Source organism: Peromyscus californicus, unplaced genomic scaffold (assembly GCF_007827085.1).
Source record: "Peromyscus californicus insignis strain IS unplaced genomic scaffold, ASM782708v3 Scaffold_23__1_contigs__length_62951481, whole genome shotgun sequence".
Lineage (NCBI taxonomy): Eukaryota > Metazoa > Chordata > Mammalia > Rodentia > Cricetidae > Peromyscus > Peromyscus californicus.
This window is the reverse complement of record NW_026294534.1, coordinates 41,835,916-41,908,004: the sequence shown is the minus strand read 5'-3', so window position 1 is coordinate 41,908,004 and position 72,089 is coordinate 41,835,916.

Here is a 72,089-nt window from a genome sequence, read left to right as displayed (position 1 = left end):
CTTGTGTTTCTGGGCCTGGACTACCTCACTCTTTGTAACATTTTGAGGTTGCATCCTTTTCTCTGCAGAGATTTTATTACCGACCTTACTATTATTATTATTATTATCATTATTATTATTATTATTATTATTATTATTATTATGTTACAGCTGTTCACCAATTTTCTACAGTTTACTTTTTTATGATTTCACCATTTGTCCATCATTTTAAGCCTTTTCTCTTTTATTTTGAAAATATCTGAATGTATTCAGTGCATTGACCTTCATTTGAATGATTTATATATTTGATTTTAAATGTCTCTTGTAAATTTTTATTTTGTTATAGCTTTATAGACAAAATGACTTATTAAAGATACACCTGTCCCTCAGAACAAAAAAGGTATGCAAAATAACATGTTTTTAGGGCTAATTAGAAAACAATAAAACATTGCTGCTATGTAATGGCAATTTACAAAGAGACTGACCATGGGGAGAATTCATTAAAGACTCACAATAATAAGACTAATAATTCAGTTACTGTTGTGTTTAATGTGTATGCTTTTTGAAAATACTTTAAGAGTACAAATGTTTTTACATTACATTAGAAAGTGATGACTTTGGAATGTGAAGACTCTTCTGATGACTTCCAACATGTTCATTCTAAAGTAAATGAGTTTTCCAAAATTTTACACAGGAAGTTGAATATCTGAAAAAAGTGCCTAAAAATTATCCCCACATTTGTGATGAAAAGCCTTCAGGAACTGGTAGATTACATATACTTACTCTGCAACTAGCATACAAATGGGTGAAACGGCAAGCATACCCGGAAAGACCAAATCTCCTGTGTCAAGGAAATGATGTTAGTAAGAGAACGTAGTGCACACAGTGGCAGGGTGTGACACTGCTGGAAGTCGACTGTCGGATGTAGGCTGTGCTTCCCAACTGATCAGTCAGATTGATCTTAGTTCTTTTGGAAGGGTACCTTCATCTGTGTCAACAATAGTAATTTTTGACAATAGGGGGAGACTTCTTATTGCGGTGGAAGATCAAAAGAAACGATCCTACTGTGGTGCTAATTGTTAAAAGAAAAATCGCAGGAAAAATAAAATAATGAAGATTATTTTTGGTCTTTCCCTTTTATTAAAATAGATTCTTTTCTTATATAATATATGCTGATTAGAGTTTCCCCTCCCCTTACCCTTCTAGTTCCTCTTCACCTCACCTCTCTCCTGATCCACTCCCTTTCTGTCTCTCCTTAGAAGTGAACAGAATTCTAAGGGATAACCAAACATTACAAAATATAATACAGTGATATTAAAACAAAGACTCTCACGTCAAAGTTGGTCAAGGCAAACCAACAGAAGGAAAAGAACCAAGGAGAAGACATAGAAGTCAGAGATCCACTCATTCACACACTCTGGAGTCCCATAAAACATCAAACAAAAAGATATAATATATAAGCACAGGACATGGTGCAGACCCAAGCCCTGTGCTTGCTGCTTCAGTCTCTGAGTTCATATGAGCTCAGGTTAATTGATTTAGAAGCTCTCATTTTCTTGATGTCTTCCATCCCCTCTGCCTCTTAAACACTTTCTGCTTCCTCTTCTGAGGGGTTTTCTGAGCTCTGAGGGGGGAGATTGATGGCAACATCTGATTTAGAGCAGAATATTCCAATATGTATTTCTCTCTGTGTAATGCCTGGCTGTGGATCTTTAAATGCGTTTACATCTGATACCTGAAGAAGCTTCTCTGATGATGACTGAATAAAACATGGTTCCATGAGTATAGCAGAGTATCATTACTAGTCCTTTTATTGTTAATATTTTTGAAGACCAGTCAAATTTGGTTTTACCATAGGTCTCTGCTAACTTGTCTCTGGTTCTTGGTCAACCAAGCACTCTTGGGTATGGGTTTCATCTCATGGAGTAGGCCTTAAGTCACGTCAGACATTGCTTGGTTACTTCCACAAGCTTTGTGTCACCATGCCCTAGCATATTTGACAGGTAGATCAGCATTGTAAATCAAAAGGGTTGTGGCTGGCTTGGTGTTTACATTTCACTTTTGGTAGACTGCAGAGTAACTGCTCATACCAAAGACACTGGAACACAGTAATGAAGGTTCTCTGTAGGTACTAGCTTCACCTCTCCATATTCAATGATTTATGTGGGTGTTGTCTACAGCAATGGGACCTTGCAGTCAGTTTGTGGAGAACAGTCTATCTATTATCTTGGCAAAAGTCTAGGTTGTTTGAGGATCTCCATAGGACCAATATGGATAACAACTCAGTTGTAAGCCAGTTCTAGTACTAGAATCTTCTTTTGGTGGTACAAGGTGGCCAGCTCAAATTCTGTCCTCCTGAATATTTGGTGATTTTATTATGATCTTTTTCATATATCTTAGGAAGTTTCCACTGTACTATGTTTCCATACCACCCCTCAAATGCTCCTCGATTCTAGCTGTCTCTGCTTTCATTCCCTTTCACAACCCCTCTCTCATCCTTCTACTCATCTGATCTTCCCAATTCAAATGGGATTAAACTACATCATCTGGAATGAAAAAGTGGCTCTTTAGTATGTAACAATCTTTTTTGTTTGTTTGTTTTTGTTTTTTTTTTCGAGAAAGGTTTTCTCTGTGTAACTTTGCGCCTTTCCTGGAACTTGCGTTGGAGACTAGGCTGGCCTTGAACTCACAGAGATCAGCCTGCCTCTGCCTCCCAAGTGCTGGGATTAAAGGCGTACACCACCAACGCCTGGCTTGCAACAATCTTTGTAAGGTCTTTATTACAAAGGATAACATTATCTCCTTTATCAAAGATGGGTCTAACTGGTATCTACTAGATAGCTAACAGTTTATCTTTGTTCTGTTTTGTCTTTCTAGAGAAATGGAGAGGTTGAAATCAAGAAATACATGAAATGAAGAAGTGAGGAAATAAATCACTGTCAGTAAGTGACAGTTTGGCAAACATAGAGACCTAAATTCATACTACGAGAAGCTTCAATTCAAACCAGCATAGTGAATGGTATGGTAATCTCAGTATTTGGTAGGCAAGATCTATGAGGCTTGCTGGTCATTAAGTATAGTCCATCAACAAACTCCAGGTTCAATGAATGACCCTCTTGGCAAAATAAAGTAGCACTCTGATGTAAAACCAATTGCTAAGTGTCTTATTAATTAAAACAACAACAAAAACCCAGAGCCAGATATTGGCATGAAACCTGAAAGATCATAGGAATAGAAAAAGCCAGCCACAAGTTCTTACTGCTTAGAAATCCTCAGCCCAAGAGAGCTACATCCTGTATACTCATGCCTTATATACCTTTCTGTGACCTGCCATCTTACTTCCTTTCTCTGTCCAGCTACATCACTTCCTCTTTCTTCCCAGTTCTATCACTTCCTGTCTCTCTGTACAGACCTCCAGACCTCTATGGTTAACTAGTGCTGGGATTAAAAACATGTGCCACCAAGCCTGGCTCTGTCCCCAGTGTGGCCTTGAACTCACAGAGATCCAGATGAATGTCTGCCTCCCGAATGCTAGGATTAAAGGTGTGTGCTACCACTGCCTGACCTCTGTGCTTATTCTAGTGGCTGGCTTTGTCCTCTGATCCCCAGGCAAGCTTTATCTGTTAGAGCACAAATAAAATGTCACCACATTCTATTGAGGAAAATAACCATAAACCTTTGCCCTCTATGGAAACATATATCCATGCAAACACACAGGCACATAAATGCAAACATATACACACAGAAAAATATAAAAAGCAAATGAATTAAAATAAAAAAGTATTTTAGTGTTATGTAACCAAATGGTTTTACTACACATCATTGCTACTAAATGTTAAAGATGCTGAAAAATGCTATGTTTTAGTTTTCATACATAGTCAATGTAATGTTTCTTGGCTAATGAAGAATATGCATTTTAAAGTAACAAGTACAGTTTCACAGAAGTTTAGAGGAGAGAAGCTGTGTTGAAATGTATTCATGAACTCATAGTCACAAGACAAACATCAATGTGCTCTCAAAATATATGTTTCTTTAGGATCATATATGCTAGGAACAAACACAAATAAATGAAAAAATATTTGGAAAACTGTTATAACAGTGTCCAAATAATATTAACTCATTGCAAAAAAAAATACTGAGTTATACAAGAAAACAAAAGTTCTTGAAGGGGAACTACTGGGATGATAGATAAGAATATCACTAGGAATAAGCTACTATGCACTACCAGGTATTCATCTATATTTTGATAATAATATGATGAAGTATTACCAGATCATAATATATTAGTACTGAGTGTGAATAACAGCTGAAAGTAAATCATTTTGTGGGGGAAAAAAAGGATGATACAAATGAACTGGCCAAATGTATTTTAGTTGAATTTAAAAAGAAGATGGAAGCCATAGAGACACAGAATTATCAGTCAATCAACTGTATAATAAAATCCAAAAAAGGAATGAGATGAAAAAAGAGAAATAAAGGGTAGGAAAGATAGAAGAAATATCTCCATCTCATTTGGACATAACTATTAAAAGCAGTTAACCAGAGATGGCCAGGAAATCGTAGAAACAACTCAAATGAGAAGACACTGTCTAGCAAAATCACTTCAGTTAATCTAAAATCAGACATTTCAGAAGCAAGGGAAATGAAATTACAGGATCTTTAATGCACTGAGAAAGAGCACACGTCAGTGCAGATGACAGCAATCAGTGAAACTCTCTACAGCAGAATAACTGAACTCCGAAAGACAAGAAGGAAGACGTTATCTGATAGACAAAAACAGATTTTCCAGCTTCAAATAGCCACTAACAGAGACAGCTGCCTTAAAAACAAGTTTAAAATAGAAAATCAGAAATTACACCAAATATCACACCAGATTAAAAAAATGTAAAAGATTAAAAGCATAAAATATATTACAATAAACCAAAATAATAAATTCAAGAGATAAGCTTAAAATATAAAATAAAACCTTAAAATCAATGATAGAAACATTTATCCTAGATAAGGATTGATTAAACACAAGAATATAGTGAGTTATAGCAAAGAGTAGAAATAAAACCAAAGTGTTAGTTATAAGGTAAAAATTTCTAGCCAAGCGGTGGTGGTGCACGCCTTTAATCACAGCACTCGGGAGGCAGAGGCAGGAGGATCTCTGTGAGTTCGAGGCCAGCCTGGGCTACAGAGTGAGTTCCAGGAAAGGCACAAAGCTACACAGAGAAACCCTGTCTCGAAAAACAAAAAAACAAAGCAAAACAAACAAACAAAGAATTTCTAACATTTCTAGAGTGTTATCTTAATTTTAAATTACAGTATATGTAGAAAATGATTGTAGGAATCACAAACCTAGATAAATTATGTATAAAAAATTAAGATTATTTTAATGACTGACACCTATGGAAGACTTCATGAAAATATCCCACTTATATTTTAGAAGAATGCTTCATGATAGTATAACATGGATTAATTTGATAAGTATATAATTAAAAGAGATAAAAATAAGATCCATAAAAATAGCTATATGGTTTTAAATCCAGGAAATATTATATCCTTGGGGTAGTTAGATTGATTCTGAAGAGATCAAAGGAATCCATGTGAAAAATGAAAGTATATACTGTATCTTAATGTATATAGGAGTACAAGGTTGCAAGTATTTCCAAACATCCATAACTTTAGGCACTTAAAAAGTATACTTTGCTCTTGAAAGTGACTTCTTAATGAAATTTACTTAAAATCATATGAATATAGAGCACTTACACAAACCATAAGAAATATCTGTCATTCTATTAAAAGGAAAGTTCAAGAAATTTACAAAATGAAAGAGAAATGTATACTTAGTGATCTGCATATACTGTTTTAATAAAAACAGCTGGGAAAACTATAGAAATTGGACAATAATTAGAACCATGAACTGAACAATGAAAACAGATAATAAAGTATGTAATTTTCCTGCTAAGGATAAAAATAAACACAGAAAATCCACAATACAACACACAAAGTGAAAGAAAACAAAAGAGATGTTTCCACTTAGAGAAAACTTTCAGCAAATAAATCAAATAATCAATTCCTTAAGTTATGTTTGAAGATAAGTTAGACAAATGCTGGAGTAGAACATTTTAACTCATGAAACAGAACCCCAGAATTATCAAAGAATCATAGATGATATTTCATCTCTAATTAAAACCTTGTCACAAAGAAAATAATAAGCCCCCAAATTCCTGGACATTTACTTCCACATTCAAATAAGATACATTTCTGTTTTTGCATCACCAGTCTCCCAACGTGAGGAGAGAAAGTACTCTTGTGTTGTATGATTTGTATATGTTCCTGATTCTCAAACCATAAGTGTACAAACAGCATGGCCCACTAGCAATTATGAACATAAAGGCATACCTGGAAAGCAAAGTGTTAGCAGATGAACACCACAATTTATAAATGAGATGTTACTTTTTAATCCACTTAGGTTTGGTCTAACATTTCAAATTAAGATCATGTAAACAGCAGATTAAATGACTCCCAAGGAAAATAGGATTACTATAATACTTGCAAAAACATTGCAAAGAAATCCAATATCCAGTTTTAATAAAAGATCTCTGCAGAGCAAGGAGCAGAAAGTTATTTATTTGTCAAATAAAGTCTGCAACACAAATTTTAATACAAATATTATACTTAGTAGTAAAACTTTATTTCATTTCATTAAGATTAGTGTAAAGATACATATTTAATTGGCATTTCCATTTATGCTTTGTTTTTCAAGAGGTTCTTCACAGTTTAATAAAAGACTTAAATGTGAGAAAGAAAATTATAATTATTTACTTAGGAATTGTGTGCATAGCAAATGAAAATAATTTATAAATCCATTATTATGATTAACATAGCATGGTTGACTTACAAAATTAGCCAAAGCATAATAACAATTATTTCTAATTTTTTAATCACTTTCAAAGTCTGCTGTCATGCCTTTCCAACATCAAAATTTTTATAGAGGAAACAAAAATTATGAAAACTCTCTGAACACCTTATGGAACTTTTAGCACAATAGAGTAAGATGTCATAGAACAATCCAGTAGAGAAGTACCATTAAGTGTCAAATACATGACATTTTTTTCTCTACTGAATAAAAACATAAAATAAATGAATACAATATGTTAGTGTATTTACATAATACAATATATGTGGCAAAATTGATTAATAATTGTTTGTATGAATATGTTTCAATGGGATAATATAACATTGAAGTATACACACAGGATTTAATGTTATAAATAAAAAAATATAGATGAAACAAAATTTAAAAATATTGTTTACATATTAAGATTTAGCAACTCATTTGTCTTCTAAAACATCTGATTAGTTAATATTTTGATTGTGTAGATTTGTTGTGTATGGTTGTTGAGTAACAGTTTTCTCTGAGATACAAACACTCCATTCAGTAGGAAAGCTGCTAAAGCAGGAAGTCAAAGAACTCAAAATAGCTTCAGGAATTTCCTGGAACTGATGAGATTCACTAGGCTCCTCCCTCTCAGAGCAAACAATAAAACTTCTGAGAATTACTCACAGAAAAGTAATCCCTATAAAGAAGACTCTGCTTGGAAGAAGCATAAATCAGCTGAGCTGCCTGAAAGAGGTTCAGACCTGAATCACCGGAAGGGGCAAACTGAGTTATTGAGCCTCCTGAAGGCTATTCAGTGCGCTTCAGATTTTTGTCAACTGTTATCCATGCTGGAGCGAGCTTTGGTGATTCAACTGTCTCTGAGTCATTTTTGTTCCTGTATGTAACCCCTCACTGGTATTTCTGTAAGTAATCCCAAAAGAAATTCACTTTGGGCTTGAATGCTATCTGAACTTGGTCTGCCATGCACTCTGTATCTGGGGTGAGGAGACTTGTGTATTCCAACTCCCCAGGAAAAGTTTTGTCACACAACAATGGTAGATTTGTGTGTGTGTGTGTGTGTGTGTGTGTGTGTATTATATACTAAACCCACTCAATTAACATTTCTCATTTTTTCATCATTACTATATTTAGAGACTTGGAATCACTAAGTCTATTCCTGTCATGAGGACTATAATTTCTATCATATTAAAGATAAAGTCATGAAGCTTATCATGGTAGCAGAAATTGAGTGAGACAAAAAGTTGCAAAGTTAGGGAGAAGTGAAGATTAATTTTAATTTTCTAAAATTTTGAGAGTCAACATTCTATTTATAGACAGTAGTGATAATTGTTGGTTAGATTACTTTATATATTTTAAATAATTTCCAGAATCTTTTTGAGAATTCTACTGTGCTAATACATAGGAAAACTAAGGAGAATATATAGAAAGTGTGGCTAAGATGGCTGCTGTTACCGCTGTGGAGAAGTAGGATCATAAGTGGAACATCTATTGCAGGAAATTTGATGCAATTAATGATACTTTTCTATTGCCACATTGTAAAATAATTTGCAGCCATGATTTATAGTGGCTATTTTCGAAAATTTAAGTTCATATCATTATATCCTAAGTAAGAAAAAGAAGGAGTAATAGGTACTTAAATAAAAGTCCAGTTGATTCTGATATTACTGTAAAGTGGTAAAGTTGACAAGCTACATAAGAATTTAAATATCTGCTTTAACATGTGGTCATGAAGGATGAATAGTGAATTCATTGATTCTAATTAATGTGAGGGATTTTAGAGTCTTAGGATTTATAGAATCAAAAGTTATCCAGAAAATAGAGGATTGTGTTTAAAAATAGGTTTTTAAACTCTTTGCAGAGGGCAAAGAGTTACCAATTGTAGACTGAAAAGATTAAGTCCATAAAATCAGAAGGAGGACATTAGAAAATTACTGAGAAGACGATTAATTGATGACTTTAAAAACATGGGAATGCTAAAGTGATTGTGCAGTATGAGTGAGAGAGATGGCAGGGTTGGATAGAGATGGAGAATCTGTTATTAAATTGGAAGTATGGTGGACACTGGCCCCCTTAAGCAGAGCATAATAGAGTTTGAGCAGGAAAACCTGTTGGTTGCAATATAATAGGAGGTGGCAATATTTAAGATAGTGAGAATGTACTAACATTCCAAAAATTCTGTTTTAAATAGCATAAAGAAACAAACGGATAAGGCTATTTGTTTCAAGGAAGAGTCTATATTTGTCTTCTGTGTGACTACAATATTGAACTGATTAGATACACTGTGTTAAAGGAATGAAAATGTGTCTATGTAAGGATGATCCACAGTATAAGTGTACAGAATACAAAGCACACAGACTAGAATTCTGACAGAATTTGAAAGACCAAAGTATGTCCATTATGTCATGTGAGAAATACCTGGCAGCAGAAGCAATGTGGATGATTTATTTTCCTTGTGAAATAAGAAGGATTATCAAATGACAAATAGGGCACTGTCCAAGGCAATAGGATGAGGCAGTACATTTTTATACAATGACCATCACAAAAAAAGAATAAATTTTTACTTTCAAAGTATAATAGTTTGTAAAAAGTAATTCATTTTGAAAAATGTAGCATGTTTATTAGTCATGTGAGTTTGTGTGTATGCACATGTGTGTTTGTATGCTTGTATAAAGCTGTCAGATTTGAATCCTGAAGTGAGTGTTTCGGTCCTTTGGGACATTAGTTACAGTTGTTTGAAAGATACTGAACTTTATTACATGGGACCTGGGTATGAACTCTGATCATCATGTTTGAGCTAATCTCATGGATAGGATAAGATCGATAGGGCAAAGGGCTGTAAAACGCTGTTCTTAGATTTCATAGAATAATTGTAATCGGTATGTTACAATTGTGGTTACCTGCACTGTATCAACACAAAACAAGCTGAGAGATAATCAGTTAAGGAGAAGAGAGAGATAAAAGAGAGGTAAAGGTTCTATTCTTTACCTCTGAATTGCTGGCTATTAATAAATTCTTGGAGAAGAGGAGATGTTCTCTTCATTTTTACAACTATTTTTGGGTTCTGAAATATCAAACTGAAAACTCCAAAATCATGGACACACTGGCAGTCCTGATTATATTCAGTGCCTCACAAAACATAACAAAGTAATACATACGTGAGAAAGAGATTTATGCAAGATCAGAATGTAAATAGTGTGTTGAGGGATAAGGGTGATCAGTGTACAAGTATTCAAAAAGTAAATAAAAACTTTCAGAAATGGACTTCATTTACTTTACTATAGTAAATAAAAATCAAAGATGAATCATTATATGTATAAACCATTCGCCTAAAATTTGTTTCAATAAACAGGTGTTTGTTACTTGAATTACTCAGAAATTAAATACAATGTTTCTGTATCTGAACTCTCTCCCTCAGATGCAAGTTTTGGAATGCTTGTTCACAATTTGATGACACTATTTGGACCCTGTAGGTCTGCTTGGCTTTCAGAAATAGATCTGTAAGTCAGTCCTAATCTGCTCTCACTCTGAACCTATGCTTTCTGTCCGCCATTATTGGGCAGAATTTTTAAAAACTTCTGAGTTGTATATGATCATTCCAAAGCACATTTCCAATACTGATGATTTACCCCATAGTGCTATGAAATTTCATGTCCTGAAAAATCCTGGTCTTCTGTTAAGAGTACATATACACATCATATTCCTGTAAATAACCAATATACAGCTTTTCCAACTAGTAAGACCATGAAGAAACTACAAATGATAAAATGACTAGATGTGTGATACAGATAAATAGTATATAAGTACAATGATTGAAAGCCAGACAACTTACTCATATAATAAAAATAGTATTTCAAAAATAAAAGTAATATTTATATACAGGCAGTATGTACTTTAGAGAATAGTATAAAGTACATTATCTTGAAATTAAGGAAACCAAAATCAAAATAAATATCAAGAAAAATATAAAAACCTAGATTTTATATTAAAATGTAACTTTTTACTCAGAATTAAATCTTCTATGAAATATAATTCAAAACCATATTCAAAATATATAATTCAAAAACATATCACCTCACATCATTTAGGGTGAATCTTGTAAAAACTGACAAGAAATACAAATCAGTTTATGAGATATAAAAAAAGAATCTCTTGTTTACTATTGGGGAACATGTAAATCTAATAGATATCTTTGTAAAGAATTTGCAGATTCCTTGAAAAATTAAAACAGAAACACTATCCCCTATTTCTATTGCTGGTTAAATAGAAGTACAACTATCTCTAAAAATATATCCACATTCCCATATTTGTAGTAGAATTATTAACTATAGTCATGACGTGAAAACAAGTTTTCTGATAGATAATAATAGATAAGAAATTTTGTATGCATGTACATTGATATGTTACAAGTGCTCTATGGTATTTACCCAAAGGCCTGTGTATTGTCGAAAGACTTGCTCACCAAAGTTTGACTTAGTGGAAGATTTTACATTATTGAGACTGTATCCTTAGTTGAAGTAGTGTGACACTGTCCTTTCTTTTTTCTCATCTAATGATAAGGATTTCTTTTGTGTTTATTTTTATAATACTAAAAATCAAAATGCAAGATAGTAACCTGGGTTGGTTACCACGCAGCCATGTACTCACCACTGGCCCTTCTGGTTCCTAAAAGGAAGCTCCACCTTCTTGCCCTGCCTGTTCTCCTCCAGGCCACTCTTTCTGTGTCATTTTGGGTTGTCCAAGCTTTGCTGATCTGTTCCAGCCACCTGTAAAACCACCTCTTGTACCAAATGTTCCTTTTGACTGAATAGCATACCAGAAACATTAACAGAGTTCCCATAATATTTCCCCCTTTTTTGTCTAATGAAAAAGGAAAGTTTCTAACTTCCAATACAGTAAAACTATGTACAATAAAAATTATATCAATTATTGTCCAAATACAAAGGAAAGGTAATAACCTTAACAAAAATTAAACTACATACTAAGAACAATTATCAAGTAAGAAATACATTCTCAATGTTCAGTCTGTATCTATTTGGCAAATGTAGAGAGATTTCTCCATTAGCTGTCCTGTTCTGAAGACTCCAAAGTTTTGTACCTAATAAACCCTTTACCATGATTCTGGTGAACTGTAACTTTAACTGTCCAGTATTCAATCCAATCAAAGACCTGAGAATAATATATTATCTGAGTAAGGAGGAAGTGCTTAGCAAGGGACTCCCAAAATTAGGGGAAATGACAGAAAGAGCTGGCTGCCTGGACAGTCATCCAAAGTTACTCTATAACATTGGGACATCTATTTTTAGTCTACAGGCCTAGAATATTTTCCCTGAAGCAGGAAATTTTGAAGAACCGTCCTACCCTGTCTTGACAAAGTTCAGCAGTAGCTTTTCTTTGTGTCCTGCTTGTCCAGTTTGGACAGCATATTGTCAGCAGTTGAGCAAGGGTAGTTTCTTGCCTAAATGGCTAGCTAGCTCTTGCCACAAAGAAAGCAAACTCCATATGGAGTTTCTTCGATGCCTATCACCCTCTTTTGAAGTAGATTGGTGCCACCAGGACCAGAATAGTCTTGTGTTGAGAAAAGTCTATATTATTAAAACATTTTAAATGTCATATTCTGTAGGTCTTTGAAATGTTTGAAGATTGCCTATCTATCTGAAATATATCTCTGTATGACCTTGAAAATCTAACTAACATGACTATTAGTTTGATAGTTATGGGTGACTATTAACCTGTGTTTCTTTATTTCCTAAATAGCTTTCAAGGACTAAAACTTCACATTGCATAAACAAGCTGTAACACTATGAGCTGTATAGGTAATATCTTAAGCAAAAATAGAAACATATGTACAGTATAGGGAAAAAACCCTATAATTTGTATCAATATATAAAAAATATCTTAAATAAAAGTAGAAACATATATACAGTATAACAAAAATAACCTTAAATTTGTATAAATTTACAAAAATCAATACCAATGTAAAGTACTTAAGACTAGTAGTTGGTTTTTTTTTTAGTTCAAAAATAAATTCAATGATCTACCCTTTTATCCTATCATGTCTATCCTCCCTTTTTCTTTTCAGAACCAGACCCCTGAATCTAATCTCTTTTGTTCAGCTTTTTATTTTCTGACAATATCCAATAACAACTTGTAACTAACCCCCGCCCCCACATGATGACAAATATCTGTAACCCAGTGAAAGACCAAAAGCCACCCACCCCATCTCCTGGAATGTGGACCTCGTGTTCTTAAAATTCCTTCCTGCTGTCTGGGGGCAAGAGCATCTCTAGGGAACCCTGATAAACCTGAAGCAGTGGTCAAGTCCCAGGAGAGCTGGCTGTATCATTTTGTTGCCATTTTCTGAGAAATGGGAAAGTATAGGGCTTATCTGAAGTTCTGGCTGGAGTAGTGCATGAAGGTAGAGCATCTCAACTAGCCACCTTGGAATTATCCTGAGCAGTTTGTAATCCAAAGCCAATCTTTGGGTGGTGATTATGAGTTTAGTGACACTATCACTATCCAGTTAGAATCATTTTTGTGGGACCCCACCTTCCTTTTGGAGACTATAGAGGTCACTATTAGGAATGTTTATCATACACTGCAGAGAACTTAAACATATTAAAATATTATATGTTGTAAATTTTGGAGAGGTTAAATGATCTATTCAATACACCTGGGATACCTAGGCTTAATTCCTAAATATCTGTTTCAGACTCAAGCCTAAGATCACATACAGAAAGCTAAATGAAGTCTAAGTGTAGTGGGTAGCCATTCCAGCTTTGATCTGGAAGTTCCAACCTCCATTGAGACTTCGGCATCTGTCAGGCCTACAAGGCGGGGCCAAGGGAGGCACCTGGGGACCCGAGATCTGGATTGGCGGGCACGCCCTGGATAGTGGAGGTGGACCAAGCAGAACTCCAGAGAACACCGCTGGACTGTGATACACCTTCCCCAGACCCCATGACCTACCTATCCCTTAATTTGCAAGTTACACCATTAAATAAATCTCCTTTTAACTACGTGGAGTGGCCTTAATAATTTCACCAATAAATGGCGTCCAACGTGGTGGCAAGAGTTTCCACCTAAAACCTGAGAAAAGATTCTAAAACGAAGCTAAAAACAGCTTCCTAATTGTCTCTCTCAAATGAGTGGCAGCTGCCGGTGTGAGCTACTGGTGGGTTCCTGACATGTACGCTCGACCTGCAGTATGGCAGGAATGAGGCCTCTGCAAGTGGCACATTAAGCTGCATGGTGGATTTAGCCTTTACTAGTACAAAACAAAAAAAAGGTTTCTGGGCTACATGCTGCTTGGATAAAAGTATAGACCCATGATAGCTCCCAGAGCTGGTGGTAAAGTACCACGCCATGTTGGGAAGCTGAGGTGGGCGGAGCCAGCAGCCACAGCTGCTGCAGCTTAAAGCAATAGATTCACAATAAGACAGATTCAGATGTAATAGTTTAAAATATGTGTAAAAATGTACGTAGGCTTGAAAGAGAGAAAAAGGAATATATACAGTTATATAAAGAAATAAATAGTTTTTTAAAATAAAGTCTTTAAAGAGACAGTAAAGGTACTATAAAAAATAAGCCACGTAGAGATGACTATTACACAGAGAATCTGGATTGTGTTGTCTTTGGGATTCTTAACTGCAGAGAGATATTTGATTGTAAAGGAAGCTGAGTTAAACCAGTATGTATATTTTAAAGATACCTTGACTTCAAAATTTGGATGTAAGGATATGTTGCTTTGGAAAAGAGTCTCTTTTGTTTCCACAGAAAGCAAGAGGCTATGGATTTGTTCCAGATTAAGACACATCAGGTTTGACCAGCCAAGACCCCCTAAAAGGTCTCTGAAGACACCAGGGCCCAGATGATCCAACATCCAGAATGGTTTCAAGGCAACTGGCTCAGATGATACAGCCTCACGGACTACTCCATGATCCTAAAATTTTCTTTGTGTCCCCATAAGATACAGCGCCCCCCTCCAGCAGGAAGTAGTAAGAGAAGCTATGCCCAAATTCCCAAATTATATGTAATTTTACCTTGTTAAGGTTAAAACCTTCCTTTTTGAAAAAAAAAAGGGGGAAGTGCTGTGGGATGTTCTGTATGTCAAATGTGTTGCTGATTGGTCAATAAATAAAACACTGATTGGCCATTGGCTAGACAGGAAGTATAGGCGGGACAAGGAGGAGAATAAAGGTGGGAAGTGTAAGGCTGAGTCAGAGAGACACTGCCAGCTGCCACGATGAGAAACAGCATGTGAAGATGCCGGTAAGCCACGAGCCATGTGGCAAGGTATAGATTAATGGAAATGGATTAATTTAAGCTGTAAGAACAGTTAGCAAGAAGCCTTCCACGGCCATACAGTTTGTAACCAATATAAGTCTCTGTATTTACTTGGTCGGGTCTGAGTGGCTGTGGGACTGGCAGGTGAGAGAGATTTGTCCTGACTGTGGGCCAGGCAGGGAAACTCTAGCTACATCTAAGGTTACAATTACTTGGTACTCATTAAGGCCATTAATATCAAAATAGAAAGTTTAAATTTTAAGGTAGTAATGAGTTTCCACTAGTTTGGCTATTTGTCCCTGTGCTTTTTCCAATCTAAGTCTCAACAATTCTCGCTCATACAATCCCTCCTCTTTCTTGCCGATTGGATTCCTGGATCTCTGCATCTGCTTCCATCAGTCAATGGATGAGATTTCTAGCACAACAGTTAGGGTGTTTGGCCATCCGATCACCAGAGTAGGTCAGTTCGGGCTGTCTCTCGACCATTTCGAGTAGTCTATTGTGGAGGTATCTTTGTGGATTTCTGGGGACCTCTCTAGCATTTTGCTTCTCAGAAACACATGAACTATGAACCAATAACTGAGGAGCCCCCAACTGGATCAGGGCCTCTGGATAAGTGAGACAGTTAATTAGCTTGAACTGTTTGGGAGGCCCTCAGGCAGTGGGACCAGGACCTGTCCTCAGTGCATCTGCTGGCTGTTTGGAACCTGGGGCCTATGCAGGGACACTTGGCTCAGCCTGGGAGGACAGGACTGGACCTCTCTGGACTGAATCTACCAGGTTGAGCTGAATCCAGGGGAGTGCTTGCCCTGGAGGAGATGGGAATGGGGGATGGGCTGGGGAAGGGGGGGAGGAGGGAGGTCAGGGGAATCCATGGCTGATACGTAAAATTAAATCAAATTATAAACGAAAAATAACAAAACAAAACAACCAGATAGGTTCAAAAAAAAAAAGATAGTAATGGTACCTTAAGAAAAGTTTTAAAGAATCAAAATAAATCCAAGGGGTATTAGATTAGTGACAATGTAGAAGTCCCTAGATTTTGGTTTTCTTCTGTCCCATACCAGTGGCTCTTCTGATATAAGACAGAGACTTCGAATTTTCTTTTAACAAACATGCTTGGGTTTGGAGGAGAGAGCCATGTTCCAACTCTAAATTCAGATTTAGTTTTTAATTGAGTCAAGATTACATAAAGACCATCCACTTAATATGTCTGTAGAGACAAGTAAGAACAGATATTTTGAAAGGTTTATGAAATTTTACCCTGCTAAAATATTCCATAATATCAGGCTGAATTACTCCTTTTTTTGGTAGATCATTTTTTCCCAGATAATTCTCCCTTCTTTTGATGCTTCATTTGTCCAAAGGTCTTTAGATTCCTCAGTTGGATTGTGTAGCAGGAATCTTAAAAGTTCTTATTAATAAAATCAAACTTGAGTCAGGTATTGGGGTGAACTGGAAGATCAGAGAACCAGAATAAGCCATAGCTACCTCACCTGGCCAACTTCTCAGCTGATCTTGTTTTCTCACACTGGAAGCCTCTGTGTCCTCATATCCAAATGGGTCTCAGCTGAACTGTTGCTCGAAAGCCTGAAAGCTTAACCAGCCAAACTGCTTAACCAGCCAAATGCTCTAGTTTCTGGTCCTCACACCTTATAAACTTTTCTGCTTTCTACCACCACTCCCTGGGATTAAAGGCTCACTTTCTGGGATTAAAGGCGTGAGTCACCATGCCTGGCTGTTTCCAATGTGGCCTTGAACTCACAGAGATCCAGAGGGCTTTCTGTCTCTGGAAAGCTAGGATTAAAGGTGTGAGTGCCACCATTTTTCTAGCCTTTGTATTTAGTGGCTGTCTGTTCTCTAACCCCAGATAAGTTTATTAGGGTGCACAATATTTTGGGGGAATACAATACTACCACAGGATTGTTTTTATTCTCCTGGAAAGACAAAAACAATCCTGCCCTTATCTTAATTTGGGGGAGTTTTCTTTTTTGCCAGGTTGAATTGTCAAGTCATTTGATGCACTATCGCCTTTCTTAATCAGTCAGGAGAGCATGAGACTCTTAATCTCAGGGTCTGGGTGGAGCCCTATGTTTGGTGCCAGACAAAAAGAATTTCTTTTATGTTTATTATTATAAAACTAAAGAACAAAATATAAGATAAGAACCTGAGACAGTTACCATAATCATGATGTACTTGCCACTATGCCCTCTGGCTCCCAAAAGGAAGTGCCACCTTCTTGCCCTGCCTATTCTTATCCAGGCCATTCTTTCCCTCTCTTTTTGGGTCCTCCAAGCTCATTGATCCATTCTGGCCAGCTATTAAAAACTCTGCCTCTTGGACCAAATGCTCCTTTTGATTGGATAGTGGACTGGTGACATTAAGGGAATTCCTGTAACAATCTAATGTCTTTCTAAACTTTTCTCCGTTGATTAGAATAACATCACTGAATACACAGTTATACCCCTCTAAAAACTAAGATGTTAACAATTTCTATGAAATTCATTTCATAGTATGATAACAGTATTTTAAAATCATGAAATGTTTATTCATTTTTTTTAACTCCCTTCCTATTTGAAATATTTCTAACACTATATCCTGTGAGTTGAAATTGATAATCACCAGCCCAAACTTTATATCTCACCCCTGAATCATCTGAATGATTACAATCATCTGCTGTTACTAAGCTTGTATTATCCACATAAAATTAATTTACAAGTACATAAGATGCCACTTCAAGTTTTTCTAGTCATCTGAGAATGTCATCCTGATTACTTAATGAAAGTTAAGAGTGTAGATATTTTACTACTGAATGACTTGGAAAAGATATTTTACCACTCAAAAGAGTAGCTAATAGTAGTTCTCTAATAAAGAGGCAAGATTTTGTATGTGTGTAAGAGAAAGAGTATGTGTACAAACTTTTAGGAATAAATACAGTATGGCTGAATTGAGGCATAGGATTATCAGAACTTTATTAGATGTTTCTGATATTTAAACACTATGGAACAAAGGCAATTTTAAGAAATATGAGAATGCAAAATTAAAAATGGCCATCTGTAATTTTTAAGGTTTTTGTTCTGTGAAAATGTCACATTAGATATGAAGTTTTAACAAATATTAAGAGGTATTTTTAATATACATCATCATTTTGAAATGCAAAAAATAATGTTTCTGCTTTTCCCAAGGACCTGGGTGTGGTTCCAAGCACTCAGGTGGTCTGGTTCACAAATGGTTGTATCACCAACTCCAGAAGATTTGACCTCATTTCTGCCACCATTGGCTGACACAGTCAGGAGACACACACACACACACACACACACACACACACACACACACACACACACACACACACACCTTAAAAACTATAAATATCTTCTTTTCATAAAACAAATATCTATTACTAAATTAAATGTGTCAATAGCGAGGATAAATTCTAAGAGGTGCTTACATAGACATATGTTCAGAAAGAAAAAAGAAATATTCTTTATATAAAAAAATGTCTCATGAACATTGGCATTGGTTTTTATAACATATATAAATTTCCAGCCAACACTATAAAGCTATAGAGGTTATAAGCAAGTAATATGACTTGTTACATTTGCCTATGTGAAAAACAAATTTCTCATGGCACTTTGGGAGGTTATGTGGCTCCTGCCTATCAAATGGTTTGTTCCTTACATCACTCATATGGATCTCACTAGATATTGTGTCTCATTTGAAGAGTATACCCCTGCCTAACATGGTGCCTAGTCTCCATTTTCATTCAGAAGAGGAGGTAACGAAGCCCTTGAGATATTCATTATCTTCACCATGAAGTACTTCACATACTAAGGTCATGGATAGGCAGAGTTAGGGTCATGGATAGGCAGAGTTAGGGTCATGGATAGGCAGAGTTCTTCTAGCTATAGACCATCAAGTTATTAAAACATAGTAGATTACTTTTAAGCCTTTCTAAAAGAAATAAAACCTCTAGAGATAAAAGTAAATTTTTATCCCCCTGTGATGAAAAAAAAGCGACTTTTATCAAATAATTTCTACAGAGGTGTGGGTCTGTGTGCAATTTTAGATTTGAAAAGAACCTTCTGCATCATACTATCTGTGGTGCTAGACAGGCCTATACTCTGATACCTTGCTGTGGCTCCAGGAGTCTCTTTCTTGATAGTATCACACTATTCCACAGCCTGAGATATGCCTCAGTACAAGCTGGAACAGGTCTATGGCTCTTCTTTATTTCTTAGTTCAAATGACTAACCTATTTCCTTCACTGGTATAACGTCATTGGGCCTGTTGCTTCACGCAGAAAGAATTGTTAGTTATTATTGTACTTGTTTTGTTGCTCAAAGTGAAGAGATGAGTAACTTGGTTCCTAGTTATTTCATCTTAGAATACAGCAGAACTTTTATCGTGTCTCCTGATCAATATTCACAACGTAATTATAACTACATTAAAAACAACTTTTCTACCACCATAATTTCAGCTCTGTTTTTTTTCAGAATATTAACTGATGCAGGAAAAATTCTTTGAATGATTAGTTATGATGTTAGTAAATGTATTTCTTAATTTTTTTTGATTGTTTGAGACAGGGTTTCCCTGTGTAGTTTTGGTGCCTGTTCTGGATCTCGCTCTGTAGACCCGACTGACCTCAAACTCACAGAGATCTGCCTGGATCTGCCTTCTGAGTGCTGGGATTAAAGGCGTGCGCCACCATCGCCCGGCTGTAATTGTATTTCTTTTCTCCATTATTTGTTTACAGTAATTGCGTATGCCTGCAGTTTTGATCTTCATCTTATAGCTATTGTTAGTTTTTTCTTTTATTCTTATAGTAGTGGTTAATTTAATATAATGCCTTTCTTAGAAAAGAGTTTGTGTCAAAACAAAGAGTTTTAAGCTTTTGAATATGTGTGTTTTGTTAATCTTTCCATTTCCTGTATTTATACTTCTTTTGAAAAAATAAATATTACCTCCTGAATTGATTCTTCTTCCATCTCTTCCAGTCTCCATCTTTTGATTCTTATTTTGGTGTAATTCTTCAGCTTTATATTTCAACCTGCGGCCTCCTTTTCCCAGCTAGATCCTGCCATTTCTGGGTATTTTTAAATTCCCATGGTTGCATTTGCAAATTGAGAAAAACGTAGTTGATTCACTTTCATTTGTTTATTGATCACAGCTTTGTTTTATCCTATGTTTTGCACAAGACAGCTCCATCTCTCTGATTGCCATACTCTACTGGCCTCCTCAAAGAGTACAGTGTTACAGCTCGAATCTAAATTGTGGACTGTCCCCATAGTATCATTTTTTTCTACACTGAGTTCAGTGTTTTGGGCTATTTCCTGAGAGCTTACGTGATGCTCTGCCATCCTCTAGCATATCTGCTTCAAATGTGACAAAGAAATCTTTATCCATCTTTATTCCTCAATAAGCAATGTGTAATTATTTTTGTCTGCCTTTATAGCATACTAGGTACAATGCTCAGTCTAAACCACTACTCCTTATCAATCTATGAAAGTACTGACTCTGAATCTAGCTTACAAAAAGTATATTGCCCAGACTTGCTATGTTTTAAGCATGAATACATTCAGAAAAAAATGTATCATTTCTTTAAAAAATTCAGCTAATTTTTGTCACAATTAAACCAGCATAATAATTAATATTTCTATTAACTGCACATTTATTTATTGTTAAAAAAACAGCAGAAACTTTTTCTGAGAGAAATTAACCACATTGTTGAACTCTAACCCATCCTTGACTCTTTAAGATGATATATAAACTGGGAAACAAATATTAATGTATTTCTTAATTGAAATGACACAACATTGAAAATGTTTTTTTTAAAACAAAATTATAAAGTTTCCCTGTTATAATGCACACATAGAAATCGACTGAAAGCCCACACTTCCATAGAGAGATGCCTGTTTGTGAAAATTAGCTATAAAATTGTTTTATCAAACCTCTACCTTAGAAATTGCATATCCAATTAACCACTGCCTTGAAGGCTTTTCTACATGCATCTCTTATGCTAGAGGTCAAACAGGAGGGTTAATTGGAGATTTCAAAATGGAAATTTTAGGAAACACTAAAGCATTGCTTTTAGAAATATGATTTGTCATAGATACCAGGTAATTTGTCTAAAGCTATATCCTACTAATGACTTCACATGAAGTAATTTTATATTGACCGACAATTCTCAGTATGAAAGACTTTATTATCTAAATAATGTAATTAAATACATTTCATTGACTTGGTTAATTAAAAGTGTAAATATATATGGAGTTAAGAGAAATGATGTAATTTTTATTTAACTTTAACAGAATAATCTCTGCCCAAAGCAAACAGTTAACCATGTTTTGATATGCAGCTTAGCTCTAGGCTGGTATTTAAAAATAAGTTATGAGTACCCTAAGACTACTGTTATCTTGAATAATTTATTACAGTAAGCTGCATGTATTCCTCCAAATCCATTTAAACCATTTTTCTTCTTTAGAGGATTCTAACAATAGCTTTCTTGTTATTGTTTAGCCTTTTAAAGTGTCTTGTGAATTACACATATATAGGAATGTGCACGCATGCACACACACACATACAAATACACACACACACACACACACACACACACACACACTACTTTGTAACTTGTTAATGTATGTACTTAGGTAAAATTTGGTTGGGATGAACTAAGCATCATGAATCTTTGTTCTTTTGTATTTTGGCACAGGCCATCTTTCTGATTAAAGAAACATGAATAGAAAAATAATTCTAGAAAAGTACCATTAACTATTCTGTCTATTCTGATATGATAACATTTATAAAGTAAGATGTGTTGGTTTATAGAGACTTACTCTCTGTATGTATTTCTAGTAGATACAGAAAAGAAACTGTATATATAGATCATACTGTGGACACAATGAGCACATGCGCGCGTGCACACACATACACACACACACACACACACACACACACACACACACATACACACATACACACACACACACACAGTAGTACAGTACAAATATACTTCTGAATTCATGCAAGCAGCTGATAGTATAGCTCAATGGTATGATATGTGTTTATATATGATCCCCAGATTCCAACCCTAGCAGTAAAATTGAAAACTTATGTGGACATTTCTGATACCATGCTTTCAACAATCACTACTGATTGCATGAAATTTGTGTAGACCTTCAGGCCCAGGAAATAGCTTTTGTATTGTGTTTTTGGTTTTTCTACTTTTTTAATCCTTTGTCCTTTGCCTTCCAAGAAACACCTCATCACACTCAGCTACCTTGAACTTTTGAGACCATGTTCTGATTCACACTTGTGTTCCAGTTTGTGTAAATACAATATCCAGACACCACTGCACTGTTTTTCTCAATTGAGTTTTCCCTCAGTTTAGCGACTGAAGAAAGATTTAAAAATCAAGCATCTCTCTTTGGTGAAGTACAATGTTATATTATTAACAGTGACTGATAAATTTATTTGTCTTTTTAATTGATTCTTTCCAGTGTGTGTTCCTGCATTACTCATTTGTTATACAGAGATTTTTAACTGTGACAAAACTCACTTGACTCAATTTGTTTCCTTTCATATTTTTTGTCTTACAAAAAAACTCTGACACACTTTTCTTTTGTAATCCTCTACCTTTACATGCGAAAGCACTTCCATTAAGCAGTATTACTTTGGAAATTAATTACTACGTGTGATATATAAGGACTTGATCATTATAGCAAGAGGGCTAATGAATGATAAGATTTAACCACTTGCGTTTTTATAAGATTCAGTTAAAATTCAAAGACATTTATCTTTTAAAAAATGTAGCATGCTACAATATGGAAAGTTTTCAATGGATGGTCATGGAGAAAAGGAGATGAAATAGTCCTATGGGAAGAGTAGAGTCCAAATTACATTAATTAGATGAGTCAGAGGAGGTCCCAGTAAGAGATACTGTATTTGCTTGAACAAGGTGAGGGAGAGACTAGAATCAAAGGCTGGAGAATAAAGGGGACTTGAGAATGAAGTTCTCTAGCAGTGTTATACTTGGCAAATTTGATAAAGAGCAAGCAACAGGGAAAGAAGATTAAAAGAAAAATGGGGTGACTATATTTGGAGAGAGAGATTAATTCTGAGTAGTGGGAGTCCCATTGTCTGAAAAAACAAATAATACTTTGCAGGAGGACCTTACCCTCTTTCCAGGACTGTCACTTTTGTGATATTGCTCCCATTGATACCATGACTACAGATTGTTGAGTGAGAAACAAAACTGAATCAAGAAATGGCTTTCTCTAATACCTTTCTGGGACTCTGTATCAGAAGAAACTAGCTGGAAAACAGCTCTCTAGCACTGAGGTCTCTAATTCTAAGGCCAACAACGGAAAACAGGTCAGAAAGACAGGGGTGATGTAGTAAAAATGCCAGGATGTCTGTTTCCGAAGTTCACACAGTCTGTGGCTGGCTCATGCCTGTGCAACTTCTTGTTTTCTGTTCTCTATATAATCAAAGTATGTGATGGATACAACACAGGTCAAAGGCAGTGTGGCATCTTCATGGAGGAGAGAAATCTACATTAAAAAAAGAAAAAAAAAAAGAAAAAGAAACCTGGCTTGAAAAACGAAGTTTCATGAACGACCCGAGATTTTTCTACAATGTTTGCCAAACGGTAATGTCATCAAAGCAAGCACACTATGAACACTGTTCAGTTCTGACAGTGCACACCCCCTCACCCTTCCCATCATTTACACAGTCTCATGCAAAGCTACTTCATGCCGGGAATGGTGATCATATCTAGACCAACAGTGGAGGTCTGTGTTCACAAATGTAGCTAGACATAAAACGTTCATGTTTTAATTACTTCTGATGAAAATATTGATTTTCACTCACACTCGAGATGTTAACTATTAACTTTTTTCCTCTACTGTTTGAGTTTCTGGTTAACTGTATGAACTGGCTAGATCACACGTCATTTGATAAAATTTTATTTGGAACTGGTGACAAGAGAGGAGGGAGAGGTCAGCCAATCATTCTTCGTGTGTCAAGGTATTGCATTCCTTGTTTTGTAAATGAAATGCCATAGAATAAAGTCATGCATGCTTATTTGCTCAGTCCTGCTGCCTGCCTTCAAAGTAGAACAGCAGTTGGACAACTGCAATGGCTTAGAGAGAATTAAAAATACAACACCAAAAGTAATTACTGGGACATTTACCTCTCTATTATATCTATGGAAATGTATAATATTAACCCCTACCATATTTCTTCCTGTGATTATTCAGCTTGGCATTGCATATTGGATAATTGCTTAGGAAACTTTATAGCAGAATGATTTTTCACTCATTTTTTTCTCATTTCATGATCACCAATATCTACCTCTCCATAAACTAAACTGTTCTGTTATGCAATCATATTAAACACTGACTGCTATTTGGCCTTCTCTTTAAATGTCTTCATCTTGTCCCAAGCTTTTGATTCCTAAATAGCTGAAATGATGTAATAGACTGATGAGTTATCACTCTCGTTTCCATGTTACAATCACGCCAGCTCATAACAAATGTGAATGTCAAGTGAAGCATCATAATTTTTTATATAGCTCTTTGCTCAAAAGCACCTAGATTTCCCCAGTTGCCCAATAAAGATAACTATATTTCTCCTTTCACTCTCTTCTCTCCTTCACTTTAATATATAATCCAAGCAATTCCCGAGAACTATGTAGATACATGCTGTCCATCACTCAGGAGAGCTAAGAAAGTCACATCACAATAGTGCCCAAATAATACGTACTCAAGAAGCTGTTTTTCAAGTGACATATGATCTTTCACAGAAATTTCAGCAATTCCTTCTGATGATTACAAAAAAGATTAAAAATTATATCGATCAGACAAATTAAAAGGCTGTTATCCATCAGTAGCACACCACATTTGAAATGGTTTCTCAGAAAGTCCATGTTAGGGGTAAACTTTTTTTCATGCTTAAAATGTGAGATGGATACTTAGAGTTAAAATAGGAATACTATTTGACAATTGACTGAAGATGTCCTTGGTCATGTGCAGACAGAACACTGAAGTGGGTAAAATTTAACCTAATCTTTAAGCCATCTGAATTTATTATTGTAGTGTAAAAGAATCTTTGTGCTACTCCTGAATCTTGATGACATATTTCTCCAAGGTCTAAGGAGAGACGTTTTCTTCATGGTCTCTGCTACATTTCCTAAAGGTTTTTTTTTCTTTTTCCTCATTTTCTTTTTTGCCTTGCAGAGGTCATTAGAAAGTTCATGTCCTTGAAAGGTAAGATAAGTCAACGGATTTTTGTTTCAAGTTGCAAGCGCTTGTCAGCATTCTGGCTGTTGGTTATTATTTCTGCGGTAGTAGGAGACATAGTTCTTGTCAAAATTGTAATCTATATGGTATAAGAAATAAAAAAAAAATAACTATTACAGAGTGAATTATTTTCTGTCAAAGGTTATTAGGCCACTGCTCAGTGAGGCTAATTCTTTGAGCAGCTAATGTCCTTCTCAAGATTGTGTTTGATACAAGTAAGAATTATAGCAGTCACATACCAACACACACTGTAGGAATTGAATTTGTGAGTCTTCACTCTCCAAATTTCATAGACAGTGAAAAAACGTACATAAACAAATAACAATTTATTTAAGATTTTAGAAAAACTAAAGTTCTCTTTTTTATCTTGAAAAATCCTGAAGATAATTTTCTCTTGACTCTAATAGGAAAATTTAGGAAAAAATACTATCATTATAAATCAGTATTAGTTTGTGATAATGCTTGTCTCCTTATTTTCTTTATCCTTCTCTATAATATCTTCTCTGTTTTTCATCGTCTAGCTTGTCCATAGAATGTAGATGGTTGAAAAGTAGGAAAGATTCAGGATCATTGAATGGAACTGAATTAAGCAAATATTTGATTATTTAATAGTATCATTGATAATTTAAATAGCATTGAATTTGAAGGAGCAGGGGAGAATCAGGGCAAATTTATGCTGACATTAAATGGTATAAAGAAAATAATCGTTATTAAATATGCTGACATTAAATGGCATAAAGTAAAGAATCATTATTAAATTTACTGTATTGTGTATTGTGAGCAAGAATGTCATTCTATATAGGACATCTAACAGCCAGTGAGGACTATTTTCTTAGGAAAATCTTCTCCAAACTGTGAAGTTAGGCTGCCTTTTCTGTTAAAGGCTTTATAATAAGAGATAACAGTGATATCAGTAGAATGCCACTGTACGCAGTAATGGTATAGTAAGGAGAGACATTAGGTTTTGCTTTAAAGTTTTATTTTATTATTTTTATTCTTGTGTATGTGTTTGTAGGTATTTATTATGTACATGCATGTGTGGATGCCCACAGTGCCAGGAGAGTGTGTCAAACACTCTGGAGCTGGAGTTACAGGCTGCTCTGAAACTCCTGATGTGGGTTCTGGGAACTGAACTGGAATCCTCTCATAGAGAAGCCATTTGATCTTAACTGTGGAGCAACTTATCTTAACACTCTTCACATCATTATTAGGCTTCCTTAGCTTCTCAGCTCCAAAGAGTGCAGAGCTGACACTGACCAGCAACCCAGTAAACCCAGTGAAGCATTCTTCCTAAACCTTTGCCAAACTGCCTCATTTCTACTACCTGTGACTTCAGGGAGGTGTTTTATTTTTTCATTTCCTCCAAGATTCTTTGTTTCAGAATTGGTTGCTGTTCTCCTAACTTAAAGAAGGAGATGCCTATAAAGATACAAGAAGCTTACAGAACACCACATAGATTATAGCAGAAAAGAGAGTCAACTTGCTACATAATAATCAAAACAGATAAAAGAAGGGATGCTGAAATCTGCAAGAGAAAAAGAGGAAGAACCATATAAAGGCAGACCTGTTGAATTATAGCCAACTCTTCAATGGAGACTCTAAAAGCCAGAAGGGCATGGACAGATGTCTTGCCAACTCTAAGAGACCACAAATGTCAGCCTAGACCACTATACCTAGTAAAACTTTCAATCACCATAGATGGAGAAAACGTTTTTCATGGTAAAAGTCAAATTTAAACAGTATCTACCCATGAACCCAGCACTGTAGAAGATGCTAGAAGGAAAATTCCAACCCAAGGGAGTTAACTACACCCATGAAAACACAGGAAATAAATAAGATTACACCAGCAAAACCAAAAGAAGGAAAACACACACACACACCCCACCACCACCACCACCACCACCACCAACAACAACAACAAAAGCAAAATAAAAGGCATTAACCATCATAGGTTGTTGACATCACTGAGTATCAACGGACTCAATTTCCCAACAAAAAGACATAGAATAGCAGAATGAATGCAAAAACAGTGAGGTTTTATAATATAGATTCCCTGACATCTCACTGATTCACTGAGCTGCTTCACATACTTATAATTTTTCTACTCATAGGAATTTTCTAATATCTACCAATGTTTGCCAAGAATGTTAATTAATGCTGGCACTGCAGGATGTTTCCTGGGTTACAACTTTCATTATTTATTTGCTTATTTTTAGATCGTTTTGATAGAAAGATGAGTGTGGGATTTATCTTAATCATCACGTTCGTTACTGTATAATACAAGTTAAATGGGATGTTTCAGCAACGTTACATACATTTTAACAAAATCACGTACCTTAGGTGACTTTCTCCTGATCCATGGAGTATTTTGGCCAATTGGATCTTAATAGCAAATAATTTCACACGTAGAAATGCTTGAGTTGTTAGCATTCAGCAAGTGGAATGAATTTGTACATTATTTAGAGACAAATTTCCTTTTAGAAGAGAACAACTAGATTTATTTTGCCAGAAGGAAGTCGTGATTCTTTCTCCTTTCTATTCTTTGACTTTTAGATGCTTAAGTGGAACCCAGAGTCCACAGACACCAGGGCGACCTGACCTTTCCATGACAACTTTAGAATTAGTGGAGAAGCCTCTGGGGGCATGTTTGAAAGAAAATATCCTAAAGATAATTAAGTACATTATTCAAACTCTAGGAAAATGCCTATGTGGGGCATATTTTTAGCTAAAACTCATTTTTAAAACTAAAAATGCAAGAGAAAGATTATTTTTGCCGGTTTTCAATAGAAATTACCCTAAGAATCCTTCTTTCGGAAGTATTTCCCTTAGTTGCATAGAAAATTTGCAGTAACAAAGTGATTATTACCACTATATTCATTTTTCACATTTAACGCACTCTGTAAGTGAACCTGCACCAAACTAAGTATGGCTCTGGTATAGCTAAACCTGTACTTTCACCTTCGCTTAAGCCAGAACGGAGAATTTAAATGAACAGAATGGTGCTATAGGTCTAGATAAAAGGGAAGATTGAAAACTAGGGCATTCTGGGTTACTTAGTTCACACCCCAGCTGACTTCTTCTTTTGCCATTGTAGAAAGTTGGCCTTCATATGACCAAGTATAAAACTATCCCAAATGTAAGTAGAATCTTTTTTTTTTAGAATCTTATTTTACAAACGGATGCTAAACTAATGCTGCAGAGTATATGAATTATAAAGATGCCCTTATGACCACAGTTTTTATAGAGGCACCACAAATTGAGAAGGAGTAGAATTAGTTACATGATATTAACTCTGTCCATACTATGCACACTTTGCTAGAGGAATCCAGTGTAAAAATGTTCTTCACCAAATGTGCTAAGTGCAGCTGTAAATATGGGCTATATCTTTTTGATCGTTATTTTTATTGCCATTATACAGAGTAAAGCTGTGGATTCACTAGGTTCTTGTGTCACGTTGAAAGCTGTCCTTGAAATTTTTTAGTAAAGAATGGACATATCCTAGTCCATAATACTTGGAGTTTTAATCAAAATATGAATTGAATGGAAGTTGATTATAGTTTGGCCTATGGTTCAAAAATGTAGTGAAAAAAGGAAGCAGAGAAAAAGCAATTGATGGGAGCTATGCAGTGATAAATTTCTAGAGTTCTGTCAAGTAGTAGAAAGAGGTACTTCAGCTAGCTACTTGCTTTAAATAGGACTAGTCTGAGCATTCAGGTATTAAAGTAAAGAAAGTCCTGATAGTTCTTTTCCATTTTAAATGATTTTTAATATACATATATGATTTATATCCAATATATAATCATATATAAAATATGTGTATATCTATAAATGAGCATCTGTATCTTTGGATGATTGTATATCATATATGATATATATTATTTATATTCTAACAGTGTATTATATATTATATATATTACATTTGTATAATATATATCCTATTATTTGAAACATGTCACAAGGGATAGAAAAGTTGAAATAAATGTGAATACTTGTTCACAGTGAAACTGCCTTTGGGGTGTTTAATATATTGACATTATATAAATTGAAAGATAATCCCAAATTATTCCCACTAACGTTGATAGAGCTGCAGCACTATAAAGTAGAGATTGTCACTTCTATTTTTTCATTGTTTTTATTTTTCTTCAAAATAGATTCTTCTCTCATACAATATTCCCTGATAATACTTTCTCTTCTCTATACTCTTTCCCATTCCTCTCCACCTCTCCTCTCCAATACATAATTGAGTCTTTAAACTGCAAAGAAATTGGAATGGAAATATTCATCTTGAAAACGAAAGCCAAAACTGCAACTATATCATTGTGTAAAGGCACACAACAACTTTGAAACTTACAAATATACAAATGTCAGCTGCTATTTGTTTTATGGCACATGCTTAAAGAGTTTGGATTAACATGTGAGTCATTTACTGCACTTTAAATTTAGGTAGATGCTATTTTAAAGGTTGGCATGCAGCACCCAGTGAGGGAAATAAAGTGAAATAAAATTAAAACTGATATGAAGACAATTATTATAATTAATATTTTTAACTAATTTCTGGATGTGGTTTTAAATTTTGAGTATTTAAATGAAAAATATGTTAAAAGGGATTTTACATTATCATTTGTATATTTCTCTTTTGTGTTAAAACAAAAACTTAATTCATTCTCACCATCCTTACAAAGTAGTATTATTAGTTCGATAATTTAGATGACAAATAGGGAAGTCCAGAGGTTATGGCTGAGGCTACTAATATAATCAGCGGTAAATTCACAATGAGGGGAAAATTCACTAACAATTTTGTTCAAAAGCCATAGGCCAAAGCCATGTGCCTCTCCATCATGTTTCTGTCTCATGAATTATCTAAAGTTTTACAGGAAAATTGTACAATTATGTTTCAAGGGAGGTCTTTGAAATGTACATAAAAAGACAGAACTGTATACTGTATTTTAAGAGTTTTGGTCAGCTGAAGCAAACACTTTGAATAGCCTGAGAGTAATTTTTGCTAGGATATCATTGCAAATGATTAAATCAACATTTTTTATGATTTGTTTAGCATTAAAAAATTCATCAGGAATAAAAATGAAATTTTAATGTAATTGTATGTCTAATTTGAGTTTGTATAATTTATAATATAGAATATTCCTTGTGGATTATGGCTGGATAATTTCCAAATAATGTAAACAACACAAGTTACATTATATTAAACCCTCTACCAGTGTTTCAAATATAATTTTTTAAAGTGAAATATGTGCAGCCGATTGACAAAGTGAAAATTATTTTGGAAATTAATTGGTAAAATGAGGTGAGACATTATTCCAAGGATTTTAAAGGGACATCTAGAAAGAGAATAAAAAGAAATAATGATTCAAAACATTGTACGAGGATGACTATCTGTAACAAGATGTAGAACAACTTCTAAAAAGAGCATCTTTGTCATGAGGAATGCTAGCAGTTGGTAGAATGTTTTCCTCACTCACAAAAGGCCTCCCTTTCCAGCTTTAGAACTGTGTAACCTGAGTGTGGTGGTGCAAAACTAACTTTGGCAGACTCTGCCGGTGGCAACGAGACTCAGAAGTGCAAGCTCATTCTTCTTTACTTGCAAATGAAAGCCAGCTTGAATAAAAGGAACTGTTATCTCAAAACAACCACATGGAAATAAAAAGTAAAAAAAAAATAAAAATATTGGCCAGGTGGTTGTGGTGCATGCCTTTAATCCCAGCACTCGTGAGGCACAGACAGGTGGATCTCTATGAGTTCAAGGCCAGCCTGTTCTACAAAGTGAGTTCCAGGACAGGCTCCAGAGCTACACAGAGAAACCCTGTCTCGAAAAACAAAACAAAACAAAACCAAAAATATTATTAAAAATGAATACAATTTTCTTAAGAGAGCATAATTTAAAAAACAGGTGTACAGAAATAATTTTTTGTGGGTCTTCAAGGCACATAGGAAGACCTAATATAAATTCCACTCATACCATGCTTTTTTTAAAAATATTTTTATTTTTATTTTGCAATACAATTCAGTTCTACATATCAGCCACGGATTCCCTTGTTCTCCCCCCTCCTGCCCCCGTCACCTTTCCCCCAGCCCACCCCCCATTCCCACTTCCTCCAGGGCAAAGCCTCCCCCGAGGACTGAGATCAACCTGGTAGACTCAGTCCAGGCAGGTCCAGTCCCCTCCTCCCAGGCCGAGCCAAGCGATCCTGCATAGGCCCCAGGTTTCAAACAGCCAACTCATGCAATGAGCACAGGACCTGGTCCCACTGCCTGGATGCTTCCCAAACAGATCAAGCCAATCAACTGTCTCACCCATTCAGAGGGCCTGATCCAGTTGGTGACCCCTCAGCCATTGGTTCATAGTTCATGTGTTTCCATTCGTTTGGCTATTTGTCCCTGTGCTTTATCCAACCTTGGTCTCAACAATTCTCACCCATATAAACCCTCCTCATTCTCGCTAATTGGACTCACAGAGATCCACCCGGGGCCTAGTCATGGATCTCTGCATTCAGATCCCTCAGTAGTTGGATGGGGTTTCTAGCACAACAATTAGGGTGTTTGGCCATCCCATCACCAGTGTAGGTCAGTTTGGGCTGTCTCTCGACCATTGCCAGCAGTCTGTTGTGGGGGTATCTTTGTGGATTTCTGTGGTCCTCTCTAGCACTTTGCTTCTTCCTATTCTCATGTGGTCTTCATTTACCACGGTTTCCTATTTCTTGTTCTCCCTCTCTGTTTTTGATCCAGCTGGGATCTCCCACTCCCCCAAGCTCTCTTTCCCTCGACCCTCACCCTTCACTACCCCCACTCATGTCCAGGCTGTTCATGTAGATCTCTTCCATTTCTCTGTCATTGAGCACATACCATGCTTTTAAAATAACACCTGAATACACATGATGGCAAGAGAGAAAAGAGTATATTTCAATGAAATATGTAGAAGAAAAATCCTTATGATTAAACATCTACTCCTTCTGACCATAATGAAGACCTCTATAGAACATGTTTATGACTCATCTTTATGGAAGAGATATCATAGATTTACATCTGTTGCTTGAATGGAAAAATTTCAAAATCTTAACTGACTCTTAAGCATGCTAATTACCATAAGCAAGGCCATTATCTATCCCTATATGCCCCAAAATGCCATTGACAACCAAGGCGAGATCCTGCAAAGGTATTGAGAAGCATTAAGGTTCACAATAATACGGAAAATGCTGTGCAAGATTCAAAGACTGTCTAGTACTAGTATGAAAGAACTGACTCAGAAATTCCAGAAAGGAAACACGGTAAATAACTTGGAGCAGCTATGTTTTTGAGATTTAAGAATATCAATGTCAATATCCCAGTTTAAAAAAAAATAGCACACATACAAAGTAATAAAATTTATACCAGGTTCTTCATCTATAATAGTGATTAGGGAATAAAAAAATGAATATCTCTTGATAGCTGCAAGTAAAGCTCTTTATAATACCATTTAACCCCTGGTTATTAATTATAGTGATTCTAGCCATTCAGTGACCTAGAAATTTTACTATGGATGCACCCTGTCTAGCAGGAAAAAAAATCTTATTTTATTAATATTCAATGGGTTATAAGAGGAATGCAAACTCAGTGTGTTTTGAAGCACTAGGCAAACATATATACTGTCTTCAAACTTAATTTGACAATGGACAAAATTCTCAGGCTTTAACATTTGCATAAAAATGAGTATAAGTGGGTTAACAAAGATTATATATATATATATATATATATATATATATATATATATATATATATATATATGCAGCTTGCCGCATCTGAAATTTCTAATTTTGTGATATTTGCATCATTTTTAAAGTGGTCATATTAGATATTCATGAAAATATAAAGCATGAAGACTATTAGTAACGCTAATATCTGAAAACAATGGCAGCACTAGTTCACTTGCCTTCCAAACAGTGAAATACTGAAGATGACTAATCCCTAATATCTGTATTTTAGATCACACTTTTAGACTATCTGCTCTACCATAACTTGGCTTCTTTATTTAAGTCTCCCCAGAGGGGGCCCAATCAGGGTGAATTGTCCAGAAGAGAAATATGTTCTCCTCATTTAAAAAGATGAAAAGAAAATGGAGGTATCTAGACCCCTACAATTCCATTTTGGAACACAATCCCAATGACCTACGAGTCTTCCATAACCTCCAAAATCTCTACATCTCCAAAAAGTACCACTGTGGGAAGGAAGATTTAGAACTTTGGGAGACATCCAACCAAACCATGGTGTTGCTGTTTCCATTCCTACTTCTCAAGTCAATTTTCTTTTCTTTCTCTCCTTCATTTGCAGGATGTCTGGTCCAATGCTGAACAGAAGTCTCTGATCTCAAATTGGATGTGTTTCATGCTATGCCACTGAAATTAAAATTTTATGCAATTCCTCTAATAGGAATATTATACTTTAAACTGCCAAGTTTAATTTTTACTTAAAGTCACTGTTGTCCTGAATTTGTTTATGTTTGTGTAGTTTAATAACTGGATTTTAGTGATTTTCTTTCTGTTGTTACTTTCCTTAATATATTTTCTCTGAAGTTAAAATTCTGTTTGATGAAATACTACTACTAATGATCTTTCTCTTTTCTTTCTCTGTAAGGACATTTGTATGACACATTTTTTAGTTTTTGGCTAAACCTTATTCAAACAGTACTGGAGTCTCTATTTCTTTAGCATAAGGATTCATACTCAATGAACAAATTTCTTTAGCTACAAGATAATTAAAGCTTTTGAGTCAATTGACAATGTTAGTTGGTGTTTCATAACTATATTTTAATGAATTTATTGGTATCATAGTTGTCATATTTAGTATATTTTATTCTCTGTAGATTCATGAAATGTCTGTATCCAAGCCATGGACATGTAGAAAGTACCAGTTTTATCCCTTTGGGATTGGAGTAGCTCTAAGTCTAGTATCTCCTTAAATGGGCAGAAACAGGTTTGGGTATTTTATGTAGCCCCTGCATACCCACTATTCCCCTGTTGGTCTTGTTTAGATAGCTGCCCTCTTACCTTCCCACCTTTCTTCTTGAATTGCATTCTGAGAACAAAATCCACCACCCCTCCGCCACAGAGCCTACCTTTGCTTCTTGTCTGCTTCTGCATCTTTAATCTCCTCACTGTATTTTAGCTTTCTCAGACATGTGCAGTCCCTTTACTTCCTAAGCACCAGGAGCCCCCACCACTTCTTGCAGGAGAGACTCTTTCAATTCCATGGAAATCTCTGTGTAATAACTGCACATACACTTTCATGTTCATATCTCAGCCTCTCATTGTCTAGGTTTATTGTGAAGTGCTCAAGACCATTTTCTTTCTATATTACTACTAGGCTATAAAGCAACACATTTTCATGCATGAGGTTATTATAACACATCTATATTTTCAGTGTTCCATCTTAATGTGTAGTGATCCTACAAGGCATCGCACCATGGAAAGGCTATGTTAACTCTATTTTAAATGTTGAATTGCTTTCCAAAATAGAAGCTGAATCATGGAGTAACAAGGAGTCTCAGGAGCAGATATTGGAGTTTTCTTTCACCTTAAGATGTCAAGACAAGATTTTGGTTTTATTTGGCCTTTGAATGAATCTTGTGTCTTGACATCTTGTTTGTTTATAAATACTGTTAAAGGTTTGTTCATATAATTTAAAAAATCCAAAGCATTGTTTCTAGAGAGCTATAGCAATAGAAAATACAATACATGAATAAAACCATGACAGTTAAAAATACATGACATTGGTGTAGACGATACAGAAAGTGCCATTAATCTCAAATATTTCAAAGCCAATCAACTGGAAAAGAATAACTGAAATATTATCCAAAGATTACTCTTACCATATCCAAACTAACAAATAGGACTCATTATAGATTTTTCAAAATGGGAGGATGATCATGAAAATTATACTGTGGCAAAAGTCTATAAAGGGAAGCCGGGTGGAGGTAGCCTTTAATCCCAGCACTCGGGAGGGAGGCAGAGCCAGGTGAATCTCTATGAGTTCGAGGCCAGCCTGGTCTACAGAGCAAGATCCAGGACAGGTACCAAAACTACACAGAGAAACCTTGTCTCGAAAAATAAATAAATAAATAAAGCCCATAAAGGAAATATTCTTTACTTGTAAAACAATACGTCAAAATAATATAGAACTGAATTAACTACAACATCTTATAGTATTCTACAACCAATAACCTAACCCTTTCAATGCATAAGAATATTTTCCCTTGACACTAGTATGCATATGTTAGTCTGGTTCTGAACTCATCTGCTTTCACCTGGTAAGTGTGTTGGGGTCTTTTGTGTGTGGGAACTAGTGAAGATGGTAAAAATAAGTAATTGTGGAGTTCTTTGTCCTAAATGGGTCATTGTAGCACTCTCTTGAGACTCGGGGAACATCTGAGAGGGAGTAGGAAGAATGTAAGGGCTTGAGGACTACAACAAGTACTGTAATTGTCCCTTTCTGGACATGGCATGGAGAGTGAACCCACGGACTTACAGTCACAGTAGCTGCCTGAACAATATCTACAACAATGAGGATCAATCAAACTTCGCTCACAGATGAAGAGAGATTTATTAGTCCCCATCCCCCACAGAAAAGCTATAGATAGCTCAAGGGTGTTGGAGGAGGTGGAGTCTATTTTTCAGTGATTTTTTTTCTTCCTGATGCATGACAAGCCACCTGTGCCCATGCAGCCAGCTCCAAATAAAATAGTTTAAGGATGGACGTTGAGAAAGTTTTTCCCAACTCAGTTAAAATTTTGTCCATTTTTTCTTTTATATATTCCATCCCATCTTTGGAATGAGATTATTGACTTTGAACCATTTCATTTTGGACACACACAGCTACTCATCTAAAATATTTCTGTAATTCTCAAAGGAATCTTTAAACTTTAACTCTTACCATTTGGGAGCCATTTAAGACTTGAGGGTAATTGAAGGTGGAATAAATGAGTTTTGTGCTATAAGACAGACATGGGCCTAGTGAGATTGGGACAGAATGCAAGGTTTGATTTTGAGATGCATATTTTGGTCATACGGTTTGTGTTTTTGTTTTCTACCTGTAGCTGTCTGTCTGTGTGTGTGTCTATGTGAGTGTGTATCTGTGTGAGTTTGTTTCTGTGTGTTTGAGTGTATGTGTGTGTGTATGTCTGTGTCTGCATGTGTTTGTGTCTGTGTGAATTTGTGTGTGTGTCCCTGTGAGTGTGTGTGTGTGTGTGTGTGTGTGTGTGTGTGTGTGTGTGTGTGTGTCTGTATGAATGTGTATGTGTGTGCACACATTCAAATCCTCTTAGGCTGAGAGTTGAGTAAATAATATCCCCTTTAAGCTATAAAATAATATACACTGACTGAGTAATAAAGTGTATAAAAAAGAATTCATTATGTTACAAGGGTCTGAAACACATTTAAGACTTAATTTTTAAAATCACATGAATGTATGGAATTTTGTATATTCATACACATACACATTATCAGCAAATCATCCATACCCCCTTTTTTTGTTTTGTTTTTTTCCTTCTTCCCACTTTATACTACTGGTTAAAGCTGTGCTGCACCTGGTCACTATTAGTTCATTTTTGAGAAGTAAATATCATCATTTTGTTAATTTTGAAGTTTCTTAGCTTGCATATTTCATCTTATACAGTATATATAGTTTCCTTTTTAATGATTTTAAAATAAGGTTGCACACCATATTTCAACCCAGGCTGATATGGAGCTCACTTTGTAGCCTTAGGGATCTTCAAACTCCCAATAATCCATCTGTCTCACATTCCTGATTACTGGGATTGCAGCTGTAAGATGTCATATTTTGTTTTTCAACTGTTTAATATATCTTTCCTTAGAAGTAATATTAAATGTTTTGTTTTAAAAATCTTTCTCTCTAGATAAAAATAAAATTTAAATTAATATTAATAGAGAGAATGAAGATGGAAGAATGGGTAAAGGAAGTTTTTTGAGGCTAAAAATCCTGCATGTGTGAACTTCAACTATATAAATGAGAGGTAATGTGACAACTACATATTTTCATTTTCTCAAGCATATATGACTTCAATTCACTTTTCAAAATAGTAGTATTTACACCTTTTAATGTTTGTACTGGCTGGTCATTGCATGTCATTCATGTTTAGAAATCATTCACTTAAATCGAAGAGTTAAAAGCAAATTTAGAGCCATCCTATGTACACTAAGAGTTTATAAACCAATAACTAATTTACAATGAATGTCAATTAGATCATTGGTAGCAATGAAAGAAAATGGGGAATTTTGAACTAGAATACTGGCAGTAGTGGAGAGTGTGCCTGAACTGGCCTATCCTGGTTTTCGGATTGGTGAATACCCTAACTGTCATCACAGAGCCTTCATCCAGCAACTGATGGAAGTAGATATAGAGATCCACAGCCAAACACTTGGCTGAGCTCCAGGAGTCCAGTCAAAGAGCAGGAAGAGGGATTCTATGAGTGAGATCATGATAGGGAAACCTACAGAGACAACCAAACCAAACTAGTGGGAACTCATAAAAGTTGGATCATCAGCTGTGGACCCATCATGGGACTGGACTAGGTCCTCTGCATTAGCCAAACAGTTGTGTAGCTTGATCTGCTTACGGGGCCCCCTGGCAATAGGATCAGGTTACATCCCTGGTGCATGAGCAGGGTTTTTGGATCCCCCTACCTATGGGGGGACACCTACACAGCCTTGGTGCAGTGGGAGGGGCTTGGACCTGCCTCAACTGACTGTGCTAGGCTTGGTTAATTCCCCATGGGAGGCATTACCTTGTTGGAGGAGGGAATGGGTTTGGGAGGGAGGTTGGAGGGGCTGGAGGAGGGAAGAGAGGGGGATCTGTGATTGTTATGCAAAATGAATAAAAAATTCCTTAATAAACAAACAAAACACACAAAAAATTCAAAAGAAAAACTATGTCACTCAACTAACGTTCTGATTTTTTCTGACTCTTAGTACAGCTTATCTTTCAAGAATCATGAAAAATAACTTCAGTCTGCATTTTAGTTTTAACTTGTATTTGGAAAGTGCTGGGGTACTTTTCTGTCCCTATTTGCCTAAGTGATCATTTAGGTCACACTATCCTTTCTGAAATTACAACTCTATCCAGATTTGAAAAGATAGATAAGGGGAGAGGATATAGGATTATTTTTGAGGTATTTGACAGTGTCACATAGGCCCTTCTGAGGATGTATCCCCAGCAACCTAAAGAATTCCAATGACGCATAACATCCTTAAAGTTGATCTTCAATTGGTGGCACTCTGATGACAAAATCTATTGCTTATGGACATGGTGGGAAGACAACCCTCTTTGAATTCTATCACCACCCCTGTCTTGACATAGCGGTTCTTAGGAAAGAAGCAGAATAAGTATGAGGAACACATGGATCTTAAATTTCATCAACAGGAATTTAACTTCTACTTGTTTCTCTAATTAATCACCATCAGCAAAAGTACCAGTGTACTGAATTATTTCCCACAATATTGAACACTGAAAGCCATAGTTGTTTCATATTGTTGCTATAACGTACCATACCATACTTTCACTTTATAAACTTATTATCCTATTAATCGAGAAATCATAAGTCCTTAAGTAAAAGTTATTAATAGGGTGTCTACTCACTCAGGGTTTCAAAGGAAGAGTCTATGCTTCTCCATGTTCTAGTGTCTGTAATCATTCAGGCAGTCTATCTGTCTCCCACTCTGTCTCCCTTATGTCTTCATACTTCCTCCTCCACACTGATCGTCCTTTTTGCCTCCTTCTAAGAAGAAGCCTGGCAATTATATATACCCACCAAAAAAAAAAAATCTAGCATCATTTCCCATCATAATACCCCACAAATGATCACTGGTTCTTGATGCTGTAACATGATCACATTTAAGACACCATCACTTATTTTAACACAGTGACAATTTCAAGGATAAAATAAATAAGAGCATGGAGATAAGTAACTCAAATAATTATGCTGACACTTTTATCTCCTGCAAAACCACAACACATAACTCCTGTTCATATGAAAACATGATCATCACTTTCAGAAGTATATTCAAGAGTCCCTAGCTAGACTTCAAATCTATGCCTAGGAGAAATAAAGTATATTCTCTGCAGTGGATATAAATCTGAACTTCTTGCCACAGACCATAATAACAATTTTGTGACAATCCCTTCTTAGCACCCTTTACTACAGGCAATTTTAACTTAAAACTAGAGCATTACCATAGATCTGTTATTTATTTTGCTCATTGCTATAATCAAATACCCAACAAGATCCAAACCAAAGAAGAAAAGGTTAATTTGGGTCACATCATGTTAGAGAAAACATGGTTTCAGGTGTGGGAAGCACCTGGTTGCATGTCATCCACAGTCAGGAGAAATGGAGAGGAAGAGTAAGCGATTCTGAATAACAAAATTTCAGGCCTGTCAACAGAGGCTCATTACCTCCAGTGAGACAGTGTTGTATAAAGGATCTACAAACTTCCTCAACAGAAACACTAACTTTGGAACAAGTGTTTAATCTCTTGAGCACTTGTTGTACATTTCACAGTGAACTAACAACTAATTTTTCTGAGTTATTTTTGATCAGCTAGAGGAACTTATTGGAAAACATCTCACAGATTTCCTTAGAGTAAACCACGGTCTTGGTTGTGAGTCAGTCAGTCTTTATCACAACTTAGTGTTATACTATTTTTAGTGTATATAGGTAACAGTTCTGTTTTTAACAAGTAGATGTTGATAATTTTTCTTCCCTATAACTCATAAAATATTGATGTGAATATTTTATTTAATCATCTGTATAAATGATTTGCTTTTCCAAATTCATGTTATAATAATATATGTGATTTATTCTTTAGTAACTAACACCAGATTCCCTAACTTCTTCAAGTACAGCCATAAATTCATTTTATTCAATGAAGCCAATTAAGTTGACATAGAGATATTTTTCAAAATGCTTATTGTTCCCCATGGATTGAATGACAATTTATTGATCTTCAAATAAAGTTTCTCTACCAGCAATACCCAAGGTAAACCTGAGCTTATGTCGTTTCTTTTATTTGTCTATTACTTCGTTTTCGTTTTGTTTTGAAAAATGAAAGTAAACCCTTATTATCAGTAGTTGAAATTTGTCAGCTTATCACATTAGCTTTATACAATTCCAAAGCTTTAATAGATCACAATAACACACACTTATTTACATCTTATGACATTCCTTGAATTTATACATATTACTGTGTCCTATACTCCTTCATTCTGGATGCAGAGCTCAGAGGAGTATAAATTATTAATTAAAAGGATATTTTTCCATGTGACATATGCTTTTCTATATACAAGAAACACTATATATTTAATATATAATGTGATATATAAACATATAATATGCATCATACATAGTTACATATATATATAGAGAGAGAGCTCATACATATAATAAATTTCATCAGATTAGTCATAAGAAAAAGAAACATTAAATAACATAAATACATGGAGATATATATATATATGTGTATATAAACATATATGTTAAAATAATAACAATTTCATTGTAATATTAGATGTACACATGAACCTGTGTCCTTATAAGAAATTTCTTAATCATGTAGAAGTAACAAGCACCCACAAACTTTATAAGCAAGGAATGGGCTAAGATGTAGAAAGCTATTTATTTCATTTTTAGGTCATGTGCTCAATTACTACCATAATAAACAAGATCTCTAGAACCATGTGTCAATTGCCTCACTCACAGTGAGATTTCTGATTAATTGTATCATTGTTGAACAGATAATGTTTTCCTGAAATCCTCTAAGAAAGGCATATCATAAACTGAAGACATCTAGTTTTGTCTACCCAAAGCAATGCTAAAATTCAGGCAAACTGCTTAATCATTCCACAGATGAAATCCCTCCTCATGGCAATATAATTAGTCTATTTGCCAAGAGGTCCAATTATCAGCATGTTTTCAGAGAGATTATCCTGGGTCACCTGCCTATCTTCTCTGCCAATGTCTCACAAGTAAAGTGAGATAAATGTGTCACACTGTGTTAACTCTAAAATTTTGGAAAACCAAATTATTGGGAAATAAAGTCCTTAATGGCTCATTTCTACCTGTAGATTATATACAGTTAAATACTTAATATGCATATTTTCAATAATTTAATAAAATATTTCATATATCTGTATATGAGGATAAATGTAATAGAGAAGGAACTGTGATAATTAATCAAATACCATTAATTGAAGTGCCAGTTAGGTTTTGTTTCTTTCTACATATAAAGTATTATTTAAAAAAAGATAAAAATTCAAATACATAAAATTATTGACATTATAAACTCATATATGTACTTTAAGATATCTCAGCTCTGTGTCAATATGGAACCTGAATATCATAGGCAGCCTTTATAGAAACGCATCCCAATCAACACATTCTTTCTCCCTCAAGTGTCCATTTTATTCTCTGTCTCCTATAGTAAACTATGAAAATTATTCAAATTTTATGTATTAATTATATATAATAAAATAGTAATACGTTGTTTTTTATACTAGATAATAAAATAGACTAGAAATAAATATTAATTTTATTCCTAAGCCATACCTGGTGTTAGTATCTGTGGAGGTTTCAGAGAAAATAGCCCCCAAAGGGAGTGGCACTACTAGAAGGTGTGGCCTTGTTGGAGGAAGTATGTCACTCTAGGGGCAAGCTTTGAGTTCTTCTTTGCTCAAGCTTCCTTCAGTGTGACTTTTAGTCGACTTTCTGTTGCTTCTGAGTCAAGATGTAGGACTCTCAGCTCCAGCACCACATCTGTCTGCACACCACCATGTTCTCTTCCATATTGATAATGAACTGAACCTCTGAAACTATAAGTGAGTCCCCTCAAATAAGTGTTTTCATTTTTTAAGAGTTGCCATGTTCATGAGGTCTCATCACAGTAATAAACACCCAAAGTAACACAGTATCCCTGAGATATTTTTCTTGTGTGTGTGAGAATACATGCAGTCCAAGTGGTTAAATCCATGAATGACAGTATTTGTTTTCTTCATGTTCCTTTATTTTGTATCAGAAATGCAAAAATTTGCAGTTTGAAATTCATTTAGTTATCAAGAAGAGAAGTATAATTCATCTCTTGAATTTTAAATCTAATCAATTTTGTGATAATTTATTCTCTTATCTGAGAAACTCCTTACATGGTAGATGCTGAATATGCCTATCTGCCTTATTTGTTGGTTTTATCTCAATATGAAAAAAATGGTTTACAATTACATAGTGTTTGTTTGCTTTAGTTCTGCTGCTTTGAGACAGGATTTCTCTATATAACCCCAGGTGACACCTCAACTGGATCCATGCCTCCACGTCCTTGTAGCTAGTATTAACCATGCTAACCACCATCCACATAAGTTTATCTTTGAGGAACAAATATATTTGTCACAATTAGGGGGCTTGAATTACACACTAATAATGCATTTATTCACATGATATTGGATTTTGACTTCTAATTAGAATATATTTATGCCATCATCAAAACATCAACTTACAAAATGTCTCTTTCACCATTAATCTAACACAAGGACAGTAACTAGACACAGATTGTGTTCTGTTGCCAACTATATTTACACAGTCACATAATCAAGCCACAGCTGCTGGGACTAGACACCAACCTAGCGACAAAACCCTCAACTTACAATCTGTCCAGCCTGCAAGATTGCTGTGACAACAGTGGCATAGAACATGTGGATGTGACCAATCAATGTCTGGTTTTATTTGAGGCTTGCTTACTCCAAGAGAGGCAGCCCATGCACTACCCTGTTTGGATGGTCAGGAACTGGACAGTAGATAGACCAGAGAGACCTAGGGTAGAACCAAACACGAGTGGAAAAATTATCAATGAAATGATTCCTAATGATATTCCCCTATACTCATAGATCAGTGCCTTGTCTTGTCATCACTGCAGAGGCTTCCTTTGGAAGCAGATAAAGCTGGTGCAGATTTACACAGCCAGACATTGTGTGGACAGAGAGTCTAAATCGGAGGTCTCCTGTCTGTGCCTACCCCTTGGAGCTCAGGAAACACTATGGAAGAGGGAGAGGAAAGATTATAGGAGTCAGAGGGGATGATAAGACACTAGAAGAATGCGGCCCACCAAATCAACTAAGCAGGGCTCACATGTGCACGCAGAGACTGGAGCTGCAAGAACCGGACGTGCATGGGTCTGCACCAGGTCCTCTGCATATATAAGTTATAGCTGTTATCTTGGTGTTTTTGTGGGACTCTTAACAATGGGAGCTGGTAGATCTCTGACAATTATGCCTGCTCTTCAGATTCTTTTCCTCCTCTTGGGTTGTTTTGTCCAGCTTTGATAAGGGACTGCCTTATCTTAATTGTATTTTTGTCTTGTTTGGCTGTGGTCTCTTGGAGACCTGCCCTTTTCTGAAGAAGAAACACAAAGGAAGTGGAGCAGGGGAGAGGGAACATGGTAAGAGGAGAATAGAGGAAAGAGGAGAAAGTATGGCTGGGATATGTTGTATGAAAGAGGATTCTATTTTAAATAAATAGATAAATAAATGAATAAGCAAACAGATTTCAGACGTAATAAGAGTTGATGCACTGTAAGTATGGTGGTTATCCAATGCAAGTGAGAAATTTCTGGGTATTTCAGTTCATATATAATTGAACTTTTTGTAATCCATTCCACTTTTTCTTTAGTACTCCACCCATATGATGAAAGAAAAAAAAACCTATAAATTCCAAAAAAATGTCAGAAAAGTTATAGAAAATTAATATGTGAAAATATAACCACAACAATGAAATAACAGCCTTGGATATTTAAAAAAAATTCAGTGTCCTGAGCTACCAAAATTAGCAACTATTTATATTACCACTTACATGATTACATTTACAGCAGAATTAACTAATTATTACTTATTGTGTGATCTAGTTAGGGACAAGGAACAGAGAAGTGGAAAAGCAAGCACATTATCTGAGAGAGATATCTAGTTGTACAACATGGTTCTATTTAAACAAAAATGTAACTTTACTTTTAAATAGTGATCGTTAATGAGGCAAAAAGATAAGTTTTACATCATAAATCTATAGTTTATTTTCTCTATGCAAAATGTTTACTCTGCCTCCTTGGAAGCATCTCCCCGGCTTTTGTTTCATCAGTGTGGTTATTAAGCTTGCCTTTTTTGTTCTTTTTATTAGAATATTTCACAGGTAAACCCACTCAAGAAACCCATTGTGCTTTCTGATCAAAGAGGAGAAGTGATGCCAGGCTATAATAAGCAATTTAATTTTTAATGAGCATATTCATGCCCAAGGTCATAACAAACATTCAAAAACCATAAAATAAACTACAGCAAAATACTAATGATGAACCCTAAATTTGGCTAGGGCAAGATAAAATTAGGCAGAGTGTGCTTTCAGAAGTATCTCTGGTATTTTGCTTTATTTTCTTTGAGGAAAAAAACTTAGTTCAAGTAGGATGTACCATATTAAATAAAATAACAGATTAAAATGAGTAAGGCTGTCTTCTAGAATTAAGTAGTTTACCAAACTCTGTGTTGTGAATACACTGCCATTTCCCAACTGGAGACATTGCGTTAATATATTTTCCAGAGTATATTTTGAACTTAGAATAGCTAAGGTGTAGTGTATTCAACTTTCCTCATATTTTGATTAGTTAAAAACAAAACCAGAATATTTCTTTTTATTATTGGCCTATTTTTATTACTAGAAAAAGTAGATAATTTCAAGAAATTGCATTTTTGTGATAATGTTTTTAAATTTTAGCATAGTTGTTTTAGAATGAATGTATTAAAGAAGTACAATAAAATTTATCTGGCTGTTCTTCCAGAGGTCCTGAGTTCAATTCCCAGCAACCACATGGTGGCTCACAACCATCTGTAATGGGATCTGGTGCCCTCTTCTGGCATGCAGGCAGAACATTGTATACATAATAAATAAACCTTAAAAAAAAAAAAAAAGATTTTTCACAAAGCTTTTCTAAATAATAGACATGTAAGGCTCTGGGATTTTGTTTGGTCACTTTAGGAACTGTTCAATTATTGTATGATGATAAATGGTTGGAGGTGAAAATGTTTTTATGTCTCTCTGGCTATAATCTTCTGCTATACAGACTTATGATTTTTCAGTCATAAATAGTGACATTAAGTATCAAAACCTAGAAAATAGAATTAGTTCAAAAAATTTTTAGCTGAGATAATGCCTATATTTTATGTTTCATAATCTACAGACACAGAGGTCTGTGTCATCTCAATGTACATTTACATCTAACAATTTCAGCGTGAAAAGCCTTGAGCATTAATTGTGTTGCATTTTATGGCTATTTATTATATTTGGTAGACAACATAAAAATTAACATTAAATATAGAACATTGACTGGAAATAATCAAGTCATTGTAGAAACCACACAATACATGGGAAGTAAGTTTGTTAAGTACAGTTTAATATGTCTGACTCTTAGTCAAAACTTAAAAGACTGTAGTTAAAAAATATTGGCACTTGTTTCACATAAAATTTGTAATGCTACAATGTGATCATTTTTCTAGAACGCAACAAGCCATACAATTAGTGTTGGCAAGCTCCATGGACAGAGATAACAAATTCCTTCACTAGTTCCTAATGGCCCAAAATTTCCAAATGGAAGTGGGAAGGTAGAATTTATCAAATTATCTTTACATAAAACAGAGAAAATATTTTAAGAGAGATATTTAGATACACATAAAATGTCATGTCACATATCTATTGAAAGACTACACAACAATCTGGTATATATATATACGCTATGTTTTACAAGTCTCCTACAAAATTACTGCTTTTGTTATTTTAAATTTTTCATTTTATGTATTTATCGTGGCAAAGACATATGCATTTCATGGTGTGCAGTCATGAAAGTCAAAAGTCAAATTATGGTGGTCAGTTTTTCTCCTTTCACTAAGTGAGGTTTGGAGATGGTACTTAGTTTTACAGACTTGGTGGAAGGTGCCTCTGTCTGCTCAGGCATCTAAAACACCATCATCAGTTATTTCAAATTACTTATTTTTTTTAAGATTTTTTTTTCGGCGCACAAGTGTTTGTGTGATTGTGTCATATGCATGAAGATACCTATGTTGGCCAGAAGAGTGGGCCAAATTCCCATTGGAGCTTGGTTTAAGGGTGACTGTAAAGACACGAAATGGGTGCTAGGAACCAAACTCTGGTCCTCTGGAAGAACAGTAAGTGCTCTTAAACACTCAGCCACTTGCCAGCCTCCTGATTCACTATTATTAGAGTCTACAACTAACTGTAGGGTGCTTCCTGACAGAGTTTTATGAAAATTTCTACATTAAGCTTGTGTTACCCTTGCTATTATATGCCAGCAGAAATATGAAAGTTATCCTGATTTGAGCTTCATAGATTCAAACATCAGAATTCCCATGTCACCTCTCTTTCCTGCTGTAGGTAACAGACTGATGTGATAAGGAGAAGTTGGATGGTGCTTTGATAGGATCAATGGCAAATGTTTTCCGTAAGTTTTAGAACTCCACTCCCTATTTTCTTGGAAATTTGAGGCCATGCACAGTTCTCAAGGCCTCCTTCGAGTGTTTGAATTTTGATCCATCAGTCTTTGAAGCCATTAATAACAGAATTTTCTTCTGTTTGTATTCCTATCAGGCCACTAATCTCTGTCATCTGAACTAGAATTCTCTCTTAGGAGCTACAAAAGCCACACAGCTTTTAAAGTACTATTGACTTAGGAAAGGAAAGATATGTCCTAAAAACAAATATCTTGGGGTCAACTGGGTCAAATTAATTGATCATAGGAATATAACCAATCCTATTTCGTCCATGCACATTATAGGATTTGCATACAAGAGTACAGAAACCAAGGACATTGATATAGAATTCTACTCAATATTGTTTTTCTTTTAGTTATTTTACTATTGTTAATTGCTGTGGGATGGTCTTTCTGTAAGCTTTGAATATGTGTTGCTACCATTGGTTAATAAAGAAGCTGCTATGGCCTATGGCAAGGCAGAATAGAAGCAGGATGGGACTCCAAGCATAGAGAGAAGGAGAAGAAAACAGAATTGGAGGACATGCTAAAAGCTGTCAGGGAAGCAAGATGTAATGAAACGTAGGTAATGCTATGAAGCCAAGTGGCAAAACATAGATTAATAGAAATGGGTTGAATTAAGCTTTAAGAGCTAGTTAATGATAAGCCTGAAGCACAGACCATACAGTTTGTAATTAATATAAGCCTCTGTGTGTTTATTTGGGACTGAATGACTGTGGGACCAGGCTGGACAGAAGCTTCTACCTACAGTTAATATTCCAACTCATAGAAAAATATGTATCATGATATTGAGATTTATTTAGACTGCAATTAATTAGAGAAATTCCTAATTTACCATCTTGTTAAGAAATTGATTATATATTTCTCAGCATCTACACTCAGTGTCTGAGTGTTACCTGTGATGTTTTCATTTGTTGGATTATATTTAAAGGGTAAAGATATAACGCAGTTGGTGGGGAGGTTAAACCCATAGAAATGATTCCAAGGAATTTTGTCACCATTATATTAGCCAATTTTCTGTTACTGTCACATAAATTACAGTACTTGAGACAATAATCTAATGGACAAGGCATTTTGAGTCATTGACTCAATGGTTTCAGTCCATTGCTGCTTAATACTTCTGCTTTTGGGTCCATGTAAAGAATACATATCACAGAAAGGAGCATATGGCAAATGAAACTGCTTACCTTACGGATTCTAGAAAGAAGGTGGATAGGGTTCCTCATATCCTTTCAAGTATATACTTCAATAACCCAGCTTAATTCATTAGATCTTATCTCTTGTTTATTATTTCTTTTATTTTTCAAGATTATTATATAGTTAAATCATTCCCCCTCCCAATACCTCCTTCTAAACCCTTCCATAAGCCCATTTTTTCTCTCAAGTACAATTGGTTGAGAAGAAATAGAATATCATTAATCTATAAAAGCAGAGCACATAAATAAGGAATATGAAACATTAAAAAAAACTCAGGAAAGAAACATACAGAAAAAGAGAGATATCATGAAAAGGCAAAACCTTTCAATTATGGGAATAGATTCTACATCTTAATGGTTTTATTCTTTGCTTCGTAACATATGTGCCTTCCACGTGTATGTTTTTGGAGACATAAGATCCAAAACTTAGAAATCAGTTTCTAGGATGATCCTCTATCATATATAGAAATATAATTCACAAATTAAGCAATTATGTATAGTCATATTTAAGGTCTTCTGTCTTCATTGAAGATTTTAAATGTTAAGATCTTATTAAAACATACTATCTTTAACTGTAAATCTAAATGTCAAATGGTAATGTCAAGCTTTTTAAAATATTCACGTTTACCAAAATGGAAGTTCCTATTTATGTGCTTAAGTGTAATATTGCTGATAAATCAACATTGCAATTCATTCTCCACAAATAATTCAAGACATGTTGAAAGGTAAATAAAATGTAATTATCAAAATGCCTGCTCATGATTAGAAGGGCTAAGATCATTGCAAAATAAAACCTGTTTTATAAAGCACATAATACGTATACCAACAAAAGAAAGACAGTGTTTTCTTTTGCATATTTTACAGAATGTTTAATTAGTTGTTGCAGCATTTTTTAGATTTCTTAAATCATATACATGTATTATGTGAGCATGCACATATACAGATATACTTTTGAGTTGTGAATGATTTTAACTATCACTTAGTACAACATGATAATTTTCTGTAGTTTAGTTATATAATTTCACAAATCAGTGAATACCATCAAGCCCAAACCTACGATTTCACAAATGGAAAACCAGAAATAATTATTCACTACTTATGGTTCTGTATATTTAATAAATTTAGAATCACAGTGGCTAATCCTAAGCCATAAACTATGCTTCTATATTCCAGTTTCTGGTCCTATTTCAGTTCACTATATATCAGAAATATATGAGTGTTTTCTAACAGAAATGTCAGGTGTAACAATGTCAATGCATGGCGGTATATGGACAGTGGTGTGAGGTCGTATAGATTAGCAAAGATATTCTACAAAACACTTTGGCTTCCACATCATCATTTTTCAGTTCTTGTATTTTACATTCATTTCTAGGTATAAATTGTTATCCAACTCATCACAAACAAAAGTGAACAAATTGGAGTTTATTGCTAAATTTAAAGACAACTACACTTTGTTGCATCATTCTTTGATTTTTCTCAGTACAAGGAAAGCCAGCCTTAAAAAATTGTATGATATTAAATTAAAAGATTCAAAAATAATATCATACCGAGAGGAACAGTGTCCACTTGCTTCTGTTGACATTTTTTAGATTATCATTAGTTTACTATTCTTTTTTTTTTTTTTTTTTTTTTTTGCAATACAATTCAGTTCTACATATCAGCCACGGATTCCCTTGTTCTCCCCCCCCTCCCGTCCCCCTCACCTTCCCCCCAACCCCCCCCCCCCCATTCCCATCTCCTCCAGGGCAAAGCCTTCCCCACAGACTGAGGTCAACCTGGTAGACTCAGTCCAGGTAGGTCTAGTCCCCTCCTCCCAGGCCGAGCCAAACAATCCTGCATAGGCCCCAGGTTTCAAACAGCCAACTCATGCAATGAGCACAAGATCTGGTCCCACTGCCTGGATGCCTCCCAAACAGATCAAGCCAATCAACTGTCTCACCCATTCAGAGGGCCTGATCCAGTGGGGACCCCTCAGCCATTGGTTCATAGTTCATGTGTTTCCATTCATTTGGCTATTTGTCCCTGTGCTTTATCCAACCTTGGTCTCAACAATTCTCGCTCATATAAACCCTCCTCATTCTCGCTAATTGGACTCCCAGAGATCCACCCGGGGCCTAGTCATGGATCTCTGCATCCAGATCCCTCAGTAGTTGGATGAGGTTTCTAGCACAACAATTAGGGTGTTTGGCCATCCCATCACCAGAGTAGGTCAGTTCGGGCTGTCTCTCGACCATTGCCAGCAATCTGCTGTGTGGGTATCTTTGTGGATTTCTGTGGGCCTCTCTAGCACTTTGCTTCTTCCTATTCTCATGTGGTCTTCATTTACCATGGTCTCCTATTCCTTGTTCTCCCTCTCTGTTGTTGATCCAGCTGGGATCTCCCGCTCCCCCAAGCTCTCTTTCCCTCAACCCTCGCCTTTCATTACCCCCACTCATGTCCAGGCTGTTCATGTAGATCTCATTCCATTTCTCTGTCATTGGGTGATCCCTGTGTCTTTCTTGGGGTCCTGTTTTCCAGGTAGCCTCCCTGTGATGTGAGTAGCAGACAAGTCATCCTTGTTTCATGTCTAGTATCCTGCTATGAGTGAGTACATACCATGTTTGTCTTTCTGAGTCTGGGTTACCTCACTCAGAATGATTTTTTCTAGATCCATCCATTTGTCTGCAAACCTCATGATGCCATTGTTTTTCTCTGCTGAGTAGTATTCCATTGTGTATATGTACCACATTTTGTTTATCCATTCTTCAGTTGAAGGGCATCTGGGTTGTTTCCATGTTCTGGCTATTACAAACAATGCTGATATGAACATAGCTGAACAAGTGCTCTTATGGTGTGGTTGAGCATTTCTTGGGTATATGCCCAAGAGTGGTATAGCTGGATCTTGGGGGAGATGGATTCCCAATTTTCTAAGAAAGCGCCATATTGATTTCCAAAGTGGTTGTACAAGCTTGCATTCCCACCAGCAGTGGAGGAGAGTTCCCCTAGCTCCACATCCTCTCCAGCATAAGGTGTCTTCAGTGTTTTTGATCTTAGCCATTCTGACAGGCGTAAGGTGGTATCTCAGAGTTGTTTTGATTTGCATTTCCCTGATGATTAGGGATGTTGAGCAGTTCCTTAAATGTCTTTCGGCCATTTGAGTTTCCTCTGTTGAGAATTCTCTGTTTAGTTCTATAGCCCATTTCTTAATTGGACTGTTGGGCATTTTGATGTCTAATTTCTTGAATTCCTTATATATTCTGGATATCAGTCCTCTGTCAGATGTGGGGTTGGTGAAGATCTTTTCCCATTCTGTAGGCTGTCGCTTTGCCTTGTTGACCGTATCCTTTGCTCTACAAAAGCTTCTCAGTTTCAAGAGGTCCCATTGATTGATTGTTTCTCTCAGAGTCTGTGCTACTGGTGTTATATTTAGGAAGTGATCTCCTATGCCAATGCGTTCAAGACTACTTCCTACTTTCTCTTCTAGCAGGTTCAGAGTAGCTGGATTTATGTTGAGGTCCTTGATCCACTTGGACTTAAGTTTTGTGCACGGTGATAGATATGGATCTATTTGCAGCCTTCTACATGTTGATATCCAGTTTTGCCAGCACCATTTGTTGAAGATGCTTTCTTTTTTCCATTGTGCACTTTTGGCTTCTTTGTCAAAAATTATATGTTCATAGGTGTGCGGATTAATGTCAGGGTCTTCAATTCGATTCCATTGGTCCACATGTCGGTTTTTATGCCAGTACCAAGCTGTTTTTATTACTGTAGCTCTATAGTAGAGCTTGAAGTCAGGGATCGTGATGCCTCCAGAAGTTGTGTTATTGTACAGGATTCCTTTGGCTATCCTGGGTTTTTTGTTTTTCCATATGAAGTTGAGTATTATTTTTTCCAGGTCTGTGAAGAATTGTGTTGGTATTTTGATGGGGATTGCATTGAATCTGTAGATTGCTTTTGGTAAGATTGCCATTTTTACTATGTTAGTCCTGCCTATCCATGAGCATGGGAGATCTTTCCATTTTCTGACATCTTCTTCAATTTCTTTTTTCAGGGACTTAAAGTTCTTGTCATATAGGTCCTTCACTTGCTTGGTTAGTGTTACCCCAAGGTATTTTATGTCATTTGTGGCTATAGTAAAGGGTGATGTATCTCTGATTTCCTTCTCCGCTTCTTTGTCCATTGTATATAGGAGGGCCACTGATTTTTTTGAGTTGATCTTGTATCCTGCTATGTTGCTGAAGGTGTTTATAAGCTGTATCAGTTCCTTGGTGGAATCTTTGGGGTCGCTCAAGTATACTATCATGTCATCTACAAATAGGGAAAGCTTGACTTCTTCCTTTCCAATTTGTATCCCCTTAATCTCCTTATGTTGTCTTATTGCTCTGGCTAGAACTTCAAGTACTATATTGAATAAGTATGGGGAGAGTGGACAGCCTTGCCTCGTTCCTGATTTTAGTGGAATTGCTTTGAGTTTCTCTCCATTTAATTTGATGTTGGCTGTTGGCTTGCTGTAAATTGCCTTTATTATGTTTAGGTATGTTCCCTGTATTCCTGATCGCTCCAATACCTTTATCATGAAGGGGTGTTGGATTTTGTCAAATGCCTTTTCTGCATCCAGTGAGATGATCATATGGTTTTTTTCTTTGAGTTTGTTTATATGGTGTATTACATTGACGGACTTTCGTATGTTGAACCACCCTTGCATCCCTGGAATGAATCCTACTTGATCATGGTGGATAATTGTTTTGATGTGTTCTTGGAGTCTGTTTGCCAGTATTTTATTGAGTATTTTTGCATCAATGTTCATGAGGGAGATCGGTCTGTAGTTCTCTTTCTTTGTTGTATCCTTGTTTGGTTTAGGAATTAGGGTAATTGTAGCCTCGTAGAAGGAGTTTGGTAATGTTCCTTCTGTTTCTATTGTGTGGAACAATTTAGAGAGTATTGGTATTAACTCTTCTTTGAAGATCTGGTAGAATTCTGCGCTGAAACCATCTGGTCCTGGGCTTTTTTTGGTTGGGAGACTTTTAATGACTGTTTCTATTTCGTTAGGGGTTATTGGACTATTTAAATAGTTTATCTGGTCTTGATTTAACTTAGGTATGTGGTACCTATCCAGAACGTTATCCATTTCTTTTAGGTTTTCCAGTTTTGTCGAATAGAGGTTTTTGAAGTATGACCTGATGATTCTCTGGATTTCCTCAATGTCTGTTGTTATGTCCCCCTTTTCATTTCTGATTTTGTTGATTTGGATGCTCTCTCTCTGTCTTTTGGTTAGTTTGGATAAGGGCTTGTCTATCTTGTTGATTTTCTCAAAGAACCAACTCTTTGTTTCATTAATTTTTTGTATTGTTCTCTTTGTTTCTATTTATTGATTTCAGCTCTCACTTTGATAATTTCCTGGCGTCTATTTTTCCTGGGAGACTGTGCTTCTTCTTGTTCTAGAGCTTTCAGGTATGCTGTTAAGTCTCTAGTGTGAGATTTCTCCAACTTATTTATGTGGGCATTTAGTGCTATGAATTTCCCTCTTAGTACTGCTTTCATAGTGTCCCATAAATTTGGATATGTGGTGTCTTCATTTTCATTGATCTCTAGGAAGTCTTTAATTTCTTTCTTTATTTCTTCCTTAACCCATTGGTGATTCAGTTGGGTATTATTCAGTTTCCATGAGATTGCAGGTTTTCTGTAGTTTTTGTTGTTGTTGAAATCCAACTTTAGACCATGGTGGTCTGATAGAACACAGGAGGTTATTCCAATTGTTTTGTATCTGTTTAGATTTGTTTTGTGGCCAAGTATGTGGTCAATTTTAGAGAAGGTTCCATGGGGTGCTGAGAAGAAGGTATATTCTTTTTTGTTAGGATGGAATGTTCTGTAGATATCGATTAAGTCCATTTGAGTCATGACATCAGTTAAGTCCTTTATTTCTCTGTTAAGTTTCAATTTGGGAGATCTGTCCAGTGGTGAAAGTGGGGTGTTGAGGTCTCCCACTATTAATGTGTGGGGTTTTATATGTGATTTAAGCTTTAGTAATGTTTCTTTTACATATGTGGGTGCCCTTGTGTTTGGGGCATAAATATTCAGAATTGAGACTTCATCTTGGTGGATCTTTCCTGTGATGAGTATGTAATGCCCTTCTTGATCTCTTTTGATTGATTTTAGTTTGAAGTCTATTTTGCTGGATATCAGGATGGCTACACCCGCTTGTTTCTTAAGACCGTTTGATTGGAAAGTCTTTTCCCAGCCTTTTATTTTTAGGTAGTGTCTATCTTTGAATTTGAGATGTGTTTCTTGTATGCAGCAGAAAGATGGGTCCTGCTTTCGTATCCATTCTGTAAGCCTATGTCTTTTTATAGGTGAATTAAGTCCATTGATATTGAGGGAAATTAATGACCAGTGATTGTTCCTTCCTGCTATTTTTTGGTGGTGATGTGTGGGTACTTCTATACGTTGGGGTTTACTGCTGTGGCTTTATCTGTTGCCTGTGTTTTCGAGGGTGTATCTGACTTCCTTAGGTTGGAATTTTCCTTCTAGTGCTTTCTGTAGGGCTGGGTTTGTGGATAAGTATTGTTTAAATCTGGCTTTGTCATGGAATGTCTTGTTCACTCCATCTATGGTGATTGAAAGTTTTGCTGGGTATATTAGTCTAGGTTGACATCCATGGTCTCTTAGTGTCTGCATTACATCTGTCCAGGTTCTTCTGGCTTTCAAAGTCTCCATTGAGAAATCGGGTGTTATTCTGATGGGTTTGCCTTTATATGTCACTTGGCCTTTTTCCTTTGCTGCTCTTAATATTCTTTCTTTATTCTGTATGTTTAGTTGTTTATTATGTGGCGAGGGGACTTTTTTTGGGGGGTTAGTCTGTTTGGTGTTCTATAAGCTTCTTGTATCTTCATAGGCATTTCCTTCTTTAAGTTGGAAAAGTTTTCTTCTATGATCTTGTTGAATATATTTTCTGTGCCCTTGAGTTGGTATTCTTCTCCTTCTTCGACCCCTATTATTCTTAGGCTTGGTCTTTTCATGGTGTCCCAAATTTCTTGGACATTTTGGTTCATGACTTTGTTGGCTTTAGTGTTTTCTTTGACTGATGAATGTATTTCTTCTACTGTATCTTCAACGCTAGAGATCCTCTCTTCCATCTCTTGCATTCTGTTGATTATACTTGCATCTGAAGTTCCCAATCGTTTTCTCAGATTTTCTATTTCCAGCATTCCCTCTGTTTGTGTCTTCTTCATTTTTTCTATTTCCCTTTTCAGGTCTTGGACTGTTTCCTGCATTTGTTTCATTGATTTTTCTTGATTTTCTCTCAGTATTTTATTGTTTTCTTCCAGGACTTTATTGATTTCTTCTAATTTGTTTGCCCTTTCCTCTAGTTGTTTACAGCGTTCTTCACATTTTTTTGTCTTTTCCTCTACACAAGCCTCTAACTTCTTCATGATGTCATTCATAAGGCTGTTTTATTCTGCTTCTTCCAATTTCTGATGTTCAGGTCTAGGTGTTGGAGGAGGGCTAGGGCCTGGTGATGCTGTATTGCTATTCATTTTGTTGTATATGTTTCTGCCTTGACGTCTGCCCATCTCCTTGTGGTTCGTTCTTGGCCTTATCCGCACACTTGGTTCAGACAGACCAGTGTTCCAAAAGGGAAGTCAGTGTTCCAAAAGGGAAGTCCGGAGCAAGATGGGAGCTGGGGGCCGGCCTCTAAGTCTCAGGAAGAGGCTTGGGGCTCAGGCGGATGGGCGTGGGGGCAGGGCGTGGAGACTGCAGGGTCTGCCAGGGGTCTTGGAGAAGGGGATCCTTCCCGGTGGGGCTAGCAGGGAACCTGCCTGGTGGCCAGAACCTGGGGCCGAGTTGGGGAGGTCTTCCCTGGAGTGGCTGGTGCCCAGGGATGGGGTCTGGGGCAAGGACGGGCACTCACCAGTGTTGTAAAAGGGAAGTCTGGAGCAAGATAGGAGCTGGGGGCCGGCCTCTAAGTCTCAGGAAGAGGCTTGGGGCTCAGGCGGATGGGCGTGGGGCCAGGGCGTGGAGACTGCAGGGTCTGCCAGGGATCTTGGAGAAGGGGATCCTTCCCGGTGGGGCTAGCAGGGAACCTGCCCGGTGGCCAGAACCTGGGGCCAAGTTGGGGAGGTCTTCCCTGGAGTGGCTGGTGCCCAGGGATGGGGTCTGGGGCAAGGAAGGGTACTCACGAGTGTTCCAAAAGGGAAGTCCGGAGCCAGTTTACTATTCTTAATCCTGAAAAACTTTCATTAATGTTGGGAATCTGTGAATATTTTTTGTGTTTGTCTCCACGAGTCACAAATTTCTGAGCAAGACCTACTAGAAACTTTGTGCTAAATCACAATCCATGGAAATATAAAAGATGATTGACTATAGGAAGGTGGTCAGGATTAGATTTTGATTTACTTATTTTTGAAGTTATAAGTCTACTTCTCAAATGGTTGTAAAATTTAGTAAGTTTCAAAGATCAGGAGATGATGTGAACACTTTCATGATTTCTCTAAGAGCTTTCAGATTTATAGTTAGAGGACTCCAGTCATGTGAAACAGATTGTTACATGGTAGTCATGTGGCTTTTGTCACATTTATCTGACATAGAAATTATGGGATTAAAACTTGAATGTATTTACTTTATGTCTACTTCTGATGTAGAAATCTAGAAATACTTTTAATCACCAAAACTGTAACATGAAAAATGTAATAGTGGTTCTGGAGAAATGGCTAAAGTGTTAAGAGTACTTACTGCTTTTGCACAGGACCTGGTTTCAGTATCCAGCACCCACATGGTAGCTCATAATCAAGTATAACTTCAATTCCAAGAAATCCAATGATCTGGCCTCCTAGAATGCCATGCAGAAATTTAGTGCACATACATTCTTATAGACAAATCACTGATATACATAAACTAAAAATAAATGTTTATAAAGTTAATATTGGTTTGATATTAACTAAACATTATTATACTCCACTGAAGAGTACCTTATAACAATATCTACTACAAAAGACAACAACTCAGAAATATTTTGGAAATTTAAGAAGGAAATACAGAAGAAACAGTAGTTGTTGTTTGAATCTAAGATGGTCTTTTAATTAAAAAAAAAAACAAACCAAGAGCCAGATATCAGGGAGAAAGCTGAAAGATCAGAGAAGCAGAACATCTAGGCACTGGTTCTTACCTCTACAGAATTCTCAGCCTAAAGAGAATGAGTTCCTATTTCCTCATGCCATATATACATTTCTATGCCCTGCCATATTACTTCCTGGGATTAAAGGTGTGTGTCACCACTGCCTGGCTCTGTTTTCTCTCCTATACTGGATCAATCTCATGTAGCCCAGTGTGGCCTTGAACTCATAGAGAATCAGATGGCTCTCTGCCTTCTGAGTGATAGGGTTAAAGGTGTGTGCCACCACTGCCTGGCCTCTATGATTAATCTAGTGGCTTGTTCTGGTCTCTGATCTTCAGGCAAGTTTATTAGGGTACACAATATATCACCACAAGTAGTGAAGAGTATATTGTGAGAAATGTGTTATTTCTTTCTGTATACACATGTTAAACATAATTATCAACATTGCTAACATTGTTTTTTTAAAATTAATTCTTGACTTTCATTGTCTAGTTACTTGTGTCTTTTCACACAGTGTAATTAAAACTTGTTAATCTAAGACTGGTAAATGGTATTCAGTTTTAAGGAACATTTCTTCTGTCTTGACATATCAGTGTGTGTGTGCACATATGCACACAAGGACATGTTGCCTGCGTGTCTACTTATGTGCATGAATATGTGTAGCAAAGCAGGAGATATCTGCTTCCTGATCTATCACTCTCCACCTTATTCCTTTTAACATGAAGCCCACCATTTTGGTTACACTGACTGACCAGCAAGTTCCTAGGATTTACTTGTCTCTATCCTACCATGTTGAGCAATAGACAATTGTAACAAATGTAGATTTTTCTGAGGGTGATAATGATTTGAATTCAAGTGCTACTTGTTCTACAGAAATTATTCTTGCCTGATGAATAATATCCCAGCCCTTAACAAATACTCTATGATTAACAGATCAATAAATAACTAAAAATACTATCCCACTCAATTACAAATGATTAACATATTCTCAAAACATATTAAAATTTTTCTTTCTATTGATATAATTAAATGACAGCATTATAGACTCTGTTTCATTTTTTAGAGAGAGAATAATTTATAGTCCAGATTTGCTTGAAACTGCCTACTTCTCCCAAGCTGTCTTCAAACTGTGATCTTGCCATCTGTAACTGTAAAGGGTTTGAATTATCCATGTATGGCCCATGGCAATTAATTGTTTAAGATATAAGAAAAACAAAAACAAAAACAATCAAACAAACAAACATATCCACAGGTTAAAAAAAATGTTGACCTATGTGGGATGCTGTACCATTCATTTCACAAAAACTGAATGCACTTTAAATTCCAAAGTATCCAAATCAAAATACTGAAGTTTCTCTAGCATTCAATTAAAACTTCCAACTCTTCAGTAAAGACAGATAGCAACTTTGTAGAGGCACTCATGACACAGATCTTATTTATGACCACAATGAACAATGCTTACCAAATAACTGTGGACAGTAGCAGATTAATGGCATTTTATAGATTGCAAGGAAAAACTTTAGCCTTTCGTCTTCTGCATTGCAGTTTGATGTTGCTACACCAAAACCTCAGTAGCAATTTTCATTATATATACAATGAATGTGAACAATATTTTATGTAATATAATCGAAGTAATTGTAATCATTACCATTAAAAAGTTTCGTTTTTAAATCTGTTTTACCTTTGTCGATGTAAAATGCTCTTTTGTTTTCGCTTTGCAGCATGAGGCACACCCTGGATTGTCTTTCCCACACTTACTTTCTTTCAGCTGTGTTTTAAGTTTCACATGACTACTGCTCTTTGTGGAGCAGGGCTGTGTGCCTGCCTTGATGCCCAATCCTTGTTATCTGCTTTTCACATGTGTTCATAGTCATAGTCTGAGCTCTTAACACGAGGTCCAACAGCTCTTTGATTACTGGAGTGAATCTCTTGTTTTCTAGGTCTACCATCACAAGAATTTGCTCTGAATTTCCAATTTTACTTATGAAACTTACAGTTACACCTTCTGTGTATCTTGCACTTCTTGTTATTTATTTGGGCACCGTTGACTGGAGAAGCTATCTGAGCTCATGAGATGGACATACAGCCCACCTCTACCTGGAATAATTATTGAGTTCCTGGTAGCACAGATTTCAGTTCATTCTAAGTGTGTGTGTGTGTGTGTGTGTGTGTGTGTGTGTGTGTGTGTGTGTGTGTTATCTGCTCTTCCTATCAAATAAAAGGCTTAGTATAATTATAGGTAAAATAAGTGATGAAAAAGGAAATTTTAGCTTAATAAATACGAGGTTATGTTATATTTCACAGTAATGGCACACAAATATTCTTCTTTTCAAAGCTGAGTAATAATAACTGAGTTGGTGGTAAGATTAGTGAAGACAACAAGTCAAATGGTAGCACATGGTAATGGTAAAGCTTCTTAGTATGAAACGCTCACTGCAGTATCACAGTCATTTGCTTGATCTTTCTTTTCAAAGTTGGAAGAAGTTATGTAACGTCTCGTTAATGTGTGGAGCCATATTTATATATTAACGTCTGTTCCTAAACCTAATGTTGTAATTAAAAAAAATAAATATTTAATATCTAGAATTGTGATCCACATGCATCCAACCATCATGGTTCTACCATTGTAATCTCGAAATTTACAAAAACAAAAAATCCTAATTTCAGTAACCAAGCTACATACCTCAGGAGAGACAGAGAGTAGTTTACAGCCTCTCCAATGATGTTCAACCTAGAAGGTGTTGTGAAAGTGCTACATGCTTAACCACAGAAGTCTTTAGTATAATAGTTATCAAAACTATTACAATATTATGCCTTCCTTCAAATATGTCTTTTTTATGCCTTACCTATACACAATTTATGCCTTTTGCACAAGAAATGAAGCAAAAGATGTAAACATTATCAATGGCCATGCAAAAATTAGGAAGAACAAAATACTATATTTCCTCTTTAAATCAACTTTTCTTTTTTGTATTTTTTAAATTTTAAATTCTTTATTCATTTTACATTCCAAACACAGTTCCCCTTCCCACCCACCCTCCTGTTCCCACCTACCCCCCTGCAACCCAGTCACCCAGCCACTCCTCCAAAAAGGTAAGGCCTCCCAAAGGAGTCAACAAAGCCTGGTACATTAAGATGAGGCAGAACCAAGCCCCTCCCCCCTTCGTCAAGGCTGAGCAAAGCATCCCATCATAGGGCTCCAAAAAGCCTGCTCATGTCCCAGGGCAGATCCTGGTGCCAGAGGCCCCTCAAACAGACCAAGCTACACAACTGTCTCCCACATGCAGAGGGCCTAGTTTGGTCCCATTCAGGCTCCACAACTGTCAGTCTAGGGTTAGTGAGTTCCTATGAGCTTGGTTCCGATGTCTCTGTAAATTTCCCTGTCAAGATCTTGACCCCACCTTGCTCATATAATACCTCTTCCCTCTCTTCACCTGGAGTCCCAATCCTTGGCCTGGCGCTTGGCTGTGGATCTCTGCATCTGTTTCCACCAGTTACTGGATGAAGGCTCTATGATGACAGTTAGGGTATCCAACCATCTGATTACTGGGGAAAGCCAGTTCAGGCACCCTCTCCACTACTGGTAGTAGTCTTAGCTAGAATCATCCTTGTGGATTCCTGGGAATTTCCCTTGCTCCGCATCCTCTCCAACATAAGCTATCTTCAGTGTTTTTGACAGCCAAACACCAGGCTGAGCTCCAAAGAGAAAGAAGAGGCGTTCTATGAGCAAGGGCATGATGGGGAAACGTACAGAGACAACCAAATCAAACTAGTGGGAACTCATGAAGCTGGATCAACAGCTGTGGAGCCTTCATGGGACTGGACTAGGCCCTCTGCATTAGTAAGACAGTTGTGTAGCTTGATCTGCCTAAGCTGGTCCCCGGCAGTAGGATCAGGAACCATCCCTGGTGCATAAGCAGACTTTTTGGAGCCCACTACCTATGATGGGACACCTTGCTCAGCCTTGAGGCAGGTGGAGGGTCTTGGACCTGCCTGTACCAAATGTACCTCCCCATGGGAGGCCTTACCTTCTTGTAGGAGGGAATGGGTGTGGGTTAGAAGGGAGAGGCTTGAGAGGCAGGAGGAGGGAAGAGAGTGATCTTTGATTGGTATGTAAAATGAATGAAAAACTTTTCTTAATAAAAAAGATTTTAAAAAAGATATCTCTTTCATTGCTCTCCCAACTCTGTCCCTTTCCCAGCTCGACCATCGAATTTTAAATGAAAAAATAAAACCATAGAATTAAAAAACAAACAGGTAGATTCCATGAAAAGATAAAATGGCTAGATTGTGACTTTGAAGATTGTGTAAAAGCAAACAAATAGACAACATAAATGACTGAAATATCTAAGTGTCATTGAGAAAAGGGATGAAGATGAAAAATAATAATTACGCAAAAACTGGTTTAGAATTAGAGAAACAACACTATGTGAGAAACAGATAAAAGGGATTAGCTGGGTGGCTGTCAATAACAAACCACTAAATATACCAGGCAAAACTGCAGAACTCCAGTCATACAAGAAAAAACTGTAAGCAAAAACAAGGAAGAAAAGATACTGTGCACACTAATTCAGATGGGCTAGAAAGCCAAGAGCATATTTATTATAAAACAAAAAGTAAAAGCCAGAAGATTTGAAAATGAACTAAAGATGTAAACATATACCTTTAAAATAGAGATATGCTATCTCTTGGAGAAATTCATTGTGCTGATTAATTAAAGGAAACATGAAAGTGGTGTAAACTGTCTATTATTATGGTGTTAAAAATCCCTCCAGTTATCTATAATTTCAATCTGCTGCAATGTCAATTAAAATGATGACTTTTGCTGATGGTACTCTATTTGTAACAGGTATTATTGTATCATTGTCCATGGTAATGGCGTTTAGTGTGTGTGTGTGTGTGTAAATGAAAAACAAAATCAATGTACTCGTCTTAATAAAAAAGAGTAGAAACTGATTATAAAAATAACACATTGAAATAATATATATAAATAATTTGTTATTCACACTGATAAAGAGTTGTGAAATCACTGAACAAAGAGCTATAAAACAAAACTATCAGTATAGTTAATAATAAAATTATAATCCCTTAATTTAATGATTATTGTACAATTGAAAATCCACAGAGGAAACTTTTACTATGAACTTCATCTTACATGTAAAAGGTTTGAGTAGCAATCTATTTTAAAAACTGAAAACATTAAAATATAAAATGATAAATTCCATTTATATTTTGTGGAGAAAATATAAATTCTTTATCAACCATAAACAAACAGAAAAAAAATTGTCAAAATTCATAAATATATAACCCCCAAAAGTAGACAGAGAGACTATTTTGTGCACCTGTGAAATGATCCTACTTCCTCACCTCTAATCAGGCAATCTTAATTTCAGTGAGATATGTTTTCATACTCACTACATTAACACAATTTAAAATATTTGTATGTGCCGGGCGGTGGTGGCGCACGCCTTTAATCCCAGCACTCGGGAGGCAGAGCCAGGCGGATCTCTGTGAGTTCGAGGCCAGCCTGGACTACCAAGTGAGTTCCAGGAAAGGCGCAAAGCTACACAGAGAAACCCTGTCTCGAAAAACCAAAAAAAAAAAAAAAAAAATATTTGTATGTGAGCCATTGTCTGCTTTGGAGGAAGACCAGATTATGTACACTGCTGGAGAATGTGTCAATCTGAAGCACTCATTTGACAACATCTAGAAACTGATTAACAATTAGTACGAATAATTCTTATTCTACGCTCTTACCCTACAGAACATTTTCTCAGATACAAACAAAAAAGCAAGTTGAAATACGCCAACAATAATAAAATTAAAACTAAAAATATGACCTAAATGTCATCAAAGATTGAAATGATATATTGGAAGAAAGAGATTGATTACATATTCTTGGTGTATCCATGTACGGACAAAATAAAAATGGAACAGCCGGGCGGTGGTGGCGCATGCCTTTAATCCCAGCACTTGGGAGGCAGAGCCAGGCGGATCTCTGTGAGTTTGAGGCCAGCCTGGGCTACCAAGTGAGTTCCAGGACAGGCGCAAAGCTACACAGAGAAACCCTGTCTCGAAAAACCAAAAAAAAAAAAAAAAAAAAAAAAAAAAAAAAAAAAAAAAAAATGGAACCATGAGTAATGTTGAAATAAATCATGTTTCAAAAGTGAATAAATATTGTTTCACTGAGAAAAATAAAGTGATTCAAATTACCTCTTTGTGTGTTGTGTGCTTCAGGTATGTGTTAAACCAAAAAATAAAGTGTTTCTCACGTATTTTTAAAGATAAATTCAATTTAGAGTTGCAGTTTATTTTATATCTTTGTCTAAATTGACTATTATCTATAGAAGTCCTGACCATCCTTGTGGTGTTGATGGAGTCAGCATGTGCTCAACAGGCATCATACTGCTCTGGAACAGCAGGTGTTTGGCTGCAGCTTCAGTGAGCCCCCTGCTCCCAGCTAAAGCAGCATGCTCCTGGAAACATCAGTCCTTGTGGATCGTTATCTCCGGGAGTGAGTCAGGTACATTGCACCAGGATGCCACACTGCAGCCACATCTAGTCAGTAAGAAAATATCTGAAATGCCCAAATATGCATCTATTCTTTGGTCATACTTTCCATGCCTTGACCTAACTCCAAAAATTTATTTTGTATTATTGAATGAGCCTACTCAGTTCTAGAAGAAATGAGTACTACTGACTCAGAATCGAGGAAACACTTAATCCTATACCCAACGTGTGTCATATTGGTTAGGAAACAAACTCTTTGGAGAGAGAAGTGTGCTTAATTTGCCCATTTTAAAGTTATTGGTGATTAGTAAATATCTGAAAAGAATATTCATGTCTGCAAAGTGGTGAGCAAATAATGGAATGACAATAAACATTTTACATTAATTTTTTACTATTTCCAGTGAGTAAATCAGAGTTACATAAGTAAAATTAATGGATGGGATTGCAAAGAAATAACAGGGAAGTCACTATCATGTCTATAAGAACAAATCTATCTATCTATCTATCTATCTATCTATCTATATATATATATATATATATATGGCTTTATGAATTTGTAAGCATATGATAATTTTTAAAATCTGTAAGATTGTAAATTATCACATTCAAAACATTATGTAGCTCTAGAGAAAGAGTAATGCAATTAGGATAGAAATAAAGAAATTGTAGACATGCATTTGTTGTTTACACCTTTCAACTTTTCTGTAGCAAATATCACAAAACAGTAAGCTAATTCTAATTACTGTGTGGCACCATTAATTTGAAAGAGTTCAATATTAAAGTTGGGGACACAACGTAATTTGTTGTCTCATTAAACAGTATTTCTGGCATGGCTGGATCCTGTCTGTGTTGATGACAATTTCCATTTTTGCCTGTTTCCTCTTTCTTTATCTTCAGGCCACCTTGCTTCATTGTTTCAAACGGATTTCCAGGAGCAAGCATGACTATGGTGCACCTTATTCATGCAAAAATGAGAGTGCTTCTCTTGCCAAACACTCATCAAATTAAATCCCTGGCTTTTGTTGCAATTGGACAATTTTAAGACAATTACTGGCATGTGGAACAGTGTGTGCTAATTACTTATGGAGCGTGCACTGTATCTCTCTCAATCAGTCACTGTCAAAGGAGAATAATATGACAATGATTGGCTTATACTGACCTCAACTAACACTTGATCACTTCAGTACCACCATAACATCAGGGTTCACATGGACAAAGAGAAGGGTGTTGCCTTATAAACCATGGAATGTCCATAGAAAGTATAAATTCCCAAGATACTGAATCCATTCCTTTCCTAGTCTGTCTTCTAAAAGTAGAATCCTGCAGCCAGAAACATCAGCACTGTCCAAATTTATAAGATTTCACATTATACCCCATCATTACTGCATCAGAAAGAATAGATCCAGGGCTTGCTTGTGAAGTGTCTCAGGGGGTAAGGAAGCATGCAATGAAATACAAGGAACTGATTTTGAATACCCAGGCCACATGTGAAAGGTCAGGTACAGTAACATGCACTGTAATCCTAGTGTTAGCATAGAAGTTATGAAGAGACAGGAAAATCACTGAGGGTCACTAGCCAAGTCAGTTTAGCAGAAAATGGAGAGCTCTAGGTTGGTGACAGATACTGTTGCAAGGGAAAAACCTATAAATCAAAAAAAGTAGAGCATTTAAATCCTCCTCTAGTCTCATAACTCATGTGTGTAGAAACAAGAGCACATGTGTGTATAACAAGCACACACACACACACACACACACACACACACACATACACACACGATAAATAATGACGAGAATGAGCAATCTGATTTACAACCCTATGTAACTGTTATGATGCACATTTAGTTTGAGAATTCTTTTTGGCCTTGTTTCTCCACTCATCCTAATATGTGAGTGATAGTGTTGTTGACAAAAACATTTATCTTATGGTTCGTTATATGTATATCACTGTATTGCAAAGAACAACATAAGTGCATTGTGTTCATCATGACATGGATATCTATAGATGTAACTTCAAACAAACTCATATGGGATGTTGATGTTAGAAAATGCCTATAAAATATTACAGTATCATAATGTGTTAATAAAATTAATTTGACATATCTAGGTATTGTGGGCTATTGTTACCTTTTCAGTAATTATAGGACAATTTTCCAATCATGTTTGTTGTGACCAATTAAGACTATTTTCTAGAGTGCAATAAAAACATCTGTAGATCTGTAAAAGTCAATTATTTTCATTCACAGCTTTTTTATTTTTGTACCATAGAGAAGATTCTATGATTGTGTTAATACTTTGTTCTTTTGTAAATTTTTAATATCTTTGATTCTAACGTTATCATTTTTATTTAATTTTGTATTTAACATTAGACAACAATCCAATTCATTTTGCTTTGCATATCCAGTTCCATTATCAACCATCCAGTTCCATTATCAACAATAGAGGTGACTATTCTTTCCCTATTTAATGATTTTGGTACCTTTTAATAAAAGTAATTGAAGGTAGACTTTTGGCTCCACATCTGAGATATCAGGTATATTCTAGTGATCCATGTGACACTCATAACCATTGTTATGATTGCAAAGTGTAGATCACTGCAGCTTTGGATGAAATTTTAAAATTAAAAAATGTGATCCTTCTTTTGTTCCTTTTGGAGTTTTTTGTTGTTGTTGTTATTTAGAATTCCATGTAATGCCACAGGAATTTGAATATCAACTTTCAACTTTCTACAAAAAGACTCAATCACAATTTTGATAGGAATTTTATTTTATTTGGAGATCATGTTAGTACTAATACTTTAATATTACAACTTTTAATCTATTAACAAGGTATTTCTCCTTTTGTATATCATCTTTACATATTTTTATATTTCTAATAAAACCAATTCTTTGAAGGTATAATTAAGGATATACATACATATATCCATTTCATATCAGAGATGATGAATTAAACATTAATCCTCTATTATTGGATTTTAGAAATTTCACTAATATCTATAGGTACTGAAATAAAACATGAAACTAGAAATATGACAAGCTTACCTACAGGCATTTGCTATGAGGAAACTTTAGATAAATCAGCTCGTACTGACAGTTTACTACTATGATCTTTAAATATTATACAAGAACTGTTCAATGAAATTGCATTCAGTATTTCTCCTTATTTCACCTGTGTGTTCAAGTAATATCACTTTACTATAGATTTTGTTCTACAGGAGAATGTGTATGTAAATATAAGTGTGATATTCATTTTATACCACTTTTGCACTTTTACTTTTTTTACACCACATCTGCACTATTTTTTTAAAAAATTATGTAAAAATAAAATAAACAGTACTCATGTTTGTGATTCTGTCTGGCTCCAAACGAAGTAAAAAAAATATTGGATTTATGGCATATTCTCTTAAAATACATTCAGTGAAGTAACAATATAATAAAATGTTAGTTACCTTAAAATGTACATTCCTTCCTTATTATTTTTGTATTCACACTGTTTTTTTTTCTGTTTATCTCTATTTACTCCTGGAAACAAGTTTATCTTCATTATGATTATTGTCAAATATTTAGTAATATTGTCCTATTGTTGTGAACATGATAAGACATTCAATTTCAAAATTTAAATTGTATGGAACCAGCAAAATCCACAGAGAATTTCATCACTCTTGATAACTCACTGGGATGAGCTAACAGTGGACACAAGATTATTTCCCTTAGACATAATTGCTTGTGTTTTTAGTATGTGAGGATCTTAAGCGTCATGGACTAGGTGAATGTTCTATGTGTGTGAAGCTCTGTGCGTGTCTGGCCACCTCACTAGGAAAGGAATCCTAGCTACTTCCACTTGGTTCCTTGCAGACACTGCCTCATGTTCCTTTACCATCTTGGACATATCTTTGATTTCTTTTACTGCAAGAAATCATAACCTTGGCTACCTTATTTCACAGAGCTTATTGTCCTCAAAATTTATCCACTCTGTCAATGTGTGTTACAATTTTATGAACCTGGATAATCACTGCGTGCCCAGTGACATTTTCTGCATCTATTCACCTGCCAACTAAGGACTTGGGGGACAAGATGTTGTGAATGAAACTGTGAGGAATCTTGAAGGTCATTATTTCATCTAGCTTTGATATAGATCCAGAAGTGGAATGTCTAGGTCACATAACAATTCATCTTTTATTTGATTTTATATGTGATGAAGCACCATACTCTTTTCCATAGTGGCTACATGATTGTACATTGATAGTCTATAAGGGACCTAGGGTTTCTGGACACAATTTATAACTTAAGTTCACATTGGAGTAGGTGAGCTTTACATTATGTCAAAAAGAACCTTATCATGTCTTTTGTTTGTTGTACTTAAACACAGACCAACCAATACTGACACTAACACTTAGAGACCTAACAACATTTTGAGAAATATAGAACATGTTCACTAACTCAGCTATGGTGATGGCATCATGGGTGGAGGAAATACGCAAAATCCAACTACACTAATTATACCTGAGAAAAAGCCAATGAAAATATAACTGTAAAATTGCAATATGATAATCCCAGGAAATATGTGTAGCTGCACATGTTTGTGTTGACAGTGTTGAAGGTACTGAATAGGTAGATATGTGATTACTATCTAAATATATTTTAAATATGATAGAGATAATTCTATTATAACTATCATTGAGGTGAATCATCTTATGATATGGAATTTGGAAATTGTAATTTTAAAGGAATTTTGTCTTTCTGTTGTGATGGCTATAGTTTACATAGTCCTAATGTGAACTGGATTGTTCACATTAATCAGTAAACTCAAATATTCTTTTTCAGGAACATCCACATGTGGATTTTTCTATCAAGAGAAAGTCTCACAATTTGACAGCAATAGAGAGACTTTCTTTTCATTGTCTGCTATTGTAGAAATATCACCTCATAGTTATGCTGTGTATATTGATCTGTATAAATAAAATGCTGATTGGCCAGCAGCCAGGCAGGAAGTATAGGCAGGACAAGCAGAAAAGAGAATTCTGGGAAGTGGAAGGCTGAGGCAAAGAGACACTGCCAGCCACGGCCATGACAAGCAACATGTGAAGATACCGGTGAGCCATGAGCCACGTGGCAAGTTATAGATTAATAGAAATGAGTTAATTTAAGATAGAAGAACTAGATATCAAGAAGTTTGCCACAGCCATACAGTTTATAAGTAATATAAGTGTCTGAGTGATTATTTTATAAGTGGGCTATGGGACTGCGAGGGCTTGGCGGGACCCTGAGAGAAATTCTCCAGCTACGTGGTTATGTCTACTTTTCCAACTATCCTGACACATAAGCCTTACACCAAACAGAATAGCAACATTTCTAAGGTATGTACCTACATTTTAAGCTGCTTTCTTTTTTAGATGAATTTTAAGATAAATATCTTGACAGCCACCAGAGAGAAGCAGGAAGTTGAAGAATGAATGAGAGGCTGATTTTAAGCAGAATGTTTAAATTTTATTTCAAATGAACCACAAACAAAAAGGGAAAGTCTAATGTGTCCTTAAATATTTTTCAGAAACCACCTGGAACATTTTTTGACCTGAAGAAGTGCAACCAAAGCTTCCAGTTTCAATCTATTGCTGAGACATTTTTAAAGTTTAAAGTATATACAATCATTACAGTTATCATTTTTTTGGTTACTTAAAACAAATTTTCCTCTCTATGCTATCTATACCTTCCACACATACCATTTACCAACTTTTTTCATCCTGTAACAACTTATTTTATTGTGTGAAAAAATGCAAAATATGGTCATTTGAACTGCAAGTTATAGAAATAATCATTTGCCTTTTGAATCAAATATCATCATATAAAACATTGTCTTATGTTATGTCTTATGTCAATGAATACTAAGTATTGCATTGTATTTCAATTTGACCATATGTCTTCATGTTAGAATTTGTTTTTTTTTAATTTCAGAAATAAGACAATGAGGGTTTTACCCCCAAAAAAGTGATGTCTTTTTTATGTCAAACTGTTAATTTGTGAAGATAACAATGTGAACGTTCTTAGTAGGAGGGATAAAGAAATGAACACTCAAAAAAATAAAATCTTTATTTCTCCCCACACAGATCTATCTACAGAATATGATGAAAAAGTACATGCAAACTGAGCAAAATGAACTTAAATTTAGTTTTACTCAGTCTTTAACTTTTACCTACTTTGCTTTTGTAAAGTAATTTTATATTAAAATACAAATACATTTGTAGTGGAAAAAATATTCAAATACAAAGTGATTAAAATTTGAAAATGGATGGACTTCATCTTTCCCTGTGATTTGTTAGAAACTAAAGTTCTATTTGATTTTGTAAATTCATGTACCAAGAGAGACATGCCAAAACACCAAGACAGAACAGCAGTAGCAACAACAAATGCTCTTTAGCTGCTCACTCACAGGCATCTCTGTATCCAGATCTCTGAAGTTTGCATACATTTGAAATGTAACGCCATGTTATTTTATGTGTCTGGGGATATACCATAAAAAAGAAAAAAAACTTATGGAGTAGAGTCAGATGTAGATTTCAAATGCTTGTCCAAAGTAAAGCCCTTATTGCTCACCACATACACAAGGTACTTTTCTTTAGAATAATATACAATTTATAATTTTTATGAGTTTTTATTTCTTGTTTAGTCTTACATATTGTCCAAAGGAATCCAGTGTCTCAAGAAACTGTGTGCTTGAAAAAATGGTGAAGCTCATATTCTTCCTGAATTTTTTTTAAGTGTCCTTTTCCAATTTAATAAACAAATAATCCTCCATCTATTGTGTTCTTCACCAGAACATCCAAGGCAAAAGATGAAGAGAGTAACTGGAAACAGTGAATGTACTGATGTTAGTTTGGATGTGGGCTATCATTTTATTTAAGATTGAGTTAGGCCCTGGTCCTTTGTTCCATGGCTGCAACTGACCTGCAGTATTAGTAAAACTCTGCTGTTGGCTCCCCTCCACAGGGATGTATTAGTCCAAGACGCATTTTAGTTCAAAGCCCTGAAACAGGCTTCCCCTAAAATATATAATCCTATTGAAGCTGTGACTTGCCTATTTCAGTCCCAGATGATATAAGATCGCAACTCAGTTATATATACACTTTAAAGCTGACAGTTCCTGCTCTAATTCTGGATAAGATAAAGTAAGTACACTCTATCCTGCTCCATCCACTATAGCCATAAACCCCGGATAGAGCACACAGAATAGCCATCAAAGGAGTAATAGAGAGGACTGGGAGAAACAAGATTTTGAACTACCACTCACAAATGATGAATTTGTCATTTTTTATTCCTTCTGCTATCATTTAGTTGAAATCAGTGTATCAAACGTTTGTAAGTGAATAAGGCCCAGACAGAATTGCACAAGAAGAGCCATGGCCCAGGCTAAAGGCAGTGGAGCATGTTCTCTTTAAGATCAAAAATCATGCAAAACCCTCCTCATATGTGCATGCCTCTTTCTGTGTGCATTATTTGTTCAATGATCCAAACATGAAACAATTGTGTCTGGAACTGGAAGTAACAGTCAGCTTCTTCAGGAGCTGAGAGTAACCACAAGTCTCTTGTCTCTTAACTCAGAAAAGCTTTAGTCCCAAGATAATGGGGACAGTTGTTTAATTGTCAAACTTCTTTCCATTTTGCCTTGCCTGACTACAGGTATAGCTACAGATGTAGATAGGAAACTGAGTGGGCTAGCTAAACCTCTAGCTTTCTGTGCTATGAGAGCACATAGTACCAGAACATGCAAAAGAGATATTGGACAAGGGAGAACTAATAAATCAAATTACTTTTAATGCTGTTATGAAGCTCTCAGCTCACTGTACTGCATCTGGGTAGATGGGATCCAATCCAGCATGCCAATGACTTTGAGTATTGAGCTTACTCCCCAGTGGAGCACACTTAAGAGAGATGCAAACAGAGCCACAATCTTTGAAAGATGGTGGAATGTTAGAACCATTGATGGCAGCTGGAAAATATGGATCTGCTGGAAAAATACAGTGGGGTGGTTGTGTATTTAATAAATGGAAGAACTTTAAAAGTAGATTTCAGGAAGATGTTATCTCATGTTTGTGTGTCTTAGCTTTGAATCTTTAAATATATGTGTTTCTACAAAAAGGGAGAAAGCACAGTGGTATCCAGGATTAATAGAGAATAACAGAACAAAAAGTGATAAAGTGGTGTAGGGAAAGAGGCCAGCAGTGATAACTTGAGGTAGGAGAGGGGGAGGTGATAAGTTAAGGTAGGG